At 39.1% G+C, this 72,089-nt stretch overlaps 3 protein-coding genes and 1 long non-coding RNA gene across 5 annotated transcripts; 2 read left to right on the top strand and 2 right to left on the bottom strand.

Annotated features, from left to right (window-relative positions):
• Nucleotides 1-19,837: 19,837 nt before the first annotated feature.
• LOC113356853 lies at nucleotides 19,838-22,350 on the top strand. 2 transcript variants are annotated; one of them, XR_003363242.1, is made up of 2 exons: nucleotides 19,838-20,606; nucleotides 21,901-22,350. It is a non-coding gene; the product is annotated as an uncharacterized LOC113356853 (long non-coding RNA). The 2 variants fall into 2 exon arrangements; XR_003363243.1 differs by having other exon boundaries at nucleotides 21,467-22,350.
• Nucleotides 22,351-23,315: 965 nt separating this feature from the next.
• LOC113359747 lies at nucleotides 23,316-24,410 on the bottom strand. Its single transcript, XM_026603331.1, has 3 exons — nucleotides 24,272-24,410; nucleotides 24,010-24,198; nucleotides 23,316-23,734 (listed from the first exon to the last, which is right to left on the bottom strand). Exons 2-3 carry the CDS (start codon nucleotides 24,173-24,175, stop codon nucleotides 23,316-23,318), a joined length of 585 nt encoding a protein of 194 aa, XP_026459116.1. The 5' UTR covers nucleotides 24,176-24,198; nucleotides 24,272-24,410.
• A 22,899-nt stretch (nucleotides 24,411-47,309) lies between these two features.
• Nucleotides 47,310-51,463, top strand: LOC113356851 (THO complex subunit 5A-like). Its single transcript, XM_026600081.1, has 8 exons — nucleotides 47,310-47,580; nucleotides 47,700-47,990; nucleotides 48,195-48,531; nucleotides 48,705-49,042; nucleotides 49,177-49,436; nucleotides 49,779-50,379; nucleotides 50,476-50,616; nucleotides 50,810-51,463. Exons 1-8 carry the CDS (start codon nucleotides 47,365-47,367, stop codon nucleotides 51,074-51,076), a joined length of 2,451 nt encoding a protein of 816 aa, XP_026455866.1. The 5' UTR covers nucleotides 47,310-47,364; the 3' UTR covers nucleotides 51,077-51,463.
• A 287-nt stretch (nucleotides 51,464-51,750) lies between these two features.
• LOC113356852 (bZIP transcription factor TRAB1-like) lies at nucleotides 51,751-54,990 on the bottom strand. Its single transcript, XM_026600084.1, has 5 exons — nucleotides 54,849-54,990; nucleotides 53,081-54,465; nucleotides 52,521-52,592; nucleotides 52,363-52,392; nucleotides 51,751-52,130 (listed from the first exon to the last, which is right to left on the bottom strand). Exons 2-5 carry the CDS (start codon nucleotides 54,308-54,310, stop codon nucleotides 52,056-52,058), a joined length of 1,407 nt encoding a protein of 468 aa, XP_026455869.1. The 5' UTR covers nucleotides 54,311-54,465; nucleotides 54,849-54,990; the 3' UTR covers nucleotides 51,751-52,055.
• Nucleotides 54,991-72,089: the final 17,099 nt, after the last annotated feature.

The following is a 72,089-nucleotide window of genomic DNA, read 5'->3' as shown; positions in this document are numbered from 1 at the left end:
GAGATAAGTTTGTGAGACAATTAATTATTGTAAAAGCAAGCTTAGCAAATAGTTTAAGGTTATTTACCTAGAGATATTGTGAGTGTAACAAATAGAGAATTGTAATAGTTTTCTTGTTCACCTAGAAGATATTTTCTTCGAACTGGTTTCTAATGTGTTCTGTTTTCTAGTTTTCGTCTATTATTATTCTGAATTCCGCCTTGAAAAAACGGGGGTCTAACAACACCACCCAATATTTCGCTTAGCAATTTGTATGGACTAACTCCGAAATACTTTGCTAGAGAATCAACTAGACAGTCAGACTCAATCTAGATAAAAGTATCTCAAGGAGTTAATATCCCTCTCTTAGTTTGATCTTTACTCAAGATAAAACAATAGCGAGTCTTTATCAAACACAAGGAATAACTTGGGTGGTACCAAAGACCAATATCCAAGTGTTAATCAATGAAATCAACAACAACAAGGTCGGATCTCTAATTCATTAAACTTCAACGCACAACCTGTATTATTTCAAATTATAAAGATAAAACAATATAATGCGAAAATTGAAATAACACAGACACCAGAAATTTTGTTAACGAGGAAACCGCAAATGCAGGAAAAACCCCGGGACCTAGTCCAGATTGAATACACACTTTATTAAGCCGCTACAGACACTAGCCTACTCCAAGCTAACTTCGGACTGGACTATAGTTGAACCCCAATCAGTCTCCCACTAATTCAAGGTACAATTGTACTCCTACGCCTCTAATCCCAGCAGGATACTACCCACTTGATTCCCTTAGCTGATCTCACCCACAACCAAGAGTTGTTGCAACCCAAAATCGCAGACTTGATAATAAACAAATCTACCTCACACAGAAAAGTCTATCAAAGAATAAATCTGTCTCCCACAGAAAAACCCTAAGTTTTTGTTCTGTATTAAGATATGAAATCAAGGTGAACAGGAACCAATTGATAATCTGGTCTTATATTCCCGAAGAACAACCTAGATTAATCAATCACCTCTCAACAGTCTTACTTGAATACACAAGAGGACGTCGAGGAATCACAAACAGTGAGAAGAAGACGTTTGTGACTTCTTTATCTTGCCTATCGGAGAACTCTCACGATCTCAACCCAATCAAAGATTGTACTCATACGATAGAAAATGCAAGATCAGATCACACAACTACGATAAAAGTAGTATCGGTCTGGCTTCACAATCCCAATGAAGTCTTTAAGTCGTTAACCTGGTTTCAGAGAAGAAAACCAAAGGTTAGAGGAGAATCGACTCTAGCGATCGCACTAGTATCACACAGACGTATGGGGATTAGTTTTGCCCAATGCTAGATATCTTCTTTATATAGTCTTCAAATCAGGGTTTTGCCTTAGGTACAAAGCAATCAATATTCACCGTCAGATGAAAACCTGATTTAGATTCAAGCTAATATTTCTCAACCGTTATATCGAAAACTTAGATTGTCACACACACTTGAGATATACGTTTACTGGGTTTGTGAAAACCGTGCCCAAACGTGTATGTGTATGTTGGTTCAACATAATAACCCAAAAGGTCAACCATTTGAGCATTTCATATTAACCTTGTTCTTCTTCACCATAACTAGTTCAATTGACTCAAATGAACTAGATAGAGAGTTGTTCAATTGCTATGAGATCTTATGTAACTACACAAGACACAATTGAAACAAAGATGATTCGATTCAATTGAATCGGCTCATGAACTTTATAGCCACGGTTTGCATACTGCATTCCTTAGTAATTTAAGTTTCATATTCAGAGCACATATTTAGATCATAACCCACTCAAGTTCGCAAACAAGTTCGCGGACTTAAGGTAACCGGCAGAGTTTCCAAACTCAGCAGAAAATCTCGGCAAAGAGACTTCTGCCAGTTCACGGACTAGGTTCGCGGACTAAACACGCAAACGAGTTTTTGGAAATCCCAGCAGAAATTCTCGGTAAGAGAACTTCTGTCAGTTCGCGAACTGAGTTCGCGGACTTGGCAAATCCAATTCCTCCGGTTTCTCTCAATCAACAAAGTTCGCAAACTTCGGATTAAGGAATAGGACTTATGCACATATGTGTTACCACACAATGCTTATATCCATCATTGGTTATATTGATCTAAACTCTCATTCCAACCATTGAAATATTCTTAGAGGACGTTATATAGTTGTTACACTATTTCTCGCGAAAGCGATTTTCAAAGTGATTGAAGCATTATGACTTTCGTCACTAGGTGAAGATAAACCTGATCAAACCAAAACGCTTTACCAACACATGATTTTGAGATATAGATAGGCGAGATATACTCGGCTCGAAATATCAAATGTGTATGATCCAGTCTATATAGCATACGACTTTTGTCTCATAAGAAGTAGGAGATAGAAGAGATAGACTTTTGAGTGATAGATAAGTTCAAGTCTCCACATACCTTTTTGTTGATGAAGTTCCACGGTTCCTTGAGTAGATCTTCGTCGTTTTATAATGAATCGCCATGAAGTCCTTGAGCTCAACTACACTTTTCTACCCTAGTCCGAGAGTTAGCTATGTAGACTAGAAATCAAGACTCATAGTTTTGATCACTAACATTGACAAACATGCTTGATATAGCAACGCATGCGAGGTCGACCGAGCTATGCTCTAACAATCTCCCTCTTTGTCAATTTTAGTGACAAAACTATTAGTACATATGGAATACAAAAAAGATAAACTTTAGTGGCTCCTATTCCATAGTTTAATCTTCAACGTTCCCTGAAATCTTCGTCCTTCCAAGTACTCTAATGATCCCAAAGGTTGTAAGTTTAGCATCACCGTTGTTGAAGATCCGTAGCTATAACAATGAGAGAAATCGAGATTCTCGATCATCATTATACAGTGACATAGTGTTATTATGTAACATCAAAGTTCAATTACATCACGACTTTAACAATAATACTACGGTGATATGTATCACTCCCCCTTAGTCAATACTCCATCTCACATGGAAACCACTCCCCTTTACACAATGATCCGAAAACCATACGTATATGTAGTAGAACTACACATTAATTCTCCCTTTTTGTCAATAAAATTGGCAAAGGTACAAGAACGGGATCCTAATGAAATTTCCGAGAAGAGACGTTTCATAGACTAAAAGAAAAAATACATACCAACTTAATTTAGATGCAATCATAAAGGCAAAGCTAAATGCATTCATCAAGGAGTTTTAAGATACAAGATAACCCCAATAAAATTCCACACCCGCACACCCCGCAAGATATTACCATTAAGCACAAGTTCAAAAGAACTCTCCCCCATTTGATGTCATTCCCGAAAGAACAACAAGAGGGACCTTAATTTCGAAGGAAACGAAGGATTTTTAAATGGACACCAAAAACCATAGGAATGATTTTCTATATCCAAAACTCAATCAAATTAATCACAAGTAAACCCATAATTAATTTAATTGGAATACGTAACTAAATCAAACCACAAAAGTGATCAATTTAATTGATTGTGCTCAACATAAGTAAACTCACGGCGCAACGACTAAGGTAATCATACGTAGATGACTAACTTAATCGTTCACGTACTCAACATAAGGAAAACCTTATGGAATATACGACTACTTTAACCAATAGAACATGATTAGTATAGCCGTTCATATACTCAACACAAGAACTTGTGGAATATATGAATACTCAGCTAGACTAATTAAAAGAGAACCTATAATTAATCTAATTGGAATACACAACCAAACTAATCACAGAAGTAATCAATTTAATTGTCAAAAGTTTTGCTCGACAAAAGAAGACTTTCAGAGGAAATAGCTAAATAACCAACCAAGATGATTAATTTAGTTCAAAGATGCTCGACATAAAGTACCTTATGGAACAACCAACAAAGTTAATCACAAAATAATCAACTTAGTTGTATCGTGCTCAACATAAGACACATTACGGAGCCTCACAGTAATACATAAGATTTGGATCAGTGATGATCATTACTGTGGTATACATACAAGGATATATTCTATTTTTCCATCACTTTTGCATAATGACATAATAGACTTTATCCTTGTCACACAAAAGATTTTACTCTATTTTCCGTCAAATAAATGACTGCATAGGCATAACTTTTGTATTTGTCGAAAGTCCATTCGTCCTTTCATCAATACGAATATCAATTTATGAACGATTTTACTTTTGACAAAATATGGGACAACATAGTTCACGGACGTAAACACCAAAATCTCATAACAAATCATAAAGATTGAATATTGCAAAACATCATCCTCCAAAAAGTTTTAGAATTTTAAACCAAAAACCTAAAAACATGAAGATGAAACCGTTGGACATAGCAATGTGTAATCACAATAATGGCTATTCCAAACTCTAGTAATCCTTCTAAAACATAAGAATAAATTTTCATAAGAAGTTTCCTAGGCAACAAGACAAACTCGTAATGCACATACAAGATGATTTGTCCTTATAGGGTAGAATCAATCTTTTTCGCATGGATTCATACTAATAATAGCTACCAAAGGAGTATAAAAAGATTTTCTTAATCAAAGAAGAACATACAAAGTCAATAACGACTATGCACCATAGTTCGCAAAGGATGATTGTGAACATTCGAGAATTCCATAGCATTGCGTACTACTTTCCATTCTTGAACTTCCTTCTTTGTGATTCACCAACAACATTCTTGTAAAATCTACGAATTATCTTAGAAGAGTAGTACTCCATGAATCCAAGTTCCCAAGTCCAAGAAGTGGAACAAGTGCAACAAAACAGAGCAAAACACTCGAAAATAAGAGACAAGAAAAATACAAATCTTAACTTATCCAAATTCAAAGTTTCTCATCTCCATTTTGAATAGAATTCAAAGAGGAAGAGAATGCAAAAATAATGAGGTTATTACGAGTTCGGACGAAGAAGATACGGCCAAAACAATTTTACCTAATATCGACGTCAAGTATGCATACGGGTTTGCAAACAAATTTTCAAGTTCGCGAACTTAAACCCCTTGATTTTGATTTTAAAACATGCTATGCATACCTGGTAGGTGTACCATGAAGTCCAAACATCCCGAACTATTATTTTCAAACCTGAACATTTAAGAACCTTAAACACAGATCAAGTTAGGTAGAAAAGAACGATATGTGAATCATTATAAGTTCTCTAAGCAACTAAAAGCACAAATCTTGCTCAAGTTTATAGACATACCTTTTTTTAGATGAATCCAGTTGAATTCTACAACCTTACCAAACATAATCTGTGCGCCCCAGTTGTTGTGCTTCCCTCACCGTATACATAGAAGGGCATTCTTGGTGAGGATGCACTTTCAACACACTCAAGTTCTGTTGAGGTGAACAATGTCTTTCTCACCACAAGTGACTTTTGGATTATTGTTGATGGTGGATTTTAGTTCAGGGCTAAAATTGTAAAACCAAATTTATGCGCTGACATCCTGCAAAGGATAAAGCCACTGATAAGTAATGAATACTTCTTCACTTTACTAATTCACCTAGAATGGAGCATGTGGCAACAATCCCAGTATTATGTGAATTAAATACACAAAAGTCATCCAGGTTGGAGCATGTAGCAACAATCCCATATACCCTGTGAATTTATAACATTATTAATTAATGCATGACTAGCCTTGTATTTCCTGTGTTGTTCCCGCATAACTATCATTATTAGTGCGTCATGACGACTGAGTGTTGCTCTCAGCAAAGTAACACGAATCTCCAAGTGTTAATAGTGAGGCATGCACGAAATACCCGTACAAGCCACATCTCTCGGTGTGTTATACTTGCCCGATTGAGCATACATCTCTCGGTGTGTTATACTAGCCCGATTGAGCATATTTGAATCTGGACTGACAGTCTCAGAAACAATCACGACCACGCAAGTTGGCCGCATGATTTAACCAGCCTAGACGATCCTCAGCAGGAACAGGCTACCATCTTAATGACCACCAGCGGGCCCGTTTATGCCCTGGTCGGTCGAATACATACCACGCCTCCCAAACAACCACCGAACACCAGCCTAGAGTAGGATGGTTGGGATGGTATGGAGCAACTTGGAAAACATGTATGCACAAGACTGCCAATGTCGGTCTCAAACATATCACGACCGTCCAACTTCACCGACATGGTTGAGCGGCATAGATAGTCCCATGACCGGTTGGAAAAGCGTTATCCTGCACACCGGCGGGCCCCCTTCACACCTGCATAATCGACCACCTCACGACCTAGCCAGGGAGAAGAAAACGCTCGCCCAAAGTTCGGCCGGCGTGATGCTTTAAGGGTCGCAGGAAATTCCACTAAAGGTCTTAAATTGATCACGACCATCCAACCTCACCAGCATGTTTGGATGGCTTAGATCAGACCCATAGCCATCAGGAAGGTATTGGCATGTTCACCACCTGCCCAATGTGGGCCCCACATGGTCGGCCTCCCCAAAAGAGGAGCGTAGCTTGCCAATTCGTCCAGCCAAAGTAGCGTGGACATGAAACCCTAATTAGGGGTTGCGACATATCACATGTGTCGCAAATCAGCCGCGACCATCCATCTTCGCAGGCATAGATGAAGGGTGTAAATGTAGACTCAAAGGGTCCCAAGCATGTTCACACAATCTCCGTGGGCCCGTCTACATGCGTGACCAATCGGCCAAGGCCGACCATGGCTATATGCCTCGATTTGTGCGCCCAAACTAGGCATGGTCGCACGGTTCCAATTGCAAACCGATCTCGATCACTCAACTTTGCCGGACAAATCGAGTGGATTATATCACATCTCCATGGGACAGTGAGGTACGTACGTGTACACCGGCAAGCCGTATACACGAATGCCCGGTCGGTCTTGCCAAAAACATCTCCCATGCATGGATTCGACCAAGCTAAAAGAAGGTACTTGCGCACCTCTTAAACCCTAATCTGACGGTCGCAGATGTGGGTCGCAAGTCATCTCGTCCGTCCAACATCGCCAGCTTGGACGGACAGCCTAAGACAGGAGTTAGGCAACCAGTGAGGCATCACCATGATCACTGTCCACCACTCTTCCACATGGGGTGATCAGCCAAATAAGGGCTTTCCTGTATAGCCTCCAAACGATCACTCGAAGATGGCTGGACGTGATGCTATTTTAAGACGCTTAAATTCGTGACTTACTCCGTTAAGCCTTAAAACATCGATGCTTTATACATGATGAATATATTTGATGCATTACCTGCATAAAATACGCACGATATTTCATAAATATCGACTTCCTAAATAACTTAGTTATTTAATCTATCATCACATGCTACTTTCTGTGGGACCCACATCCACACATTCGAGACATCAAGCATGTCAAAAACTGGGGGATACTTACTGGGGTATTGGTATGGCGGTTTACAGCGAGCAGCGCACAACGCGCCATCATAAGAACGTGTCAGGAAGTCATGGACGGTTAGTGATGATGGGAGAAGTGGGCTTTACCTGATCGTGTGACAATTACCACGACTCCACTACTCCATCACTCCACTTCCTCCACTTCCCATAAGAAACGTGGGTTAGGCGCAATGACTTATATAAATAGGTTCTCCTCCCTATTTCCGAACAAGACAACGAGACAGAAGCTAAGTGTTGATACAATCGTATTCCAACACCAGAACTTATAGCTTTCATTCTGCAATCCAGTTCAGCTTTCTGATACAAGTCATACACGGCAAACACCTTCACAATCTCAACACCTTCTTCGCTTCCCTCCCTAAGATCAACCCCATCTCCTTCACTCTGTGACCGAAGCAACTCTGGAACGACCATTTCTTGGTTTAGGCCAGAATTGTATAGATTGATTTCTCGAATCACAAGCACTCCCGTGCAGTGCATTTGTTTAGGGTTTAGATTCATTTCTCATACACACACCCCAAATTACCAAAACCGGCAGAAATAGTTTTCACCCATAAACAATTCAGCCTTTCATACTTTTGGTGAACTGAGATCGCTTTTAGAACCTTTCACATCGAAATCCATCTTCCCAAAGAACTCTTTAAGTTCCAGCATCATGGATACTGCTTTCTCCATAGTCATGGAACTTTCTGGAGATCATTCCTTTTCACACTCAAAACATCATTGACTTTCTTTGGTATCCACTTTTGAGTGCGTTTAGGAACGACCGAAACCTTTTTCCCATTACTCTCTTCAAGATTTTCCGGAAGAGAATTGGATTGAATATTCTTTTGCAAGTTAGTCTTTCTCCAATTGGGAGCATCAGATCTTGTCTTCGTCTTTACGAAGTTATCCTTTTGATAACCATTACGATTGTGAAAAGGATTCGTATGACGTTTATAGGCAAATTTATGCTTATCACAGCACTGATTCCTTTGCCTAAGGGTTGGACAGTTACAACCTGTAACGTTAAGAGGATTAGTCTTAATGTATGATCTTAGTTTCACAACTTCTTGTGATTCCCAAACAACAACATCATGAAGTTTCTCATTCCTTATACGGAAACTACATCTCCTTTCCAGGTGACCTTTATTTCCGCAATAGTGGCAAACATAAGGAATGTTCTTACCTCGATCTGTATGTGCTGACTTTGGAGGTTGATATACGTTTCTCTTTCGAACCTTAACTGTCGGTGAAGGTATTTCACTTTTGCCATCAGTGGAAACCTTTTGTTGAGAAGTATCACTAGCCTTGAAAAATTTCACCTCTTTGCTAATACTTGGAGCATTTATTCCCTTATAGCCCAATCTTCGTGTATCACGATGATTTTTACTTGCTCCTAGCATAGTGGTTAGTTTGCTTGAACTAGTATTGAACTTTTTCAAGTCATCTTCCAACATCTTGACTTTATCAAGAGAAGCAGCTAAATCAGCCTCAAGGCGTTTTTCTCGAACGAGACAAGCACTTTCTCTGTCATCAAAACTAATTTTTTGAGAGTTAAACCTTGCTTCAGATTCCGCAAGTTTCTCTTCCAAGAAAAATTACTTTTGATAAAGATTATCACATTCAAGTGACTTCATACGTAGGTTTTTCTCAGAATCCTTGAGGATCGATTCGGTGGAACGATTCGAAAAATAAACACCTACGTAACATCTTCTCAATTTCTTGTTTTCTCGACAGAGAGGAGTCATAAGAGGTGTGACATGAGAAGTTGTAATCCTCTTCATATTCCACGAATCCAAAAACTTAACATACTCTGATACTTCCTCATCAACATCTCTATCAATATCTGAATCACCTTCATCAGAATGTTCATCCAACTGTTCTTTTAGGAGAGTTTCCAATCAACAGTTTTTACATCAAGAGAATGTTTAGATATTGACTTAGATGTGACATTTCTCTCAGGTGAATCCAAGCTTTTAGAATCATCTGGTAGTTTCTGAACTGGTGCGTTATTAGAGATAAACTCGTCCATAATCAGATCGCTACAAACACAGACTTATGATGTCTTTAACGTGTTTGCCTTCTCTGATACCAATTGAAAAAGCGGGGGTCTAAAAACATCACCCAATATTTCGCTTAGCAATCTGTATGGACTAACTCCGAAATACTTTGCTAGAGAATCAACTAGACAATCAGACTCAATCTAGATAAAAGTATCTCAAGGAGTTAATATCTCTCTCTTGGTTTGATCTTTACTCAAGCTAAAACAATAACAAGTCTTTATCAAACACAAGGAATAACTTGGGTGGTACCAAAGACCAATATCCAAGTGTTAATCAACGAAATCAACAACAATAAGGTCGGATCTCTAATTGATTAAACTTCAACGCACAACCTGTATTATTTCAAATTATAAAGATAAAACAATATAATGCGGAAATTGAAATAACACAGACACCATAAGTTTTGTTAACGAGGAAACCGCAAATGCAGAAAAACCCCGGGACCTAGTATTCATACCTCTGCCAGTTCGCGAAGTCGGATTGAAAGGGTATGCATATCTTCCCCCATTCCCGAACTCAGGGTATGTATACTGGGTTTTGTGTACCTATAAAGTTCGTGGAATTCATATCGACTAGGTATATGCATATTGGGTATGCGTAACTTGCTCCAAGCAGTTCTGAAATTCTCTCATAACAAACATTCTCAGTAGCCATGGACAATATGTACCGTTTACTTGGGCAGTTTCCAAATGATCAACTTGAACAAAAATAGTTTTTGAACAATGTATTGTTCAAACTAAGATTGCTAAGAATCTTGAATATCCATTGCTCAAACCATATTTCGAGAGTTTAACTGAGACAAGCTTGAGATCAAAATTTCTTCTTTGCAAAATAAATCTACAAAATTCATATAACATAGTCTCAATAGATAGAAAAGTATATGCCATGAGTAAATAAGATATATAGGTCGGTCTTCGCATACCTCTTTGATGGTGAAGTTCTTTCAAATGTCTTCGGTTGTTCTTCAGTCTTCAATCTTCGAGGGTTATTCAGTGTTATCTGATACTCAATTGCCTTGCTTAAATCCTAGTCTGAGGCTTTCCTTTAGTACTAGAAATCAAGATATAGTTCTGTGTAACTAACATTTACAACAAGCTTGAGATAGCAAAACTTGCGAGTTCGACCGAGCGATACTCTAACACCTTTGATCAATCTTTTGAGAGAATTAGGGTTCATAAGATCCCAAAAGCTTATTTGTCACAAGAAGATCCATAGTCAAGTCAACAGCCTCAGACTTCAATATTCCGAATTGGTTGGCCTTCATTGGCGGAATCAAGCATTATTGAGAATAATCCTCGCAAGATATCAAGTTTTGAGAATATTCTGCGCGCTGGAAAATAACAGAGAATTACTTTCATTTATTTCAAATTTGAATTTGAATTCTAATATGTGCATGGTTCAGACACGTGCGTAGAAAAGCGTTTACTTGATGGATACGAATGCTTTAACTTCCTGTTTGAAGCTCAATTCAAGCGCAACACCAGAATCTTTAAATATCATAGAAGTTCCACTTCTATTGTATCAGGGCAACACTTCATCGGTGGCTTTCCATGTTGAATTTTCTTCCATAAAAGATATAAATGAATTTCTTAAAGATATTTGTTTCAATTCCTTATCTATAAAAGATTGATGCTGACAATTTAGATTTTTCCCAAAATATTACCTGAGAAGTTGATTCTGGGAAGTACAATGACAACTACTTCAGTGACTTTTATTTTTAAGAATAATGGGGCGCTATGAAGCTCAAGGTGGATCCTATTTCAAGATCCCAATTTGAGGATTTAATTTCGCAAATGGTGGCTTTGGGTCCAAAGCTGGGTTTATCCTATAACAGAGTTTTAAAGAAAATTCGGATTTAATGATGAAGTCTTTTAAGAGGCATCTCATGAATTTGAACAAGAAAAGGTATTTCTAAGTTTTCAATTGCTGTCTGGGTGTTTCTTTTAATGGATTTCAAAATAAAAAAATTTGGAATGTTAGGGGTTTTAGTGACCTCAACCAAAGGAATATAATCATACATAAAGCAAAAAACTAAATTACAGAAATATAATGATCTTCTTGTATGGCAAACTCGGGGAACCAAAAATGTTGAATGGTTGGATTCTCCTTCTGAAGGAAGGTCATGAGGCATCTTATGTATATGGGATCAATCTAAACTTAATATTTTAGACACACTTGATATGGCCTTATCTATCATTATTCGTTGTTAAATGTGCGACACCAACTTTTAAATGGATATTTACATGAATATAATAATATATTCTCCTTATGATCAATTAGAAAGAAAATATTTTTGGAAGTTAGATGCTTTTGGAATCTTCCTTGGGTTATTGGAGGTGACTTCAATGAAACTAGATTTGTTCATGAAAGGTCATCAGGGGAGAAACTACTAACGAGATGTAAAATTTCAACATGTTTATTTCTCAGTGTTAGAGCATTGCTCGGTCGAACTCGAAAGCGTTGTTATCTCAAGCTTGTTTGTCAAGTTTAGTTGCCAAAACTATAAGTCTTGATTTCTAGTCTACTTGTATCTAAGTCTCGGATTAGGATAGTAAGTGTAGTTGAGCTTTAGACACCACGGTGTTCATCGAATGAAGACGAATAACTACTCAAGGAAACTTGTGAAACTTCATCAACAAAGAGGTATGTGGAGACTTGAACTTGTCTATCACTCAAAAGTATATCTATTTTATCTCCTATTTTGAGACAAAAGTCGCATTGCTATATAGACTTCGATTATACACATTTGCTATTCGAGTCGAGTTTATTTCGCTTATCTATTTCTCAAAATATGTGTTGGTAAGCTTTCCCTTTGGCCAAGTTCATATTTACTCGTGACGAAAGTCATGTTGATTATTTCAATGAGAGTTTGTGGATAACGACTATTTTAACATCCTCTAAGAAAGTTTCAATGATTGAAATGAGAGTTTAGAACAAGTAACCATGTTTGGATATAAACATAGTGTGCTCTCACATTTGTGTAAAAGTCCAAAATCGGGAACCTAAAGTATGCGTACCCGTACGCGTACCGGCGGTTGTTGGAAATCCGGTAAGTATGCGTACCCGTACGCATACTGGCGGAAGTTTCACGTCCGCGAATTTCTGCTGGAGTTTTCAAATAAAAACAAACTCAATCCGGTCACTTAAGTATGCGTACCCGTTTGCATACATAAGAAGGTTACTTTCTAAAATCGGTTTGTTCATGAACTAAAACATTTATAGAATAAGGAATGCAATCTTTGCAAACCGTGGCTATAAAGTTCATGAATTGATTCGAGTGAATCAAATCGTTTTTGTTTCAATTGTGTCTATTATAAAGATCTAAGCAATTGAACAACTCTCTAACTAGTTCATTTGAGTCATTTGAACTAGTTATGGTAAAGAAGAATATGGTTGATGAAAGAGCTCATATAGCTAACCATTTGGTTAACTACTGTTGAACCAAAGATGTACATGTTTGGGTATAGTTACACGAACCTAGATAAACGTGCATTTCATCTGTGTGTTACAAGCTAAGTTTCGATCTAATGGTTGAAAGATATTAGCTTGAATCTAATCATGTTTTCATCTAACGGTGAATATTGAATGCTTTGTTACTAAGCTAACATTGATTGCAAACCCTGATTTGAAAGACTATATAAGGGAGAACTCTAGCAATTGGGAAACCTGATCCCCACACCTCCTGTGTGATACTAGTTATATTAGCTAGAGTCGATTCTCCTTTAACCTTAGGTTTCTACCGAGACCCTGTAGGTTAACGACTTGAAGACTTCATTGGGATTGTGAAGCCAGACCGATACTACTTTTCTTGTAGTTGTGTGATCTGATATTGTTGTTTCTATCGTACTAAGTACAATCGTAAGATTGGCTTGAAATTGATTTCTCCGATAGGCAAGATATAAAAGTAATCACAAACACATTCGTCTCATCGTTTGTGATTCCACAATGTCTTGTTTGGTTAATCGATTCAGATTATTGTGAGGTGATTGATAATATTAGGCTGTTCTTCGGGAATATAAGTCCGCGTTATCAATTGGTTCATGTTCACCTTTATTTATCAAAAGATTGAACAAAAACTCGTAGGTATATCTGTGGGAGACAGATTTATCTATTCAATGGACTTTTCTGTGTGATACAGATTTGTTTATGAAGTCTTCAACTTTGGGTCGTAGCAACTCTTAGTTTTGGGTGAGATCCGCTAAGGAAATCAAGTGCGTAGTATCCTGCTGGGATCAGAGACGTAAGGAACACGTCTGTACCTTGAATCAGTGTGAGATTGATTAGGGTTCAACTACATTCCAGTCCGAAGTTAACTTGTAGTAGGCTAGTGTGTAGCGGCTTAATACAGTGTGGTGTTCAAATATGGACTAGGTCCCGGGTTTTTTCTGCATTTGCGGTTTCCTCGTTAACAAAACTTCTGGTATCTGTGTTATTTCTTTTCCGCATTATATTTTGTTATATAATTGAAATATCACAGGTTGTGCATTGAATCGATCAATTGGTAAATCCAACCTTTGATTGTTGATTGAAATTGATTGATCCTTGAACATTGGTCTTTGGTACTGTTCAAGTTATTTCTCTTGTATTCAATCAGGCTCGTAAATTCCTATTTGTTTGATTGCGGATTGAATCGAGAAATTGAGATTTAACTCTTTGATATACTTTTTCTTAAGATTGAGTCTGACTGTCTAGTTGATTCTTTTGAAAGTATATTGGAGTTAGTCCATACAGATTGCTAAGCGAAATATTGGGTGAGGTTGTTTGACCCCCGCTTTTTCACTCGGCAAGAATATTGATCGATTTAACTTTCATTCGTTCTAACTATATATACATGGACATATAATGAATTCCATAGCATCTGCAGTAGGATTGATAAGATATTTGCAGAATGGGAAATGCAATATCGTAGGTTAATTCAACAAGCATTACCAAGACCTGCTTTGATCATTGTCTTCTGACCTTAATCAGTGAAGATGTTAAAGGTGGTCATGGATCTCTCCGGTGTGAGACTTAATGGTATGTACATCTATCCTTTTATCTTGTATTGCTTCCACCTGGTATTCTTCTGATGTTTCAGGTAGAGTTGGCTTCTCTATATGCATGAAAATTCAGTTTCTCAAGAAGATACTAGGAGAATATATTAAATGAGAATTTGGTGATATAGAAAGGAGGATGAGGGAGATAAAATATCTTTCTGTTCAGCTGAATGTAAATGAAAGTATCAATAATGGCTTGTTTTGAAAAAAATGGGAAGACAGATTGAGGGCGAGACAATGTTAGAGCATTGCTCAGTTGAATCCGCCAAGCGTTGGTATGTCAAGGTTGGTTGTCATATTTTAGTATCAAAACTCAAAGTACCTTGATTAGATTACTAAAGTTAACATCGTTAGGTTAGACTTGGAAGTCTATAAATGTTGAGACATACAAGTATTACTCTGAAACCTGAAAATTTTGAAGACGTTTGACATCAACGAAGACATCATCCTTCTACTTGAGTTTAGTAATACAAGACTTGACTTGTTTCTATTTCTATCTATGTTACTTTCAAGTCGTTTAGATTGAAAACATAACATGTGAAGTTATATATATATATATATATATATATAACTCTAGTATTAGAGACTTGATCATCTTATTATGATCAAAGTTTTAAGGAAGAATATATACCAAAGTTGTGTATATTGGAATTACGAAGTATAACACCTATCTTTTGAACACCGTAATTGAGACATAGACATAATCTTTGTAACTTGTTACTACATTGTGTAACAAACTTAGGATTGATTTCATTCCTGGAAAACTAGGTTAGATTACGTGAGCTTAAGGAAGTAGACTTACGAAACTTGTTTCGTAGTTGAAAGAAATTGGTGGTCTGGTTCCTATTGGGGATCTACAGTAGGACCGATCCCTATACATTGGGGATATCTATAAGGACCGATCACTATTGGAGATCTCTAGCAGAGCCGATCCCTACGCATTGGGGATCTATAGTATGACCGATCTCCATGGAAACACCGATTTCCGATCTGACGTACATTTTAGGGTTTTTGTGATTTTGGAAGTTGGGTTTGCGAAATAGGAAAGTTCAAGATGTAGGTATTGTGAGTAATTTGAACATTTGTATAAATTTTATCTCTTATTGTTCAAAGATATTCCTTGATACTCAAGGTAAGATCCCAAACCGAAATGTTTGAGAATCTTCTAGTGAAATTTTGGAATGTATATGTTTTATTTTTCCACCAAGTAAAATATATCTTTGGAAGTTATATTAGTAAAATATACTTGTATACCAACTAACATTGAGTTGTCATCCAAGAGAGATTTCGGTATTACAGTTGGATATTGGTTGGAGTTAAACAAAACCGAAGATTGGTGTTTATTACGTATCTCGAGAATATTTTCGGTTATGGAAATTCCTTGGTGTCTAAATTTTCTTGGTTGTAGACAGTGAAGTTTGTTCTTATTACAAACTTATCATGAGGCAATCACTTCATTTTGTAGTCACTGTAGTAGTCGACTAATAGTATTACTTGTAACACTGTATTGGAGAGGAGAGTAACCTAGTTAGGCGAAATCTCTTACGTCCGCTAGTTTGAAGACTTCTGTGGGATCAAGAAGCATCTATATGGTACCGTTTGCGGGAAACTAGAAGGGAATCAAGTTTTTTTGTGCAGGAACAGAAGAAGACATTGAAGATTGAAGACAAAAAGATTTCGTATTGGTTTCGTATATTTGTTATTTAACTTCGTGCACATACTTCATCGGTTGGGTTCTGCCTAGACTTTGTTTATATTTTATAGACATCTAATTCGCTAGTCGTGTTAGATCAACAAACTATCTTTCGGTGGTATTCTTCAGTATCCGAATCTGATAGTTTGTATACCTAGATCTGGTTATCTTGAAAGATCTTACCAACAAAGGAGTTTATTAGATTAAACGGAAGATTCTTTGTTGAACTCAACTATAATTGTTGATTTACTTCTTGAGATTGAAAGAGTGGTTACTGAACGTAAGTCCTTTACTATTTCAGAAGACGATCCACAGGAGTTGAGTGCTTGAAATCTTCACAACTTAAGATAGTGGACTATATCTTAGAATTCGCGTGTGTCGACCAGATTTTGTGTAGGTTTTCAAAAGGGTATATTAATTATATGTCCCTACTTTTAACATCCTACAAATATATCCTTATACAACAATAAATATGTCCCTCCTTTTTTATAACCTTATCTATTTAAAATTAGATTACCTTAATACCCTCACCCATATAATATTTTTCTTTATTTCAAAATGGAATAAATTTCTTCGTCTACCATTTCACCACCACCACTAGCACCACCACCGCCAACATTCAACTACCATTCCACCTACCAAACGCCACCACCACTAATATTCCACCACCACTCCGTCACCACCACTAGTCCGCCACCACCACTAGTCCGTCGCTGCCACCACCACCACCACTAGTCCGCCGCCGCCGCCATTGATTCAGATATTTTTGTATCAACAACAGTAGTTGATCCAAATAAAAATAGAATCAACAATAGAAGTTGATCCATTTAGGGGATCAACAACAGTAGTTGATCCAAAAAAAGGATCAACAGTAGAAGTTGATCCATTTAGGGGATCAACAACAGTAGTTTATCCAAAAAAAGGATCAACAGTAGAAGTTGATCCAATTTAGGGATCAACAACAGTAGTTGATCCAAAAAAAAACAACGAATCAACAGTAGAAGTTGATCCAATTTAGTGGATCAACAATGAAAGTTGATCCATGTAAATCTCCAAAAACAATCTCAATCCCATTCCACAAAAAAAAAATCATGTAAATTAAAGAACCGCCATACACAAAACAAAAAACATCCACAACCACCACCACCGTCACCTCCACTACGACATCATTCACCACCACATCAACAGTACCATTTACCAGCAACAATCTCATATTCTTTGATCTTAGAAGACCTCAATTTGCATTACTGTCATTAGCTCATCCTGCTTTCACTTCATTCCATAATCGACCCTTTAATTCATAGGAAAACCCTAAATCATCAAAACTCATTCATCCATTAGCTTCAATTACAACAACAACTCATTAATTCGAACTCATCTCTACTTCTTTCAAGATCTTAACCCCTAATTCTGACATACATCAGCAGCAACACCTTCATCCTCTTGAATCTCCAGCTCTTCTTGATTTCAATTCAATCATCAATTATTCAACAGCAACAGTAAACCCTAGATTCAAACTGTAAATTTTTTCTCAATCTGATTCGTCTTCAAACATAACTAGCAGAACCCTAATCTCATCTACCTTTTCTAGAGACCGGCGGTATCATCTAATGGCAGAAGAACCAACACCCATGAATTCGATTTCACATAATCAAAACCTAATCTCGGTTTCAATCTCGTTTTGTTACCTGAGTCAAAGTGGAGAAACGGATTTGTTGGTACGGCGACGGAGGAGTTGGTGGTGATGGTAGTTACAAATGTTGAAGGGAAGAAGAGGAAGAAGAAGAAATAAAACCTGATCTAAAAGAGGGAGGGATAAATATGGAAAGGAAAAAAATATTAGTGGACCCATGATGGGCTTAGGGATGAAGAGGGACATATTTATTGTGTGATAAGGATATTTGTATATACTATCAAAAGTAGGGACAAAAGTTCAATTTCCACTTTTCAAAAAGTTGCAAGAGAGCAATTTTCTTGACTAGAGATTAAATATTGCGTTCGTTGACTTGATTCTCAAGAAAGATGTAGTTTCCTTGATTCCCGAGAAAGATGCAATTGAGGAGATTAAAGACCTACTTCATATAAGGTACTTCCACTCTTTTCTGGCATGATAATTGGCTCTATAATACTGCTACAACTATCACATTTCTGGGTTTATTCAGTCTTTTTAGATCTAAAGATTCCAATGTTTATGGAGAAATTATCTGGAATTTAAAAATCCCAAGAAGACTAAGTCGTGTCATTAGACGTGAACTTGAGAAGTTAATAAATTATCTTAATCGAGGATACCATTGGATGGTCTTTTTCACATAAGAATTGTTGTTTACGGTGAAATCAACGTATGGTACTCTAACGACAGATGATATCATTCATGGAGTGAACCCTTTGGAGTCAAAATCTACCAGCAAAAATAAGTTTCTTTTTGTGGACTTTGCTTCATACATATGCCATTTCCAACAAGAGATACGTTAACAAGACGAAGGATAGACGTTCTTCAGGTTTGCCTTTTCTGTCAAGAGAATGAGACTACAAGTCATGTTTTATTACAGTGTCAGTTTGATACTAGTGTTTGGACATTATTTCAGGATAAGCTTCAATGGAATTTCACAATGCCTATTGGCGTATGTGTTTTACTTCACTTATGGAATCAGGGAGTTTTGCCAAAGCAACAAAAGTTGATATGGAATATAATTCCAACAGCTATTTGTTGGAGTTTATGGTTGGAAAGGAAAGCCCGAGTTTTTAGAAACAAAGGGAGTAACGCCACTGCTGCCTAGAAGAATGCTATACTTGGACTCTCGTTTTTAAGGATTTTGAGGATGTAAACTTCATTAATGTCATCAGTTTGCCTGAATTTTATTTTGCCACTCACTAAGCAATGAAGTTATTTGTTACTTCTTTGCTCATTTGTTTTGTTTTTAGGGAGATATAAATCTTTTATACCCTCTTGATTAATACAACATTTCTTTACCTGACCAATAAAAAAGAATATCATATATATATATACACGAATGGTTATTCACTTATTTTTATATTTAATTTCTCCACCATAAGATGTGGGTGAATGAACGGATAATATTTCTCTTGTTATCCGAAATCTCATCGTGATATGGTTCTAATCATCATCTATTCACTTGCATTTGGTGATGAAGAATTTAATCCAAGAAATCTAACCCAGGTTTCATATATAAACAAAAAAAATAGACTCTAAAAATTAAATGATACGTCTCAAAAATAGGGGGTACGTGCTTTTTTAATTCTACAAGAAGAAGATAAAAAAACCCTCTCTTCTCCTTACTAGACGAATCAAAAAGAAAAAGAAAAGCACATTGGAAAGAACTTGGAGATCATGATCAACTAGTTACATCTCACTTATGACATCCACAATATGTACGTACTAGATTACTTGTGTTGGAGATCAGTTGCTAAAGCAATCCATGTGAACATAACATGCACGACATATTGTTAAATCATTAATTAAAGTCCACTTTAGAAATGAAATTCGTCGTTAAAGGTCAACTAGGAAATGTTTAATGTCTTCGACTTTCGCCATCAATTCAAGGGGAAAAGACCTAAAATGGATGGAATGCATGGTCCCATGAAAGCAACCAAAGTCGAGTTGAGTAATTATTATATATTTTCTTCCTGGCTCTTTCCGTTTCTCCAAAAGTGTTAATATCGTTTTTCTCGTTGAAACAGAGAGAGCATAAGAATTGAGTATTTGAAACACTAGTAACCTCATTTAACTTGCAGAAGAAACACCTTCCCTAAATCAATCTCGGAACATTGCTCAGCTGGAAGCCATCCAAAACGATGCGTACTCATCTAGACTAGGGTCCCATGGAGCCCCAAACCAATCCCCACCATGAAGCCTAGTCTCATAGTAAAACAAAATCGAAGCTCATAGTGTTCCTCAATGATCTGTATGCTTTTTTGGTATTTTCTTCCAACTTATTGTTTTGTTTCTTGTGATGATGATGTGATCTTATCGAATGCCAAGTAATTCTCAATCAGTGCGACGTATGCAGTTGATTTGGCAACCTCAATCAAAACCAACCAAATGTGTTGGTGTTGAGACTGAATCGTCTGAATCCCTTCAAGCCTCTTCTTCTAAAACCACAAACCCTGATGAAATCAAAGAATTCTCTTCATCTCCGATTCACTCTCTTCATCTTCAAATACTCGAAATAGTTTCTCCTTACACCACTGAGTATATCTGGCAACATGAACCTCTCACTCTTACTGTCTCAAACCCTTCTGAAACTCCTCCTCACTTTCATGGAAAACCAAGTACGGTGATAATCTTGAAGACGAATGGTTTATTGTACTTCTTCTCTTTGAAATTTCAAGAAACATCACTCTATTCAAGTTTGGGATACTGGTGGAGAATTTCTTCTAATTGAAGCTGCGTTTTATCCGCCTAATTGGTTAAACCCTGAAACAAACAAGAGGTGAGCTTAATTTTCCTTCAAACGGCAAATTGATTGATGCTTTCCACTATATAAGATTACATGATAAAGAAGTTAGGGCACCAGAACCGATTCAATTAGCTTAAGGAATAGAATTTTTAGAGTATCCCAATAGATCTAGGTTGAATACGCATCCAGTTAAGGTCGGGGTTCCTGTTTCTGTAGCCAGGGTATTGAAATGTGAACCGTGTATGATTTCGCTAGCGGTAGGGATTTTTTATGATAGAGATGTTGATTCAATGAACTATGCTGCTAAATGTTGGATTAACTTCAACATAGAAGTCACTAACAAGTTGGTTAGGACAAGATTAGGAAATTGATGTAATCCTAAGGGAATTAGAAGTCATCTAGTTCTAAGAAAAGGAAAGACATGTAATAAGGTAATAGGACTAGGAAAAGGAATTCATAGTTCTATATATATATGATCGCCAAAGTTGTGGTTGATCATATGAGCAAGATTAGAGCTTGTGTTTAGTTTTGAGAGATTTTCTAAACATCAATAAAGAGAGTTGTCTTTATATAAGCTAAGTTTCATCTTGCAGTTGCCATTAATATAATGTTGGTTAAACTTCAACATAGAAGTCACTAACAAGCTGGTTAGGACAAGATTAGGAAATTGATGTAATCCTAAGGGAATTAGAAGTCATCTAGTTCTAAGAAAAGGAAAGACATGTAATAAGGTAATAGGACTAGGAAAAGGAATTCATAGTTCTATATATATATGATCACCAAAGTTGTGGTTGATCATATGAGCAAGATTAGAGCTTGTGTTTAGTTTTGAGAGATTTTCTAAACATCAATAAAGAGAGTTGTCTTTATATAAGCTAACTTTCATCTTGCAGTTACCATTACTAAAATGGAGAAATTTGCAAGTGGTGGAACTAGCGAAGAAATTGTGCAATGTATGCACAATTAGTTCAGCAAACTTTTCAAGCACCCAAATGTTATCCAATGCCGTCTAGGAATGATGCTTCTGTTTATGTTGAAGCTGAACTGGGTATGAAAATAGCATGTGGGTTTGAAATGATGTATCAACAAAGACGCCATGAAAATTTGGATGGTAAGGGAACTACTTTCTGGATCAAAAGAACATCGTCGACTCATGGAAAATGCTCAAGAGTATTATAGAAACAGTTCTTCCTTAACCCGGGCAAGATATTGTTATTTTCGCATAAACAGCTTCCAGTTTGCATGCTCTTTCAATTCATTTTGTGCTGTAAGTTGTACTAGTAGTTTCCGTGCTCATCATGTTGGGTGTTTGAATGTTTTGTTTCAGTGAAATGATGAGTGCTCCAGTTAGATGTATTGACGAAATCTTTGCTTTGCCCCACTCCTCTGAAGAATTTAAGGGTCTTGATCTTCCTCCTTCAGGTAATGATGCTTGGCTTTACGATGGTGAAGATGAGTTAAAATTGGCCATGGTGGAAAGAGAGAAAGAGTTGGAGCTCTACAAATTAAAAGAGTCAAAAGGCAAAAGAATATAAAGGTGCGGATTGTTCTGCTGAAAGTGCGGTAAATGACTCTGATATTGTAAATTCAATGCAATCATTTGTCCAAAAGGTTTCGAGCTATGAGGGTGCAGAGGTCCCTACAAACAGGTCTGTAAACTGTCATAGCACCATTATCTACACTATAGTCTATAAGTATGTTTTGTGTCATGTACACATGAACACCTGTATCATGCTTTGTTAAACTCAACGAGCTCAGTGAAGAGCCTCCTTGATTCTTTCTCTTCTCAACAAGGTCGTCCACGACCTGCTTCCAACTTGCTTTGTCTCATGGGTTTACAACTCCCCCAACCTGAAAATGATTCTACTACTCATGCTGCAAGCAAGAAGAATGTTAGATGAACCCTCCACTTCTTATACTTGAGCTGAAACTCACAAATTTTGTAGCCTTACGGTAAACACTCTGTTTCGGCTTCTATGCCGGAATTTATTTGAATGTAGAATCTCAAAGAAGACTTTAACTATTTGTAATGTATGTAAATCAAAATTTTGGCAAGCTGGTACCATTTAATTTGAGCTTCTACTTGTATTGCTGTATTGTCCTAACTTCGTTTTGGGTTTTCACTCTGTACAATTATATTAAAGTAGTTATGTTTTGAACATGGTCTTTAGCATGTCCAGTGGTGTTCTTGTCCTGTATCCGCGACAAGATTGGATCAAATAAGAAAGCTTCCAACTCTGAAGAATTAGCCTGAAGATCAAATATTGATTGATAATTTTCCACACTCCTTCTGTTACAGACTCTTGCTTATAAAGGTGCAAGCAACTCAGCGACTCGGTAAGCTACAAAAGGTATATGATGTTGAGACATTAGGCCCCTTTACCGCTTTGCTGCGCATGCAACTGGTGCAGCTTCGCGGTGTAGTTCCCTAGTAGACATGTGAACAGCTAGGAATTGGTTTCTCTTGCTCTCTGAGAAAGAATGACTACTTTGTTATGGATTTTATGGTGTTATCCTAGGCTCGTCTGCCAAACGAGGGAAGGTTGACGCACAACTAGCTACTGCGAGGCAGGATCAATCTTGAACTTTACTCTGACAATATCAAGCAAGTACAAGGGATATGTCAGAATAAATGAAATATATTGTATATAACAAAATGAATAATCAGAAATCGGATCTTAAGATGTTTTTTCAGAATTGAAAGAACATAGGCAAAACCCTCCAGCAACTTGATACCTCTCTTCAAGTCTCGCTTCTTCCTCTCTTAAAATCTGATTCATAATCACCCGATTCATCCTTTCTCTTCCTTGCAGATGTCGTCTTACTACTACTACCATCTGTTTTCTCACTTGGAGAAGCAGTTATTCTTTCCGTCTTCCAATCAGTGTCAGAACCTGAACTCTCATTTTTCAGCACCTCAACCACCTTACAAACCTCATTTACCTTGGATGTAGTTAACCCAGTTTCAACCTCCGCTTCTGGAGCTTCTTGTGTATGACCTGCTGCCTTAACAGCCCCATAATCCTGGGAATTATCCAGCTCAGATACTACTCCATCTCCGACGACTTCAGCTGATACAAGCCCCCTTTCTTGTGAATGACCTGCTACCTTACCAGCCCCATTTTCCAACCCAGATCCTACTCCATATCTGACAACATCCGCTGTACATGCCACAAAATAACGATTTCACTTTTCAGTAGGAACATAAACAAAACAGATTGAATCGAACTGAGATGAGTACCAAAATCCCGATACTATCTTTACTTCATGCATTCCTTGCACACTAATGGCAGATCGAGAACTAGGATAACGAGTAAACGAGAACATATGAATAGTAGAAGAGACATTTCAATTGATAATCTAATAGGTACTTGCTCAAGGAAATAATTGCCACTAACTATAGATTAGCGGTGCTGAAAGAACTACACTAACATACCTCCATTAGCTCCGTCACAGGCAGTATTGGCTTTCGTGTAATCACTTGAACTTTCGTTTAGCTCAATCTCTTTTTCAAGGAGTTCTATGACTTCCATGATTTTCTGAGCATGAATCATCCATGAGATACAGACTTTCCGACGGCGAATAAACCAAAAGATGATCATATTCGGGAAAGTTGCGAAGGTGTCTGCACCAAAGAAGAGGTTTAGTATAGTATGCATAGAGTACCAATTGATACAAAATGTCGACGTGATAAATACCTTTCTGAATTAAGCCCCTGAGATGCCTCCTGACTACCCAAATAAAATAACGATAACATAATCAAATTATTGTTAATACCATAAACGATTCAACAGAATCAAAAAACTGTAATGAAGTTACCGTAATTTTTCTTCCATTAACAGTTCCCTAAGCTCCGCCCATCTTTTCTTATCATCCTCGAAGGATTGAACATAAAATGGTGTATCCATTTGAGCAAATGGAAAGTATCTTCTTCAGCAACTCAGAACCTACCAACTAAAAACAAAATATGTCTTTACTATCTCTCTAAACACCTCTAGGTATCACCTACTAAAATATTTCGAAGAACCCTAAAATCAAATATATGTTCGGCGGTGACAGATGGGAGAGCGCCGCGAGAGAAATAATGTGCAATCTGCCGGTATAATTTGTTTGCTTATTTATGACCATGGGTATATGGGCTTACATTGCAAAACGCATAAGAGTCTCGTTTACAAGCTCCAACAATTTCCCTCCCACTTAATAATAAGGCTGTGTGGTAGGATTTAATTCCATGGAATTAGCCATCTTTTCACGAAAATATGTTTTCCTTCGTTTGATTAAAAATTTGTTTTCATGGAATCCTAAAAAAAGTGTGGTTTAAAGTACATTTCAAACTTAATTTCATGGAATTCCATGAAAAGGCTTTCCTTGCCTCTCACGGGAAACTGATTCCATGGAATTGCTTCGTTTCTATGTTATCAAACACAACCAAACCTAATCATTCAAGCATGTGATACAGGAGCACACTGAGTTCTGCCAAATGAGGGAAAGTTGACGCACAACTACCTTCTGTGAGGCAGAATAAATCTTGATAATTTACTCTGATAATATCCATCAAGTACAAGGGAAATGTCAAGAAAAATGAAATATATAACAAAAACGAATAATCATAAACCGGATCTTAGGATGTTTTGTCTGACTTGAAAAAACATGAGCAAAACCCACCAGCCACTTGATACCTCTCTTCAAGTCTCTCGCTTCTTCCTCTCTTTAAAAGCTGATTCATAATCACCTGAATCATCCTTTCTTTTCCTTAAATGCGTCGTCTTACTACCACCACCACCACCTGTTTTCCCACTTGGAGAAGCAGATTTTTCCGTCTTCCAATCAATGTCAGAACCTGAACTCTCATTTTTCACCTTACAAACCCCATTTACCTTTGACGTAGTTAACTCAGATTCTCGAGCTTCTTGTGTATGACCTGCTACCTGAACAGCCCCATATTCCTTATGTTTATCCAACTCAGATACTACTCCATTTCGACGACTTTAGCTGATACAAGGACCCTTTCTTGTGAATGACCTGCTACCTTACCAGCCCCATTTTCCAAGCCAGATCCTGCATCTTTGAAAACATCCGCTGCACATGTCACAAAATAATGATTCACTTTTCAGTAGGAACATAAATAATTAATGAATGACAAGAAAACAGATTGAATCCAACTGAGATGAGTACGAAAATCCAGTTATTATCTATGGTTCATGCATTCTTTACCAAGTAATGGCAGATCACGAGCAAGGTTTATGCGTAAACGAGAACATATGAACGGTAGAGGAGAATTTTCAAATGATAATCTAACAGGTGGGTGCTCAAGGAAATAATTGCCACTAACTATTGATTAGGGGAGCTGAAAAACTACACTAACATACCTCCATTAGCTTCCTCACAGTCAGTATTAGCTTTCGCGTGATCACTTGAACTTTCGCTTGTAATATGAGCAGGCTCATGTTGGTTCTCAACAAACTCATTGGAGCCAAGGTTTTCAATGCGTAGCATTTCTTGCCATGGATCAACCATGAGATACAGACTTTTCGATGGTGAATCAATCAAAAGAAAATCATATTCGGGAAAGTCGCGAGGGTGTCGTCTGCACCAAAGAAGAGGTTTAGCATGCATAGAGTACCAATTGATGCTTCCTACAGAAATCACTGCATAGTAATGGATAGGATGATGAGTAATTACCTTTCTGGATTAATCCCATGAAATTCCTCCATGTTTGTACCCTATTCAAAATAGCGTACGTGCGTATCACATAAGGTTTAAAATGGAAGCTTAAATCCGGTTTGTTATGGAAATTCATGGGTTTGTTATGGAAATCCACAAGGCTTATTATGGAAGCCTGGATTTGGTTTATTATGGAAACCGGTGGGTTTGTTATGGAAACCCACTTGGCTTAATATGGAAGCCGTGGGTTTGTTATGGAAACCCACTTGGCTTAATATGGAAGCCCAAATCGGTTTATTGTAGAAACCAGCTTGGCTTATTATTGAATCCTAAAGGTCCATGGATAATAAGATCTTAATAAAAGAGGTTAAGATTCTTATGGAATAATTGTTGTAGATAATTATTAAATATTATTTAAGATAATTGCAAGATCCTAGCAGAAAGAGGATAATTATCTTAAGTAGTTATCATAATTATTCAAGATAACAATTATTTAAGATAAATATAGATTATGATAAGTATTAGAGAGAATAACAAATCTTATCATGAATCTGGTTGTTATTTGGGATTTATACAAATGGGGAAGTTATTTGGATAACTACTAAACCCTAAAGCTACATCTACTTTCTGCCTGTATATAGAGGCTAAATCTCAACTCAAAAGGTACAGAACTATTCATTTTACCACAATACACTTGCATAGAACATCCGCTGACTTTAGCATCGGAGTGTTTTTGCAGGTACCCCCACCTCTTTTCTACGATTCTTCAAAGATTTTTCATCAACGACAGTGATTGGATCGACGCAGACACATCTCGAAGATTGTTGGAGTGATCATTTTTGCACCAACATCTTTTTGCGCCGAGTAAGGGGAAACGAGAAAACGATCGTGTCCCTCCATTGAGAAAAGTTGTTTTCCAAGCGTTTTCGAAAATTAGGGTTTCAAAACGTTGTGAAAAAAAAATTGCAGAAAATCTTCAAAACGTTGCGAAGAAAAGGTTGCAAAAAGTGTCCAAAACGCAGTGAAGAAAAGGTTGCGGAAAATCCAGAAACGTCGTGAAAGAAGCAATTGTTAAAAGCAAAACTAACAAAAGAAATCACATGGAATCTTAGCGAGGAAGTCAACATGGAAGGAACGGTGATGCACTTATGGAAAATCTCCAACTCAACGTGTCAACAATCAAACTCTAAGAAGCGTGAGGAGTGGTTACCCAGACTTTCCAAGAGGAGTGGAGACATCACGTTCATCAATAACATCAAGAGCTCATTCTGGTACGTAAAAGACCTACATTAACCTATAATGAAAATTTTATTCAAAAGCGAGAGAAAGGTGGCCAGTACGAAAGGAGTGTGACAACCCACATAAACGGAAGATGTTTCAGTAAGACTATTTCCGTATTTAAATGACAGAAGGAGAGTCGCAAGATTAAGAAGCAACCGCCAATACAGCGGCGTCCCCTGTCACGACGGTTAGTGTTAGCACAGGCCGTTCCATAACTACCGACCCTGGCTTTTTGTGGAAGCCCTGTCAGGCTTATTTTAGATGCCTGGTAGTTTAATGGGACCGTTAACAGGATCGTTTCCTCCATGCGTGGTTATCGTGATCGCTATGTAAAATAATTAAAAAAAAAAGTCACCGCCATGCAACCAAACAAGATAGTGATCCGGACAACTCTCTTGGCGTTATAATCAAATCCATCACGTATGTAAGGAAAAAATCAAACGTGTTGCGTACTTGGCCATATCTCTGCAGACAACGGGGGCGTCATTTTCAATATCAATTCATGTTACGGGACGGCTAAGGTTGAAGCAACGACGACGGCTAAGGTTGAAGCAAGGACCAACGCTTAGTGAGGGAGCATAATCGATTCCACAATTCCACGAGCAACGGCGGGATACCGCATAGCAGAGACGCCGTAAGTAATGAAGGCACCACTTGACTTGTACATGACAGAAAAAAAATGGATCAGCATCTGCCGGCATACAAGGCGACGTATCTGAGGTGTACTGAGGAATATTATCCGAAACGACTCGCCATCATAAAGGATGACGGGAGTTTTGTCTACGAGAGTTTTGTCTCTGGTTCCATCCTTTGGACCACCATTAAATATACACGGCAACTTATCACCAGTGTTCCATAATCAATTAAAAATTCCAGAGGAATTTGAGTCGGTCGCTGATGAAATCGACGCAACCAAAACTGAAAGGTAGAGAGAAATAAGAGAAAACATTAAAGATTTGAAAATAACGGTTGCTGGTTCTTGTCGCAGACAAAAGGAAAATTGGTTGAGCATGACAATAAAGCTTGACTAGCTGCAAGACGAGACAAAGGAAAAATATGTCAACGAATTAAATGCTTCCTTGGCTAACGTTATAAACTAAGGAAGAGTATTTACTTGAGACAAGAACAATGGAACTGCTGATCGCTAATTGTGAATAATACGGAGAATGAAGCACCAATTTCATAAGGCAGAATTTAGTGCCGTGCAAGGGAAAAAACGTAAGGAGTTCGACACAGTGCCAAATTTTTAGAGTTAAATACTTGCAATTATCGGCGTCTACTTTTTTCTTCCAAGATAAAATCGACGCGTTAATAATAGTGACGTGGTAACTAAGATGGAAGCTCATATTCAGGAGCGAGTAATTGGACTTGATAAAGGGAGGTTTGTCCGGCTTTGTCCACCTATCCTACCAGACACTATAGGGCAGCCAGCACTAGTCCGAAGATATCCACGGTCGTCCACAAAAGACTTGAGATTCATTGGCGGCTGGGACTCCAAGGATATGACGCATCATGGGTGCCGAGCTTTAAGAGAGAACATATTCTTGTTACAAGGCAACGGAGCTGGTCCACGGACCTGCAGTGTCAAATAAAGGGCCAAGTAAAGGGCTTATTTGATATGCGACCTTAAATTTTAAAGCATCTTGAGGGAAATTCCAAAAATAAAAATCATGATGGACCCAGGACAGAGATGGATTCGGAGAAGACACCTGATCATAAGCTCATAGCCATCTAGCAAGTGAGGATTGGATATAGAAGATCCATTTCGCGCCTCACCTGGGGCGTCTTTGCCATTTGGAAATATCTCTACAGATATTGGGGGCGGTTAAAGTGACGCCTAGCATGCAATCAAAACCAACATGGTTAAGAAAATCAAACAATATGACGCATCCTTTTCAATATCATTGGAAGTAAACGGGGCGACTAAGATGGAAGGAACTAACGCCCGGGGAGAGGAAGACAAAGGCGAGATACTTTGGTTATTAAAGGAACAGTTGCAATGTCTTTCTAATATAGTGAAAGACAGACGAAATATTTGATTATAAAGGAAATTGTTGCGATGTCTTTCTAATAATGAGAAAGTCAAAAACAAAAGGAGAAAACGAAAAACGTTTGGTAAGGGAGCTGGAGCGAAAGAAAGGAAATGTATGACAAAATGCTATAGCCGGTCAACCTGTACATCACGGATTGTCGTACATTCATTATTCGCATGCACAAGAACGTTGAGTCGACAAATTCTACGCCAGTACAAGAGCATGTAGGAAATCAATGTACATAACAAGTTGCAGGAGCAACCTGCATTCGAGTGAGTTTTGGCAATATCTTACCAAAGAGATAGAGCAAAATGTGTCAAAGCAAGACCGAAGTAGTTGGGCAACTAACGTGCCTGGTTAGCTACCGGTGGTACCTGCGTTCGAACAAGTGGAAGACATTATAAAAGAAGAAAGGGGAATATATATGTATGAATATGGTTGCTTGATCAAAGGAACAAGGTAATGACGTTTACCCCACTGTCAGCAAAAGAAGGGATATTTGAGAAGTAAGTTTCTTAAACGAAGAGTAAAATCTTCCAAACGGGCAAAGTAAAAAGTGCATCACAGTATCTAATAAAGGGATATATGTATGTATACCGAAGCCAGGGAGATTAAAAGAGGAAGAAGCAACCAAATAAAGGGTTAGCTGGTGTAGCGATGCCCCATGCAGTGGGAAACAAAATAATGACGAAAGAAAGAGTAGTTTTTTCATACCTTAATCGATATAGGTCCTTGAGAAGATAATGATGATGTATTAAAGACACAAGATCAAAGGATATTAAGTTGATTACTCCAGGTGTGAAAGAAATCAAGTCAAAGAAAAGGGACAAAGCCGCACTTACCCAAGGAAGCTGACAAGGGAAGAAGGATTGCTGCAGATGTGTTTTGTGATAATTATTCATCCATATTTATACAGTGAAAGAACGGTGGCGTGCAAGTAAAATAGACTAGGAATTTGAGAAGGAACAGATTTTCTTGGACTTCCAAGGGTGATCAAATTCTTAAGTTCGTAAAGAACCAAGTTCTTCCTGGCAGTGGTGAAAATCAAGATGTGGGGTGTACGCGGCAAATTGAGATGCTGGCGTCGTCTCAGACTAGTCGCTTACCGAAGAAGTGACGTGGATGTGATCCGGAGGGGACGTGTCCTTTTTGAGATGATATGGGAAGACATTAACACGTGGGCTTATGACTCATGTGATGGCAGCAATGAGATTCCACAATGGTAGTGATATAACGACGAAAACGTGGGACATTAATTAGTTAAAGGAAAGAGCACGATGATTGTGTACACATATATCTCATTATCAGACACGTATATATAAAAAGATACGTGGAAAGTATGCAGGCCAAAACATCAAAACATGATGTGCTGCGAAACACCAAATAAACCCTGAGGAGTTACTTTATCTCATCCCCAAAAGAGAAGCTAAGATCAACAGTGGAGAGAAAGTTAGCTGACACGGACGTGATAGGGGCAGAAGACACTTGTCTGACACGAGCAGACCTCTCAACTACCCACATTAAACACTCTGAGCAGTGTACGTGTCGATCAACCTGTGGAACGAGCGAGGATGCATCTGCGGGATCAAGGGGCAAACGCAGACCTCTGCGTGATAGACGCAAGAACACAAGAAGATAAGTTTCCAACGGCCTTCAGAGATGGGTCCCACATTCTAACCTTATAAATACCCCGTCTCCACCAAGAGGAAGGGGGATCGGAAAAATCAGGAAAGGAAGGAGAGAGAGAGATTGCAAGTGTAAGTTAATCCTTTAGAAGAGAGAAACATGTAAACCCAAAAGTCATTCGACTATTCGTGTAACCGTGAAGAATATAGTAAAACAACAAACCCCGTGGACGTAGGCCTTAGTGCTGAACCACGTAAACCTTGGTCTTGTTTACATTTCAGCACTTTATATTTATTTAACCCCATGGATCTTTACTTATACGTTTTGCTTTCTTTGTTTGTACTTATATCCCGTGTGCAAACGCCTCGCGTGGAGTTGTTAGATGAGGCTATGATAAACCCGAAGGTTTTGAGCCAAGGAATCAACACTAGGATATCATCATCACAAATCTCTTTAGATGATAAGGATTGATTGTGAGCATTCAGATGCCTTCGTGATTTGTGTGTTCACAATTTGGCGCTAGAAACAGGGACTTCGTCCCGGTAAAAGATTTATCTTGTCCTGTGATTTCATTTTAAATTGGCATATGATTGCTCTGATTTATCAGCTCGGACCGTATAGATCATTTGTTAACTGTATTGTATTCAAAAACCCACCTTTTATCTTCGATAAGATTTATTGTTTTAATCCGTGGATTTACGATTTTCTTTAGATCTCGTACGAACCCGTCTCTCTGGGGGGTTTTTCGTAGTTTTTATACTAAGGATCTCCTTTAATAAAACTTTAACCCGTGTATTGTAACTTGCGTGTATTAACCCTCTCCTGGAAGAATGTATTTCGCCAACTAACCCGATTCACGCGGATATTCCCGTTTTTTGTTTGAAATTCCTTATGCAGAAAGAACGTATTGTGAGTAAAGGAGGCGAGTTTCTGCGAGATTTCATTGTCAACAAAAGGACACGTGATGGAAAAGACGCAGGAAGCAGGAAAATCCAAAGCTTTGTCAAAAGAAACACTCAGGACAACCCCGGTCATCACCCGAAGCAAGCAGAAAGGAGACAAAGCTAAAATGACCAGTCAAAGGCAAGATACTGTGGAAATCACTTCACCTATGAACGCTAATTCAGTTGCAGCGGTGGCTCTCAGAGCAGCGGTGGCTCTCAGAGCAGCGGCAACAAAGTACGGTGCGGCTGCGGTAGTCCCGAAGGCTGCAGAGGCTAGCAATACTTGCGCCATGAATCACCTTAATCAACCAAGAGAAAGGGTGGAGGAATCCAGAACATTCCAACCCGTGCACCTTCTAACTTTTGGAATGCCACCAACAAATGATCAAAATCAAACCATACCGGCGGCTCTAGCACCGCAGAGGGGCACTCACCCCAATTTGGAAATGCCAGCAACCGAAGCTGAACCTCTGCCACCTTTAGTGCAGACCGTGGAGGAAGGCGGCACCATGGCCGTAGTAGCACGCGCTGGGACTCCCAATCAGGGGTCCAACCAATCACATCGACTGATGGCTGAGCTTGAGGAACTGAAGAAGAGCCAGCAGGTTTACGCAGATGTTGTAGCCTTGTTGGCCAGAGAAAATCAAGATTTAAAGGAGCGGATTGCTCTAAGCACGAAGACCAGCCAACAACTTGATGAAGCAAACTCCAAAGCACCAGAGTCAAACCGAGACTGTAGAGTCGTCATAGTGGCTAATGAAGATGCGACAAGGGTAAGTAGCGTATCCGACCCGGATTATGACGACGGAGAGTCAGACGGTAACGAGCAGAAGAATTTAGGGCACCACCGCGCGATGGAAGAGCTACGAGATGAGATGATGGCCGAGATCAGGCAGTTAAAAAATAAACAAGGCGGGGGAGGTTAGAAGAGGTCATGAGAGAAGCTAACTTCACGCCCTTAACTCATCGTTTGGCCAACACCCCTATTCCACTGAAATGCCCTGTCCCAACGTTCGAATGCTACGATGGATCCAGTGACCCTGCTGCACATATTCGGTACTACAACCGTGTCTTAGCTAGATGGGGTCAGAACGACGCCGTACTCTGCAGATACTTCCCGTCAAGTCTGAAGGGATCGGCGTTATCATGGTTCGATAATCTGCCACCAAACTCCATCCACTCATACGACCAACTCGCAGAGAAATTCTTAAGAACGTACATGTACAACAAGACTGTAAACACCGGAATGGATAAGCTCTTTTCACTAGCGATTGGCTACAAGGAAACCACGAGGGAGTACACTAACATATGGCACAAGATATGCCAAGCCATAGGAAGCGTGGACCCAGTGGTAAGCATCAATTGCTACAAATGGGGCTTAGACCGAATGAGTCCCCTATTTGTTGAAATTCATGGGAGCGTGCCTAAGACAGAGGGAGATCTTCGAATAATTATCAAAAAGCACGCTCGACTTGAAGAAATTCAACGGGAAAACCCGAGGGCATATCCGCAGAGGTCTCACCGCACCAATTCAGCGGAACAAACCAATGGGGCCAAAAGGAGTTGCTCAGGGGAGAAACCTCACGAAGATAGGAAGGAACGAAGGGATGAACGAAGAGCAGGTGACCGAAAATTCGAAGATCAAGTTTACACGAAACTCAACGCTAGCTATGCTCGTATCCTACGAGAGATCAAAGGGAGGGAAAACTTGGAGTGGCCATGGTCTAAGGGAAAGCAGCCCCCGAGATCCGAGAAGTCTAAAGATTACTGTGAATATCATTGTTTCAACGGACACCAGACCGAAAAGTGCAAGAACCTTAAAATAATGATCCAAAAATTAATTGATGAGGGAGAGCTCAAACATTACGTACGAAAGGATGTTACCGAGGACAGATCCAAGCGAACCAAACCAGTCCAACTTCCGGAAGGAAACCGAACAATCAACACCATCTCGTGTTCTGAAGCCACAGGACCCTCACTTACAGCGCAGATAGGAAAGAGGTTACGGAAGCAATTCGAAGACCGCTGCGAATTATATAAGGTCGATGGGATAGTGGTGGACGAACACGAATAATGGATGGAATCTCCTATCATCTTCGATGCCGAGGATATCGAAGAAGATATGGAAGACCATAACGATCCCTTGGTCCTAACGCTACCAGTAGCTGGATGTAACCTCAAAAAGATCCTCATAGACGGGGGAAGCTCCGTAAACGTCCTATTTTACGATGCATTCAAACGGATGAAGCTCCATGATGAACAGTTAATGACCTCTTATCACACCATCTACGGATTCAATGGAGCAGCCACGAAGCCCTTGGGAGACATCGTGTTGCAGGTTAACGCAGGGCCCATGAAACTGGAAACCCTATTCAGTGTGGTGGACACCCCTTCCCCCTACAACGCTATTATTGGACGAAAATGGATACATAAGCTCAAAGGAGTTGCGGCAACATACCACCAATATCTCAGATTTCCAACACCTGAGGGAGTAATGGAAATCAAGGGAGATCGGATCACTGCGCGAGAGTGCCAGGCCACTCAGGATCATATCAACAACGAGCAAGAAGAGCAGCGAAAAATCCAAAGAGTAAAAAATCAAGAAACCGCGAAAGAGAAGGCCATAGACCTGTTCCTCAAGGAAACTACAGGGAAGGGCTTGACGAAAGATGATAATGTCCTAAGCACAGAAACAAGTACTTCAACAACCAGCGAAGAACAGAAACACGCTAAATAGCAATTAAAGAACGTCCCAGTCCTCGGAAACCCGAAGCATGTGTTCACACCAGTGGAGCCCGTAAAATAAATCAACATATGAACGGAAGAAAACCCGAAGATGATCAAAATCGGGACCATAATGGACGAAGGAAGGGAACATTCCTTAACCAAATTACTTAAGGAATACGCGAATGTGTTTGCCTGGAAGCTAGGAGATATGCCGGGGATTGACCCAAAAGTAATCCAACACGAGCTACGCATCAAACCGGGCACGCCCCCGTTCAGGCAGAAAATACGAAAAGTAGCTCCAGAGTATCATGAGGCAATAGAAACAGAACTTCGGAAACTACTAGACGCAGGATTTATCAAGGAAGTCAAGTATCCTACCTGGATCTCCAACATGGTCATTGTTCCTAAGAAAAATGGAGGGGTTAGAATATGCATCGACTTTACTAATCTCAACAAGGCATGTCCAAAGGACAGCTATCTGTTGTAATATTAAATTTGCGATAAATGCGGATTCGTTGCTCGTACTTGAATAGATTTAAAAACAAAAATATATACACAATTTGTCACATGATCAAGAGATACTAGGACTCAGGATTCCACCAATTCTTATACTCATGTGAATCAACTATTAATTCTAGACAATTATAGCTTATAATGATAACAAATATCGACTCTTTTCTTTGCCAAAAATAGATTTTGTAAAGTATTAGATGTAAATCATAAGCATGATGCATCAAGAGTTCCTAGACTAAGCATACATCATCAGATAAAATCACAAATAATCAAGAAAAATCATAAAACAACTCATAATAGTGCAAATAGTCATAAAAGAATTAAATAGAATTACTCATGCATATAGAATGGTTTCCTCCATCATCCCAGTAATGGGGTTTAGCTACTCATAATAATCATGTTCTAAAAATAAATATTTGATGCTCAAAATATGATTAAAAGAGTGAAAAATATAATACAGAGAAACTACGACCCTCTTTAAGCGTCTAGAGAAGAACGATAAAACACCACTGCTGTAAATAACGATACCTCACTGCTGCTGTTGACGCTGTTGTTTTAAGACCCACATAAGCAAGTCGTTGTCACTGTTGATAAACGACTGTCTTGTGGAGTCTGTTCTTCGTGTTCTTCGTGCTCTTTAATGGCAGCAGCAGCAGCAGAACTCCTCCTTCCTGCAGCTCCCGTTCTTCGCTCCTCTAGCCTCTCTCTGGTCTCTGATCGACCCCAAACCTCTTCATCCACCTTCTCTGACATAAAACCAACTATTTATAGGCTTTAAATCCCCTTGAAACTCGATCAAACCCCTTGGAAATCTCCATTATTCTTTACGGGTTGTTTGAAGAATAATCTTCTTCTTGTTGCGTTACAGGCTGTTTCTAGCTATTCTCTCGTCTCAAATATCTTCTAGGACTTTTAACCAACTGTTTTGATGTATATCCCACGCAAGATATCCCATAAATCTCTCAAACTAATCTCAAACCCTAAACAGAAACTGTGTGCACTGTCTTGACTTTGTGTGGATTTTCTGACTTATCCAGCCCAATTAGATGGGTCTAATCGCTTCTAACAGGTCCCTTATGTCTTGTAGAGTCTGTGGGTACCAAATTTGCCCATTGAATCGCCTCCTAGGTCGCTCAAATCCTTGATCCAAAACTGTTGACGCTGCTGCCTTTTTTCCCGCCAAAATCCAGTTTTGAAACTTTGAAGATGACCTCCCCCTATCCAGTTCCGGTGTCCCTTTAGTACATGCCCTGAAATGGGGTGACCCTTAGTAATTAGGTTACCCCTTATCCAAAGTGAGAGTCTGTATAGTAATTTTCTCCCACGAGCGCAAAAACCACTTTTTAGCCAATTTCGTCGCAAAAGCTTATTTCTCCAAAAACACCTACAAAGACATAAAATAACCAAATAAGTACAAAATCGAGCACTAACAATATAAACAATTGGGACAAATTAGACACATAAATGCGTCTATCACTATCCCCTGCCGAGCATAGACCAACTGGTAGAAGCAGTAGAAGGATATGAAGAACTGTCATTCATGGATGGACATTCTGGCTACAACCAAGTCGCCCTGGCAGAAGAAGATCAGCCACACACAGCATTCTACACCCCACATGGCCTTTATTGCTACACTAGAATGCCTTTCGGACTTCGAAACGCAGGGGAAACATACCAAAGGATGGTCGATGCTATCTTCAAGCCATGGATTGGAGGAACCCTAGAAGTCTACGTTGACGACATGCTCGTCAAAAGCAAGCTGCGTAAAGATCACCACCAGGACCTGAGGAATATCTTCGAAGCAATGAGACAACATCACATGAAAGTGAATCCGGAGAAATGTACTTTCGGTGTCACCTCGGGGAAATTCCTCGGGTATCTGGTAACAAAAAGGGGCATCGAGGTAGACCCAGCAAAGATTCAAGCCATAGTAGAGATGCCGTCCCCAAAGAATTTAAAGGAAGTACAGAAACTCAATGGATCTATAGCAGCGTTGGGCAGATTTATTGCCCGGTCTTCGGACAAATGCAAACATTTCTTCAATATTCTCAAAAAAGGGAGCAGGTTCGAATGGACCGTTGAATGCGAGGAAGCATTCCAAAAAATCAAAGAACACCTAGCCTAAATCCCGATCCTGCAGAAGCCATATCCTGACGAGGTTTTGGCACTGTACATAGCAGCAACAGAGGACGCAGTCAGCGCGGTATTGGTCAAAACCAATACAAAGATAGAACAACCTATCTATTACGTCAGCAAGACCCTCAATTCTGCGGAAAGAAACTATACTAAGATTGAACAGCTCATCCTCGCATTGGTGTGGGCTACTCAAAAACTGAGAACCTACTTCCTAACTCACCTCGTCAGGGTCCCATGCAAAGCACCATTGGAAGCAGTCCTCAAAAGCACGGGAAAAGTGGGCCGAATAGCCAAATGGAACACCCATCTGGACCAATTCAACATCATTCATGAAATTCAACATTCTCGGAAGTCCCAAGTTCTGGCGGATTTCTTAGCAGACCTCCCCCTTGACAACGACGAAGAGATTAAGGGAATACCAGAAGCCGAGGAAGAAAACAAGGATCCAATGGATATCCTCGAACCTGCGAGTCAAAGAAAATGGGAAGTCTTCGTCGACGGATCCAAAAATAAGGAAGGAGCAGGAATAGGCATTGTCATTATCACCCCAACTGGAGAAAGGATTATACAGGCACTTAGTTGGAATTCAAAGAGCATACCAACAACATTGTTGAATACGAAGCTGTCGTACATGCCCTCCGTATAATAATAGAGATGGGGGTAACCGATGTAAGGCTGACAAGTGATTCGCAGCTTGTCATACGGCAAATAGGGCTCGAGTATAATGTGTACGATGACACCCTCTCAGCTTACATGGCCTTGGTCCAAACATTGGCATCACAAATCCCGAACATTAAGTTCCGGCACTTATGCAGAAGGGACCTCAGGCACGCGGATGCCCTAGCATATATATCATCCATGCTGAGGGATAAAAATGTCGAAGCTATTAAAATAGCAAGGGTATACGAGCCTTCGATTGCATCTCAATTCTCCTTCGCTACCAATCAAGATACAGTGGAAGAAAATATCGAAGACCAGGTAGGAGAAGACATCCATAATGACTTTGACGAAGAGGATATCCTGTCAAGAGCAAATCAAGACGAAGACTTCAGCAACGAAGATGACTGGAGAGTGACAATCCATGCCTTTCTCGAAAAGGAAGCTTACCTGCGGATCAGAAACAAGCTAGGAAGATACTCTCCAAAGTGGGAAGATATGATCTTCGGGATGGGGTCCTGTACAAGAAATCCTTCCTTGGACCATTACTACGTTGCTTGTCCCGGAAAGAGGGGCATCGAATTCTAAATGATATCCATTATGGTGACGCGGGGAATCATAGCGGCATGAGATCACTAGCTGACAAAGCAAAAACGCAAGGATATTACTGGCCGACAATGATACAGGATGCCGCGAGGATGTCCCGACGATGTGAAGAATGTCAGCGCTTCGCAAAAAGATCCACGCGCCGGCGACAATGTTAAACTCCGTCGATAGCCCGTGGCCATTTGCAAAATGGGGCGTAGACATCGTCGGGCCTTTCATCGAAGGATCAGGGAAAAGACGATTTTTGATAGTAGCCACGGACTACTTCAGTAAATGGGTGGAGGCTAAGGCCTTGGCCAGGATCAGAGAGCGGATGTGTTTACTTTCATATTCCAGAACATCATTTGCAGATTTGGTATACCCGCTGAAATTGTATCTGATAATGGCAAGCAATTACAGGGAAAAATATAGACATGCTCTTCGATACTTTCAAAATAAGAAAGAACAAGTCCACCCCCATATACCCTCAAAGCAACGGACAAGCGGAAGCTACCAACAAGACCCTCGCCCTTATACTCAAAAAACAATTAGACGAGCATAAGGGAAGATGGTGCGAACAACTGCACAATGTGTTATGGGCATACAGGACAACACGAAGATCCGCCACCGGGGAATCCCCGTTTCTTCTAACTTATGGAGCTGAAGCAGTCATCCCTACGGAAATCCTCATGCCAACCACGAAGACCGAAGCTTGGGAGAAAAACCTCACAACAGATATGATGTTAGAAAGGTTGGACGACTTGGAAGGAAGAAGGGAAGTAGCATTACAAAAGATGGAAAATTATCAACGAAGACTAGCAAGGGAGTACAACAAAAAGGTAAAGCTCGGAATTTTGTAGAGGGCAGTATGTGTTGAGAACAATCCCACGGTATCAGCAAGAAGAAAAAAATGGGGAAATTAGCACCTACGTGGGGAGGACCTTTTATAATACACGACGTTGCGGGTAACGGTTCCTACTACCTTCGTAATCTAAAAGGCGAGGTCCTCCGGCATCCTTGGAATGCTAAGTGGCTCAAACCATACTTCCCATAGGAGCAACGCAGACTTGAATCTGCTTGGAGTGTACCAGAAGAAGAAGGGAGCCTGACCGCTCCACATGTTTCTATCTCTGGAAGAGGAATTGCAGGCCTCAACTATCAATCAAACAAGCTTTCAAATTATCAAGTCAGCGGAATCTATCGACAATATTGGGGAAAGTAGTTAATCTACAATCTCTCAGGGCTCCCCCATCAGTGTCCATAAGTGTAAGACCAGGGGGAAGGCACCCAGCAGAAAGAGATACCCAACCAATCTTAAGGCAACGGGTCGACGGAATGGGGTGTAAATATTTTAATCCCATATCCTAGAACGTTGCCCCGGCCCCCACCGTCTGGGAATCCTCTGGCCCAGGATTCGCCAGCGGGGTGACAGGTCTCAAGACGATCACGAAGGTACCTTCCTTCAGTATCGCACCCAAACACTTAAAAACTTTTGTTTTGTTTTTCACAATGCTTAAAATAAAAACAAACCAACATTGCAGGTATATCAAGAAAAGGATCCATTTCATAAAGGATGATTACAAAAAGTGAAAGGCCAATTCAAGGATACACATCAAAAAATATTCCTTTTACAGGATATTGGCAAAAAATATTCTTGTTACATGATTACAAAAAGGATAATGATGCCGCGGTCTCTACCTAGATTGTCGCCCCATCGGCAGGATTGTTCCGAAGACTTGAAGGTACGCTCCCACCAGAAGAGGGTCCCGAGGAGCCAGGCAAGGCAGAAGGAACTGGACGACGAGGATAGTTCTTCACGAGACCATGCTCGTTCTTTAGGCCAAGTTCTATCCTCTCCAGCATCTTGTTCGTCTCCTCAGCCAATTGACAACGAGCCTTGTGCTTAATAACTGTTTTCCGCTGTTGTGCTTGGGATAATAACGAAGATAGCCGATTCACTTCTATAGAAGCAGCACCAACGGCCTCCTCGCGGGTTGCCGCTAAATTCTTGAAATGATTGGTCTGTTCTTCCTGCTGCGCTAAGGAAGATTGAGCCTTTTCAAGTTTTTCATTTGTGACGCGAAGGTGTCCCTCGAGCTCTGAAAAAGACAACACCACGGAGTTAGCGCAGAAAAAAACACGGTCACACTCGATAATAGGATTATACCTTCGACACAAGCCGAAGCCTCTTCATACTCATTAACAACCGCATCTCGCGCTTCATCAAGATGTCATATTCCGCGGATAATTTCTTATAGTCTAGTTGAAGGTTGGTGAGAGTAAATTGACAGGCATCTAATTCTACCTGCTTCATCGATCCATGTGACGAAGGTGGTCGACCTCTTTATTTATCTCTGAGACCCCTTTGCTAAGTCTGTACATACACACTTCAAGATTCCTCTCAGACTCAGCCTGACGAGCTACGTCGGCACGGACGCGGCAAGAGCATTGCTGAGAGCGCAGACTTCGGCACGGGCATCATCTCTTTCTCTGACAAGACAGAGCATACTATCCTTAACCCTGAAAGAGGAATGGATCGAGCCTTCTGTAATTCTTCTTCCAGCAGCTGAATCCTAGACTCCAGCAAGGAAGTACGCTCACGGGCTTCCCGCAGACTATCACGTGTCCACAGCAGTGTGCCATTAAATAAAGCACGATCATGGTTGTACAGATTTTGCATGTCGACCATCTGAACATGCCCGCGCGCCATACCTCAGCCCGAGCATCCCATTTCTTGGCTTCATTCTTAATTTTCTCAACAAGATCTCTAATACGAGATTTTTGCCGAGCTCTTTCGTTTCGAAGCCATATCAGCTCGGGGACGCCACCCACTGGAGATAGGGTGGGGAGACTCAGACAGAACAACTAAGAAATAGAGGAATGACGACATACTGCGAGGGAAAAAGAACCAAACCTGTGAAAGTGAAACTTGGCTGCGAGTTTGCTCTAACTCAGCGCGAACAGCAACAAGCTCTGAACGAAGACCGGCCTCTGCTTCACCCAGCTTTCTTTCTCCTTGAGGCTTTTCTTCAGCTCTTCTATTTCCACCTCAGCCGCAGATAATTCCTTTTCTCTGTGACGAAGCTTAGCCTCGAGCTTCAGAGATTTCGCTTTGAAGAACTGATACACACGTGGTTACAATGCTCACTCCTCATCATCTACACATCAAGACGACAAACATTATTTCACCGAAGCATTCGATCGTCACGAAGAAGTATGTACGAAAATTTACCTCCAAGACACGCTGCTGCGGAAAGCCATATTGATACCCGTCGGCGATGGCCATCATATCTGCAACGGAAGTAGGAGGCTCCGGCACAAGGGTAGCTTCGGGAACACTCAAATTTTTTCCCCAGGCTTCAGACACCCGCGCCTTAGAAGACATCTCCATCATCGACGGGTATACGCAGTAGATTCCTTTTCCCCAGCAACAACAGGGGCGGGATGAGGGAAAATAGAAGATTCTTTTCCTTGAACCAATCCATTATGCGTCCTCACCCCAGACGTCGGCGACTGTGGGAATGGGGGACTTGGAAGATTACCATCAGGCGCATCAATGACCGATTTCCCCTTCTCTGACACGGCCCCTTCGCACAAATGTCGGCATGCTCCTCCGCGCCACATGCGCAGCATGCTCCTCCGCGCCACCATCTTCAACAGTAGCGTCTCCATTACCATCACCACCAAGAACATCCCAATTATCATTGGGGGAAAGTAAAGAGAAGTCCTCGGGAAAATCGAGGGCATCGTCAAAGAACTCCCCCTGTGGAGTACATCCGATCAAAAGAAAATTCTTGAGAGGCGGGAAGGGTATCCGCGACATCACCAGCAGGGACAGAAATGTCACCAATAACAACGTCATCAGCCACCACGGCTTTGTTTCTCCCCCATCACCATCATGACCCACAAGACCTCTTCTTCGACATTGATAGGGGAAGTACCAGTACGTTCCTCCCCATCTGTAATCTCCTCATCCTCAGCAAACTCTTCGTTCACTGGACTAGTAACTTCTTCTTGGGCCTCAGCCTCGCCCATCACAATGGTAGAAGACTGCTTCGGCTTAATCTTTTTCTTCTTCAACACCTGAAAACCAACACCACAAAAAGAATTATTTTTCCCGAACAGTTGAATTTCTAAAAGAGGAGAAGCGCAGCTAGAATCCGCGTACCTGAGCAGTTGAGGTATTCTTCGGTGGAAGTATAGCACCAGAACCTTCCTCCTCGTCTCCCTCTACGACGTCAAGGGCATAAGGAAAATTCATACCCGCAAAGTTCAAACGCCAGGGACAGAAATCCCATAACGAGCAGGAGGAGACTCGCGTGGCTTGCTACTCTCGGTAGGCCGCCAACCGCGGGGACCAGGAATCCAACCGTAAGCCCATGGACCAACTATTTCGATAACGGTGGCGTGCCACTCGTAGTCATGGTCGCGCTTGATCCTCTCGCGCGCTGGGAAAGTTTCCGATGACTAGACCCCTCCGTGCCAGGAACATACTTCAGCTTGGCATCGCTGACCTCATTTAACAGACGAATCTCGCCCGAGGAGCAGCGAGATTCCGAAGGCTGACACTCCACGGCTTGCGGTTCCTACTATTGACGTAATCACCGAAGGAGTTATTGAAATTCTCAGGAGTATACCATTCCTTCTCCGCGGGATTGGGGACGTAAAGTCATCGACGTCTCCCCCTTACTCCGCAGATAGCACTCCTTCAGGCGCGGAGATAATTCCCCGATAGTTGGGATACGGAACGGCTGTGAGTATTGGTGGAAGAGCCTTCACGACTAGCAGCACGTCATAGTAGAAGGAATCACCTGATTTGTACAACGGCAGCATAAGACCAGCTTCGAACGCTCCAACCGTCGTTAACAAATGAAATTCATCGAACTCATACTTTGAGATAAGCTCATAAGTAATATCATCCTCAGGGGCATAGAAACGAACCCCGAAGGCTTGAAGCTCATGCTTTTCCTTGAATATTTCGAGATCAATATGCTTGAAGGTTACTTTTTTCTTACTAACCGAAACACTGCGTATCAAGGGGGCAGCCTCATCCTCCTCGGCGGGGCCGGATGAACTAATGAACGCTTCGGAAGCTTTTCTCTTCACAGGAGGATTCTTTGAAGATTCAGCCCTCGGAACTACACCCTTCGTATTCTTCCCTTTAAAAGTTGGAGGGGACGACAGATGATGCTCGGGCACTAACGAACGTAGAGGAGGAACATCAAAATCAACAGCACGAGGCGGAGCCTGCGTACTCCTAATATCATCACGAGGACGAGACGCTGCGCGATCGAAGACTCTTCGGGACCCAGAAGGATTTGTCGGAGGAATCTCTTCCCTAGAAGACGAGGCCTTCGCTCCAGAAGAAACTCGACTTCGACGAACTTCATCTTGAGACTCTCTACGCGGAGGAGATCTCGATAGGCCAGAACCAGGAGTCTGATAAGGAAGCCGCGGACGGTCAGACATGGCTGCGAAAAGATTAAAATCAAGAACAAGTTACACACATTCAAAAACATTACCAAAGATCAAAAAACCACATCAATAGCAATACACACACGATAACGCAGAAACCCTAAATTTAGTATACATGCTCAAAATTCCATAAAATTCACACCCTCAAAAACTCAAATAAAAGCGAAACAGTGGCCTCCTTGATTTAAGATGAAGAACATGGGAAAACTAGTATGCAGGCATTAAAAGAAGTTCTTCATCACAAACAAGGAACAACAGTAGCAGAGAATTTACAAATCAACATAGCGTAAAACAGTGGAAACAAAGAAAAGAAAAACTTACCGGCAAAAACAGCAGCAGAAGAAACAAACAGTGGAAGCGGGCGTGATTAATGCTAAGGTGGAGAGAATTTAAGGTCACAGGTTCAATGAAGACTGACAGAGAATTTAAGGTCACAGGTTCAATGAAGAATGACAGAGAATTTAAGGGCTGAAAAACAAAGAATGAAAACTGAGAGAATGTTTAGGAAGAATGAAATTAATTTTCTTTCTCTCCTTAATATACCCGAAAGAAAGAGAAGGAAATTAATGGAGGAATGGGAAACGTGCCCGTTACATAAGCAGTTAATGCACGAATAAAAGACGTGCCCGAGTATCTAGGAGAAGTTATTAGGAGTGAGAAGAATATGCGACGATGGTTTTTCTTCAAGGCACCCATTAGACATTCAAGCCCGAAGAAAAGGGGAAAATTGTGTACACATATATCTCACTATCAGACACGTGTATATAAAAAGATACGTGGAAAGCATGCAGGCCAAAACATCAAAACATGATGCGCTGCGAAACACCAAATAAACCCCGAGGAGTTACTTTATCTCATCCCCAAAAGAGAAGCTAAGATCAACGGTGGAGAGAAAGTTAGCTGACACGGACGTGACAGGGGCAGAAGACACTTGTCTGACACGAGCAGACCTCTCAACTACCCACATTAAACACTCTGAGCAGTGTACGTGTCGATCAACCTGTGGAACGAGCGAGGATGCATCTGCGGGATCAAGGGGAAACGCAGACCTCTGCGTGATAGACGCAAGAACACAAGAAGATAAGGTTCCAACGGCCTTCAGAGATGGGTCCCACATTCTAACCTTATAAATACCCCGTCTCCACCAAGAGGAAGGGGGATCGGAAAAATCAGGAAAGGAAAGAGAGAGAGAGATTGCAAGTGTAAGTTAATCCTTTAGAAGAGAGAAACATGTAAACCCAAAAGTCATTCGACTATTCGTGTAACCGTGAAGAATATAGTAAAACAACAAACCCCGTGGACGTAGGCCTTAGTGCTGAACCACGTAAACCTTGGTCTTGTTTACATTTCAGCACTTTATATTTATTTAACCCCATGGATCTTTACTTATACGTTTTGCTTTCTTTGTTTGTACTTATATCCCGTGCGCAAACGCCTCGCATGGAGTTGTTAGATGAGGCTATGATAAACCCGAAGGTTTTGAGCCAAGGAATCAACACTAGGATATCATCATCACAAATCTCTTTAGATGATAAGGATTGATTGTGAGCATTCGGATGCCTTCGTGATTTGTGTGTTCACAATGATTTAACATGCCAGCTTATTTGATGTTTGGGCGGTTATTTTATGGAGATTTAGGTACATTATTGGTACTTACGACGCATTTGATAATTAAGGAATACTGGCGTATGAGATGGTTAAGTGCATTTGTGGGCACTACGACTATGAAGCCATGCTTGGGGAAAATCTATGCAACAAAATGGTCAAGGCCGTGGAAGGTTGCTCAACAAACGGTGTAGGGAAAAATTGAACGAGCCGCGACAGTAAATTCATTTTGTTTTCTTTAACTCTTCGACAAGAAGAGAGTTAAGAGGGGGCGATGTTTGTACCCTATTCAAAATAGTGTACGTACGTATCACACAAGGTTTAAAATGGAAACTTAAATCCGGTTTATTATGGAAACCGGTCGGTTTGTTATGGAAACCCACAAGGATTATTATGAAAGCCTGGATTTGGTTTATTATGGAAACCGGTGGGTTTGTTATGGAAACCCACTTGGCTTAATATGGAAGCCGTGGGTTTGTTATGGAAACCCACTTGGCTTAATATGGAAGCCCAAATCGGTTTATTGTAGAAACCAACTTGGCTTATTATTGAAGCCCAAAGGTCCATGGGTAATAAGATCTTAATAAAAGAGGTTAAGATTCTTATGGAATAATTGTTGTAGATAATTATTAAATATTATTTAAGATAATTGCAAGATCCTAACACAAAGAGGATAATTATCTTAAATAGTTATCATAATTATGATAAATATAGATTATGATAAGTATTAGAGAGAATAACAAATCTTATCATGAATCTGGTTGTTATTTGGGATTTATACAGATGGGAAAGTTATTTGGATAACTACTAAACCCTAAAGCTACATTTACTTTCTGCCTATATACAAAGGCTAAATCTCAACTCAAAAGGTACATAATTCTATTCTTTTTACCACAATACACTTGTATAGAACATCCGCTGATTTTAGCATCAGAGTGTTTTTACAGGTACCCTCACCTCTTTTCTACGATTCTTCAAAGATTTTTCATCAACAATAGTGATTGGATCGATGCAGACACATCTGGAAGATTGTTGGAGGGATCATTTTTGCACCAACACTCCGGACTACAGAAAAAATGCCAATAACATAATTAACATTATTCTTAATAATGTAGACGATTCAGCAGAGTAAAAAAAAAAATGTAATGAAGCTACCGTAATTCTTGATCTATTAACAGTTCCCTAAGCTCGGCCCTACTTTTTTTCATCCTCGGATTGAGGAAAATCCATTTGAGGAAATGGAAAGTACTTGAGCCTCTTCGACTCAGAAACCTAGCCTGTAAACCCTAAAATCAAAGAGCTACCTGCAGTTTGAGATGCTTTAAATTGTTCGGCGGTGATAAACTGGAGAGACCCGCGAGAGAGAAATAATGTGCAATCTGCCGGGGGTGTTTGCTTGACCTTGGGTTAATGGGCTTATATTGCAAAACCCAAAAGAGTCCCGTTTACAAGCCCCATCAATAAAACAATTTCCCTCCCACTCCCTAAAATTTACTTCTCTTCTTCTCATCACAGTGAAGGAGCGTTCGGGTGGAGACTAGAGAGATGGGAGAAATGGAGGTGGAAGATTCAAATTCAATGATACCAGAAACAGAGGTGAGTAAGGTAAATAAAACGGCGTACGAAATGTTAGAAGAGAACAGAAAATCAATGGAGGAAATAGTAGCGAAGATGCTGTTTATAAAGAAAGAAGGTAGACCTAAATCTGAACTTCGAGAACTTATTACTCAGATGTCTCTTCACCTCGTCAATCTCCGCCAGGTTCTCTTAATCTTCTCTATGTCTTTATCTTATTATACTTTTTAGGTTTTTTAGATTAACAAAACAATGTCACTGCTCTTAATTCTGAACTAGGGTTTTATTGTTTGGTTCTTACTTAGGCAAATCGCACTATCTTGTTAGATGAAGATCGTGTAAAAGCGGAGACAGAACGTGCCAAGGCACCGGTTGATTTCACGTCGTTACAGCTTCATAACTTGATGTATGAGAAAAATCATTATTTGAAAGCTATAAAGGCTTGTAAAGATTTCAAGTCTAAATATCCAGCTATTGAACTTGTACCTGAGGAAGAATTTTTCAGTAATGCACCTGAAGATATTAAGAAAAAATCAATGTCCAAGGAAAGTAGCCATGATCTAATGCTAAAGAGGCTCAATTTTGAGCTCTATCAGGTAAACCATGTCACGTTTCATCTTCCCTTTACTTCATTGCACAATTAGCTGAATGACTGCTGACATTGGGTCGAGCGTATGAGGTTATTGTTGTATTCATGGTTGTGTTGTAGAGGTGTTTGTGGCCAGGTTATTTATGGAATTGAGTAGTATTGTTTTCCAAAATATATTTTACTGATGCAAAATTATATTACTTTGTAACAGAGAAAAGAACTGTGCAAAAATCGCGAGAAACTGGAACAACATAAAAAGGGGCTTTTGGAGACCATTGCAACCAGAAAGAAGTTCTTGTCAAGTCTTCCTTCACACTTGAAATCTCTTAAAAAAGCTTCTCTGCCTGTTCAACAGCAACTTGGAGTCCTACACTCAAAGAAATTAAAGCAGCATAACTCTGCAGAATTGCTTCCACCACCTCTTTATGTGATTTACTCGCAGTTCTTAGCACAGAAAGAGGCATTTGAAGAGAGAATGGATTTGGAAATTCTGGGAAGTATGAAGGATGCTCAAATTTTTGCACAGCAGCAAGCAAATAAGGATACTGGTAAATAAGTAAAACTAGCAAAAGCAGATTATTTCAACCACTCATTTGCGTTGCACCAAGTTCTTTTCTAACGTCCAAAACCATCGGCAGTGTCTAACCTTCCCACAAAACTGTATATGAGTTTCTCAACATTACATTTACACATTGGTTAATAATAAGGCTGCAAATTTCAGGTACACCTGCAAGTGCTGACGCAAACAGATTGGATGATGATGCACCTGATGAAGAGGATGATGGGCAGAGAAGGAGAAAGCGGCCAAAGAAGGTTCCAGGAAAGGAGAACCTTGACCAGGCTGGAATTTATCAGTCTCACCCCCTCAAAGTTATTCTCCACATATATGATGATGAGGATTCTAATGTGAAGCCTGCAAAATTAGCCAGTCTGCGGTTTGAATACTTGCATAAGTTGAATGTTGTATGCGTTGGGGTTGAAGGATCCTGTGAAGGACCAGAGAATAACATTTTGTGCAATTTATTCCCCGATGACACTGGTACTGAGCTCCCTCACCAGGTATGGGTGTTTTAAGCATGCTCGAATCAACCTACTTTTTATGGTTCTTTCTTAGTCCTTCTCAAAAACTAATGGAACAAAGAACGTTTTTCTCTGTTTAGTATCTAAGATAGTATTTTCTGATTGTCATGCAGTCTGCTAAGTTATGTGCTGGTGATGCTGTTGCATTTGATGAAAAGAGAACCTTGCGTCCATATAAGTGGGCCCAGCATTTGGCAGGAATTGATTTCTTACCCGAAGTTTCGCCTCTGCTTACAGCCCTTGAAGGTCAAAGTAGTTCGGCAGCTAAAAGTGCTGCCGTTACTTCTGGCCTTTCCCTCTATCGCCAGCAGAATCGGGTACAGACAGTTGTTCAAAGGATTCGCTCTCGTGAAAGGGCTCAGCTGGCTCTTGCGTGAGTCACTGCTTTGCTTCGTTTTGTAGTTGTATTAGAATGATAATGGGGAATAATAAATTTTGAGACAAATATGCAATGTGCTTGTAGAAGTTTCTGCAAGTTCTTAAAGTTACAGTGCTTGGACAGAGACCTGTTTTTGAGTTTCGGGTGTTATATTTAGCTCAGTCAGTGGTTAAATTTATTCCTTTGTTTTTGTGAGATTAACGTGTTCTATATTTGATCTTCTTTACTCTGAAGTTGCTGTGCTATTGGTTGGTTATCATTATGTTCTCCTTTTGCTCTTATGGTGGCATATATGGCGTAAGTTAATAGATTTAGAATCTTTGGTTGCCTTTACAGGGAGCAGCTTGATTCCTTAACGAAGCTCATGTGGCCTTCTCTGAATAATGCTGATGTTCCATGGGCACTGCATACACGTTCGTGCAATCTTAAAAGTTGGTTACCATTGGGACCTTCAGTTAATCAAGCTTCATCCTTGACTGTTGTTGCTGCAGAGCATCCTGCAGATCCATTAGACCTTAATGTAAATGGAAGTACTGATAAATCAAAGGATGAGATAGAGTGTGCAAGGGAAGATGGGGAACTTCCTTCTGTGGTCCAGGTTCCAGCCCCGATGACTGATGATGCTAAACTTACTCCAGCAAAAGGTCCCAGTCTTGAGCACTCCAGAAGCCTTGCTTTGATTTCAAAAAGTATCACTCCCACTTCAAAGATTGGTAAGTCTCAAAGTTTTAGAAGAAACGAGGATGATATGGAACTCATGATCAATAATGAGAGTGATGTGGATGAGTCCACACAGATTGAACCAGAGATGGATAGGTTAGCAAGTATTGCTGATGTGGTTGACAACTCATGGGAAGAGTACGGGATCAAAGAGTTCCTTCTTGTCTTGAGTAAGAAGTTCGATAAATATGAGAAGACTATAAATTTAGAAGTCAAGGTAAACAAAGTTCTAGTGTGGGTATTTGTAGGGGCTAGTTTGTTTAGTTGGTGGCTAATCTGCATCTGAATCTTTATTTGATTTTCGTCATGTTAGATCAAGATCAGTATGGAGTATCCTGTTAGGCCTCCACTTTTCACTTTGAGCTTGCACTCCATAATGCCTGGAGAAAAGTCTTCAAGTTCGAGGGGAGATGATACTGATTGTTACAATGAACTCCGTGCCATGGAAACTGAGGTATATAATGTTTATATCACCTAAATCTTAGGGGGGTAATAGTCTGAAAATCTTCCGGTAAAGAATGACTTCAATACTATCATAAGCAAGTATATCAAGGATATGAAATTTGAGATCCTAATACAATTTTTTTAAGAAGAAAGTGTCCGAACTTTGATTGTGTTTTCTTACTATGGATTCACTTGTTGTACAGGTCAATCTGCACATCTTGAACATACTGCCTTGGGACTACGAAAACTACATCTTAGCTCATCAGGTGAGTTTTCTTGCAATGCTGTTTGACTTCTACTTCAACGAGGCACCCCCATCTTCTGAAGGAAGGAAGAGTACTTCAGTGGTTGATGTTGGTTTGTGTAACCCCGCCAGTGGCAGTATCCTTTCCAGATCTTTTAGAGGAAGAGATCGCAGGAAGATGATCTCCTGGAAGGACATCGAATGTACTCCTGGATATCCCTACTAAAATTTACAAGCGGACTCCAACTGCAAATATTACTTGTGGGTCGTCTAATTGCTTATTCCTTTGTTAACTGAGTGCTGCTTCTGTGTTTGTCTATCTGGGTTCATAGGGTTATAACTTAAAAGTAGCAAGGAGGTAGCTGTTTTCTACATGAAAAAAGTCTTATTTGGATCTTAACTGCCTTCTAAAAAGCATTAGCCTTCCTTTCCAACTAGTGGAGTGTGTGATCCACAAGTGAGTGAAAAACTGATATTGGTGCGGATTGAAAGGGATAAATTGTAATTTAAGCTGTACTTCATGGTTGTTCGTTTAGAATCTCCAAGGTAATGACTTTGTCGTGTATAGATACTTGAAATGAAATGGGGTTGACCCTACCAATTCACTTTTACAGTGCTTATCCTACTAAAAATATGCATTGGCCGGTACCAAACCTCACCGGCTAACTCAAAGTGGCAGATGATGGTGTTACAGTCTTCGGTTGTGCTAATGTCTTGGATGAGTGTAGAGCACTATAATATATTACCAACAAGTTAGATTCAAATTAATTATTGTCCGGATTTATATCGGTCAAAATTAGTGTGAGAAAACCATGTTAACAGATCCTGATGAACACAATACAAATATTCATTTCACTTTATGCTTGTTAGTAAGTGTTTGCATGCTTTAAGAAAGTGTTGACATACTTGAAACAGGTTGAGAATGAACAATACGTTTCTAACAGATAGCCAAACGATATACTCGCTGCACTAAGTATTCATTTTCGTAACCTAAGCTACCCTTGATGCTCAAAAGAGGAGCAAGCAGAGTGATTACAAAAATGGGGAAAACTTAATCTACAAAATAAATACAACAGATATAAGTACTCAGCTCACGGCAAACCCAGTCGTCTCCCTATTTATATGTACAACTACCTAACCCTTCAAAAAGAAGAGGTTTAACACAATCTAACCAGGCTATCTATTTTCGAAGCAATACTTCAGCTTCACCAAGGACCAGTCTGTGTCCTCCTTAAGCATCGCCTCTTGGATCCGGGTTGTTGATTCATCATCTCTAATTCCTGAACACACCAAGTAGGAAAGGGAAAAATTATGTTAACCTCTTTCTGAGACTCGAAAACAGAAGATATCAATATGATCCAATTTGTTTAGAAGGACCAATTAAGACAAAGCACTGTTTATCAAAAGGCAGTTAGGCGTCGCGGGTTTGCAAAAAAAAATAAAAATATATGATGCTGGATGAAAAGAAAGTAACCGAGGCAATATAATTTATTGAGTGAAGCAACAAAATACCTGATTTTTCTGCATTTCCTCAATTTCAGCCTGCACCAACAGAAGTACAGTTAACAATCGGTTTGATAATCACATAATTCAATTGAAATTTCTAAGAAATGCCGAGAACTACATATTGTTTTTAGTATATGTACCTCGTCTTTATCAGATATACGTACCTGCTTCTTTTGCAACTCTTGGTTCTCCTCTTTGAGTTTCGCTACTTCTGCTTCAAGTTCCATGGTATAAGCCTGGAAATAAAAACCCAAAAAGGTCAATGAACAAGTTAGTTAAGGGAATTTTTGTTATTAAAAGAAAACCAATAAAAAATTTAGTATCAGAATCTACTGCTCTAGATGGGCATGAATGAGATTTATGTTGCTGGCCTAAGCAGACTAAGCTAAGGCCGGGTCTAGTATTTGAAGTTATCACTCGTGGATGTGCAGTTTTATATATACCCAAGTGACCCACCTAGCATAGTTCACAAAATGCAGGGGAACAACTGCACACTGCACAGAATATGCAATGCTTATTTCTTTTAAAGAGTTGGCTTCATCAGGTAGCTGCTCTCAGTTACAGTTCCATGCTAGTACTCATGGTATGTCTTCAATTTCAATGGGTGAACAACATGGCAGTTTCTTCAGGCAAAAATTTGTAAATCATTGAGTTACCAAATGCAATACCGAATAATAGATTGATGAAACAAAAATCATAGTCAATAGTTTCAATCCAAATTTACCTGCTTGCGAGCACGTGATCGTGCAGCAGACTCTCTGTTCTTTATCATTCTCCTCTGCCTCCTCTCGACAACTTTCTCTACAGCTCCACTTCGCTTGCCCCTTAAAGTTCCATTAAAAACGTAAGGCACTGGTGACAAGGAAGAATTATCACCATTACTCTTCCCAAGCCCATCTGAAGAAGGTCGGTTTGCAGGTGATACACTTGCTATTGTAACAGCCGTCCCTGCTCCTCCTAGGCCAACCATATTTAGTCCACCACCTTGAACCCCGCCACCTTGAACAAACCCATTGGTCATCATGGTGTCCCCTAATCCCCCAACCCCTCCTCTAATCCCCGGACTACCCAAGTGATTATTGTTAGTTAAATGAAGGGGAGAAGCATAAGAGACGGCAGGTTGCTTAGGGAGAATATGCTGATGCTGTTGCGGTTGCTGAAGCTGATGGTGTGGTTGTTGAAGCTGTTGTTGTTGAGATGGCCTATTCCCATTCATAGTCATATCCAAATTTGGACTTTGATTGGCGAGTAAAGCATTATTATCGTTAATACAATTAACTGGAATTCCATTTGATCGATTTGGTTGCTGTCCAAACCCAAGGGCCAAACCACCATTATTGTTGTTATTAGCAGTACCAAGTAAATCACCATAAAATCCATTGTTATTATTGGTATTACTAGGTCTTCCAACTGATTGAGGCTCTTCTCTTACTACCCCAGCTCTAACCAAAAATTCTTCCAAAGTCATTTCTCCTAAAGTCTGTTGCCTTTGCTGCATATTCGAACCAACACCGACACCATCGTTAACATTAACGTTAACATTCCCATCTTTAAGCACACCACCATTTTCTTTATACAAATCTTTCCAAACTTCATCAACAGTTTTAGTGCTCAACGTGCGTGGTAACGTTAACGAACCCTGTCTCTGAAGATTCCCATTGGGTAATCCTCCTTCAACAGCAACCCCACTACCACCAGCACCAGCACTGAAAGCAGACGGAACCATCCCCATAACTTGAGCCTCTTCAGCTGTCCAAATATTCCTAAGAAATTCATCCATATTCATTGATCCAAAATCCTTTCCAAGTCCACCCATAGTATTCTGAAACTCATCAAATGTTAACGAATATACAGATGTTTGTCTTGCTAATGGAAAACCCCCTGGTGGCCTTCCTACTCCGCTTCCTTCTGGTGGCGCTTCACCCATGTTCTTAAAGTTTAAATTTGAACCCATTTCTCCCTCAAAAATCAACTGAATCAGTAAAATAACTTACTTAACTGAACTCAACTGTCTCATATATATTATCACAAACCACTTGTTCACACAATCTCAAATCAAAATCACTGATTTTCTTCTTTCTCTTCTTCTCAACTCTTTTCTTCTTCAATCTTGAAAAACAAATTCAACAATTGAGAACTAATACAACAAAATTAACAAGTATAATTAATTACAAAAACAGTTAATTACAAAAGCATAAAATGAAAACCCAATTTCAACATTCATTCAAAATTATGAACCTAGCCCAAATTAAAGCTTAATACACAACTGAAATCTCATTAGAAACCCGAATCAAAGATCAAATCGAAGTTAAAAGAAGAAAACCCGCACCCGAATCTTTGTACATCAAAAACTCAGAAAGCAAAAATTCAAAGACGAATCTAAAGAGTAATTACAATATAATTAACCAAAAATATCGAATTAAATCTGAAAAATTCACACACACAAAGAAGAGTAAGAAGAACACAATCGAAGAAGAAGAAGATATTTTTACCTGTTTTTTGGGGGGTCGTATAGAGAAAGAGATATACTGTGAAATTTATTTTTCGTCTGTGTGTTTTTTTTCAGTAAAGCTCAAGCCTGTGTTGCTCTGGTGATTGACAAGTGTCGGAATACAGGCTATAGATTCATACCCTAAAAAAGGTAGTTTACTTAAAAAGAAAGTGATGAAAGATAAAATAAATGAAATAAAGATTTAGATTATCATGGAGCCAACAACTTTGTTAAACGTGGACCACTGAGATTGAAACTAAGGCGTTTTGTCAGACTTGACATCTAGCCAATAAGATGATGCTATATGGAGCAATCTCAGCCGTTCACATTGCTTTCCGACAAGCCCTAAGATCATTCATTATTTCATTATCTTTTGTTTTTTTCTGTTCTTTTTATATTGCGCTTCCCACAATCTTATTAAAAAATGAGGATTACCGAAAATAACTTTCAACGGAAGGAGAAGACTACCGCAAAAGGGCACATCTTGCCAGTTGAGACTTGAGAGTAGTAGGAGGGCACGATCACGGGCCACGGCTGCCTATTCTGCTATTATGCAAAAAGGACCATCTTTTTGTCTTTTGGATGGTCCACGGCTTTTTCGATAGCTTTTGAACCACACCTAGTACTTATATACCTTTCGATTTGATCCACCTTTCGGTTGTAACTAGAACGGAATCTTTATTGGCCCTGTTGATTATTCGGAGTTACTAGTATTAAAATCAGTATCCGTCATTGTTTTCCGTGCGTTTGTGCCACTGACCGGACCGTAGCTGCAATGTCAGACACCGGTATATTTATGTGTAAAATATGTACTTACAGGGAGATTTGGAGTTAGTTTGAGATCTAATTTGAAATGCGCACCACACAGGAAAAGTACATCTGACTTGGAACTCTTGTATTTTCATTAGCTGAATGAATTCTTGTTATCGATCATGGGCACTTGCACTTTCCATTGTACTCCTACTACCTAAACGGGTGAACGTGGGTGCCTAGAATCTGTGGACACCTGGCGAACATGCAAAAGCTTTAAATTCACTGTCTAATGATTCCAACATTATGAATAGACAAGCAATATATCACTACAGAATAGTATGAGTGAGTTGAAAGATTGACTTAGATGTCTCCACAGCCATAAGTTGTGGGTCAGAAAAACAATATATCAGCAACAACAACTAGAGCATTTGCGGTTTCCTCTTTTATGCGTAAAGATGATCGGCCATAGGGAGTAAATGGAAGTTGAAATCATTTGGTATTTGGTTTCATCTCATGAGAAACATCATTATTTGCCATGTTAGGCATTTTCGTGTACTAATAATGTCCGTTTTAAGTAAACTGCCAGCTGTGGTAATGCAGAAGGCAGATACGCCTCTCAAGAATTCTTGTCTCTATTTTATTTGATCGATAAAGAACTTGGCGATGACAAATTTCTTTCTCCACCAAGTTCTTTCTCCACCACCACCCAGTGGGGGTGAGGGTTGGCTAACCTAGCTCTAGCGCCCCTTAAAATTCTAATAACTACATGAAAATCTTTAATTTTGTCCTATAAATAGTACTTAACCCATATGTATTTAGGTTTAGTACACCAAAGTTTACATGTTTTTATAAAAACATAATATCTCACCGTACCCCCACCCCCAATGTCAGTTCTTGGCTCCGCCGCCACCCCTGTAACTTGTTGGGAGTAATTCTAATTTTTAATCACAAACTCCCTGTATGAGGTTTAGATAAAAAATTAGGTCGTCAAATAATTTATTCCATTTTTTTTCGTGTTATATTCTCTTTCGTATTGCAATCAATCTTATTTTAATATTAAAAACCATGATTTATACGATCTGGTACCAAAGATAGTAGGGGTATCATTTGGGTGATCCATCGGTCATGAACATTTTTTTCTGTATGATTTGATATCATCCTTGAAAATATGGTACTCACCTTTATCAATCGTGTTAAAAACAACCACCCACGTCTTTCACAATAAAATATTATCCGTGTTGTAACGACACGAACTAATATTGCCCACCACTACTCACCACCGCTACTTTTTCCACCAACACTACCAAGGGCGAAGCCAGAATTTCGAGGAAGGGTGAGCAAAAATTCTTGGCAAGCTGGATACGGGCCCAAAATGAACTTAGTATCATGTTTTATGATTGAAAGTCCAAAAAAAATTATAATTAGGCTTGGCTACGTCCCTGACCACCACTAGTGTTCCGACTCCACCACTTTTAAAGAACTGTCACCGCTTCAATCACCACTAATTTTTATTGACACTACTTTTATTTTTATCAAAATTATTTATTAATTAAAATATGTATTTATTAAATTAATTAAGGAAACATTTATAGTGAAAACAAAATTAATAAATCATTTATCATGAACAATTAGTGAAACAATTTATAATGAAAATTTTTTAATAAATCACTTATTATGAGTAAGAAGTAAAACCACTAATTAATAAAGCACTTGTAGTATTTAAGTTAAGAAAACCATGACCGTAGATTTATCTTCCTTTCTAAACAAATCTCAACAATTCTTTATCTAGCCTAATTTAGCCAAGCTTTGTTTTGTATTTTAGAAAAATGAGCCAATAATCTTATGTCGTGAACATTTCATGAAAGAGTGTTTATATAATTGATTAGTTAACTACTAACCCTACTATTATTCGTACTTAAATGTGTCCACCCTTCACATAAGTGTCAAACCTAAATCAAATAACGAAACTTAAATGTCACGTGCACACTTATTAGAGAATATGCACAAAATATGATTCAGTAATTTGATAATATACAAGATTCCAACATCCAGGATGATTTCCCATGAAAAACCACTTTCGAAAGAACTATAGGGTTAGACCCTATAGTACTCGTTACACGGTCACCTTAGAAGGAAATTACTATTATCATTACTCGTTTGGTGTATTTTTGGAGCGCAATGGTCTCCCTTAGACTTTGGCGGGTAATACTTGTTCGATTTTTTGTTGTTCACATTTTATTTACACCTAGAAATATATATAAATGATATATTTTATATTGTTGTCACACTTGTTTCACAACGAATCTCAATTCCATGGTTTTAGGTTAAAACGGATCATCATTTCCAAATTCTCAATATTGTTTTATCTACGACTCCAACTATTTGTTTTACCTGTTTTTCGTTCGCACTCCTCTCATACTCGATTTTGGACGCTCATTTTTTTTGTGGAGGTTCTATTATCTAAGCTGGTGGTTCTTAACGGTTACTTTTAGGGAAAAAAATTAGCAATTGGATATATCTCTATAAGATATTTCTGACTATCTTTTGCGATATTCCCCTCAATTTATTCCTTTCTAAAATGTCCAATGACAAGGTATTTATCAAAAGACGTATCTTTCTCAAAATTCAACAATGGTTTTAAGTACGTAAAATAAAAGTAGTACATATGTTCTTGAATCATCTAAATTCTTGCCACATATGTACCATGTCTACTAGCAAACACATCCACAGACCAGTACAAACTGCTAAAGGAGGTTGATCCTTATTCGTATAGCCACACTTCCCATTATTTGGCTAAGAAAAACATCCAATCATTATGGACTTTGATGATGGAATCTTTTAACCACTTTGAGCCGATAAATCAAAGCACGAAAATTCTATTCAATTTCTCCAACAATTTGTGTTAACCCTACCCTACTCTTGATATGATCAGGCATAGCACCCAATGAAGCTTTCCTTAATGCTTGAATTCATGTCGTACAATCACACCCTCAAGCTAATGTCATTATAGTACTATAATAAAGTTATTGGGTGAGATGACACCCGATTTGAGTTCGAAAATCCTCATCACTGAATTCATTATCAATATAAAAAAAAATCTAACATACTCCCAAAATTTTATTCTAAACATTCATTTGATTTCTCTTACACAATGGCAGAGGACCTCTCCCAAAGATAATACACATCAAGCGGGTGAATTTCAAAGGTGTCAAACCAATTTGGGGTGGGGGGTAAGGAATGGGTGGGCAAAAAGAACGTGGCAGCGTTAAAAAGCGAGAGTTGTGCCTATTTCCAACTACCTGTTTTTTCCGGATATTTTACTTCTAGCAGGAATTTCATTCACACCTATTTAACGTATAAGTATGTCTCCTAACAGTTTTTCCAACACATACGCACCAGAATTTTTTTGAGGAGAACCATCAAACACGTTGTGCATAATACCTTATCCACTTTTAGAAATAGGAAAAGAAACCAATAATTTTTACCTCATGTTATTCATACATAAGATAAGTCATTCACCAACCTTTAGCAACATGGTATACAAGTTACACCTTTTGTCACAATAGTAGAAACTCCAAATTCGGTCCGAGCTTCTTCTTTTTATTAGTAGTCTCTCTAATTTTTTCTGCCCGCTCTTAAACTCTAACAACTCTCTCCACCCTAACTCTGATACTATGATGAAAATCAAAGTATAGAGAGAGATCAGAGAGGCGTTGAAACTACAAATTCATAGAGAACTACATTGAATTTCTCATAATTTTTTATTATAATGACTGCTTTAATATAGGATTTTAATCTGTACTCGACTCTGACTCACTAGAATTGACATGCTTAACAAGTAACTCATAATCACCAGACACCACTAAACACATTTGATCCATATTATCGCCCCAATAATATACTAGTCCTAAACATGTCGTAAACAACTTAACTAACGTGTGAATACTAGTTACTCAACTAGCACATGACTAAGTCACTAAAGTAAGACAAGTAGTTTGAGTTTAACTAAAAAACCAACAAAACAAATCTCCGGTTGGTAACCAAGAAACTCTATTTAGTCGAGGAAGCTCATATCTTTTTTGACGACTATACTTTTCGGGTACTCACACATTAGCATGTGACTAGTGAGCTAGTCAAATATACAACGTGCAGTGAGATAATATAATGGTGGAATACCTATTCATATTTTATTAGGGTGCCAGTAGGAATTGATATATCATCTTAAGATACTTGAACGCTCAAAATTTTTTTAGAATACTTTTAGATTTCGATAACAAGTGTTAATTTTTTTCATTGTATTTTGCTTTGTACTCTTCTTCTCCCTCTAGATGTTAGGTCTTTGGATCCTCAATTCCACTGCCTCTCAGAAATAGGTTCACTAAGTTATCCTCATATTTGAATTCAAAGGCAAATATGGAAGAAAACCCAAAATATCTAAAAACTTCTTTAGCATTTGGACGAGAATTCACCATTATTTTTAAAACAAATTCAGCTTATCCTAACTCGTCCTAAATTAAAAATTTCTTGTTTCGTTTATGTCTCGAGCGGTGTGATCATCATATTTTTTAGAAATTCTCACATAATTATCCACAATATAATTAACATATTCAACGCAATAATGAAATCGTATAACAGTACAATCAGTTACACCAGAGTTATCTATTAAACAAAAATCTTAGTTATACTCATAAATCAACACCGTTGGCCCAAAATTATCACATTATTTAAAATTTCATGGGAATTTTCACAAAACATATTCACTAATCACTTTATTCAATCAAATCTGTGAGATTATACAAAAATTTAAACTATTAAACATTCAAAATAAAAAACATCAAAAAAGGGTTTGCTGATAGAAAACCATACTTTAGACTCATTTGACGAAGAAACTTGAATCAAGAAAAACTATTTGATAAACTACCCTATTCTTTTACCTCAATTAAAATATTACTGATAACAAAAAAAAATTAAAGTACCCTCATAGTTTAGTTTTCATCTTAATTAGTAAAGACTAGTTAGCCAGTCAAGGTGAGGACATAAATTACGTTCCAACCCATTGCTAACCATTCTACATGTTAATTGGTTTCCACGTTGATCTACTACATCATTTTTGGATTCGTCGGGATCGGTTCAAGATCGTTTCACCGTTTTCATGTTCGTTACATCATTCCCAAAAAAGGATTTATCCTTTCCAAGTTTCTTAGGTTTTTTGGTTGGTGGAGAATCGACCTTATATAACACATTTCAGGTTCGTCGAGTCTGGTGTTACATGATGAGTGCCAAATATTGTATATATCTATCCCTTTTTGTTGGCATTTAACTCATCTTTTATGCATTAATTCTACATTTTATCCCATATTCTGTATTTTCATTGTTTTCAAGAATAAATATTTTTATTAATTAATTTTGCATTTTTAGGTAATAAATAAAGTTCGGATGAGTCGCGGAGCAAAAAGAGCAAAAAAGTAGTGAAAAGCCGGGAGAAATTACGCAAGGAAGCCGCGAAGAATGGTGCGCACAACCTCATTTTCTACACACAAAAGCGCCTCCGTTCTCAGCCATCAGATCAGTTCTCAGAAGCATCCGACGGTCGCTCCTTCATAGAGCATCAAAATCCGAAGTCTCTGCCGAGCACCACAGCGCTGAAATTCCAAGCCTTCAGATTAGATGGTAGTTGAATCCAACGGTCGCTCCCTTGCTGTTCATCAACGTTTGATATCTCCGCCTTACACTACAGTACCTAACTCCATCAAGTACCGTACGTTTCGTTGTATCCATTCATCCGACGGTCGATACCCGCTTGCCTCCGTATCACCGTCCGATCTACCAACCAGCTTCACATCCCACGGCCCATCTCACGAAACATCATCTCTTGATAGACCCGCCTCACACCCTAGCGACCGAGCACCTACACCCTACCCAAACGCACCCTTCTCCCAAACCATCGAGCCCCTCTCCTCCATCACCTCCCTCTGCAGAAACCGTACACCACCACCCTCTCCACCTCTGCCACCAACTCACTGCCACCACCACACCTCCACCATCATCACCCTATCGCCCAACAACCAAAACCCATCTCCCCCCTAGCCCTCTAGTTCCCTATTTTCTCACTTTTTCACGCTTCTTTGCCTGAAACCCTAGGCGTGAAGAACTGATAAATTAGGTAACCTAGAGTTGCAATTGGCGCATGAGAAGAGGTCAGGGAGCAATTACAAAGCATGGGTCGACGATTTCAAGGATCAATTTCAAAGAAATTAGGTAAACCTAATTCAACTGATTTTTGGGGAAGAACCCTAATTTTGTGGTTTTGAGAAATTTGGGTCTGTGACTATAAATAGCCTTGTGGGTATGATGTAAAAACTATGTTTGGATTAGCCAGCATCCAGAACTTTCAAGTTCTGTTAAATTTTAATTTACAAGCTCATGTTCAGTTCAATTTCCATGTTCTGTTAATGTTGTTTTTTTTAGTTCAATTTGCTGCTTAGTTTCATGTTCATGTTAGACTTTCATATCCTGTTATTTATAGTTAATGCTCTGTTAATGCTCCTGTTATTTATGTTAATGTGATCATGTTCTGTTAATACCTGTTACTTGTGTCCTGTTAATGCTATTCTCTCCTGTTGATGTTTGTTACATGTTCACTGTTATGTTAAACTTGCTGTTAGATGGAATGCTAGGCTAGATACATTTGAAGCTTTGTTGTGATTGTGCAATGGAAGAAATCAGTGCTCATAGCAAGCTGATCATCTTACCATTCCTTGTGTATGCTTAGGTGCATTGTGTTGATTGAGCATTGGGAGAAACTAGTGCTCATAGCAAGCTAGTTCTCTTCCCATTCTTTTAGTATACCTCCTGAATGCCTTAGTCTATCCTTGCTTCATTTCAGTTTCTTTATCACCCCTGCCCTTGGCCTTAGGCCTTGGTTAATTCTTGTTTTGTTTTGCTTTTGTTCACTGTTTTGTTGCTGTTTAGTTTTCATTTGCTTTGTTCCTTGTTTTGCCCTGTGTTGTTTTTGCTTGCACTGCCTTGTCTGTTTCTGCTACACTGCTGCCTCTGCTGCTATTGCTTCTTCTCTGCTGCTGCAACCCTGTTGCTGCTGCATTGCTTTTCTCCTGCTGTGCATTGCCTTCTCTGTCACTTGTGCTGCACAGCAGGGGAATTCAAAGCAGCAAGGCAATGCAGTGAAAGAAAGAAAGCAGCAGCAACAGGGTTGCAGCAGCAGCTGCAGCTGCACAAGCAGTGCACAGCAGCACAAGGCCAAGAGAAGAAAGCAGAGCTGGCAGTGAAGCAAAAACAAATGAAGAAAAACAATGCAGCAGTGCAAGGCAAGTGAGAAAGAAAAGATGGCAGTGAACAAAACAGTGAAGACAGTAAAGAAAAAACAAGCAGAGAACAATGCAAGAACTAAACAAAGCAAATACTAGACATCAAAGAAAAATGATAAAACAAACCAAGGCCTAAGGCCAAGGGCAGGGATGATGGTGAAACTGAAATGGAGCAAAACTAAGGCATTCTTCTAGAGTGGGAAGAGAACTAGCTTGCTCATTACACCTCTTTCAGGATCGACGAAACATGGATGTATAAAAACATGGGTATTTTATAAAATTTACCAATTGTATGGATGTAACAAAAGAGCACCAAAGATAAACCTCAATAAGGAATTGCAATGTACAGTTCAATCTCAAAAACACATATAATGGGAATGAAAAATAAATGAAAAAAAAAGTTTTAAGACCGAAAATTATAGATGAAAAATATAGGAAAATGGAAGTGAAAACGCTGAGGGTACCAAGATACACCACCAACTTTTTCTTAGGAAATCTGTATGGACAAACTCAACACAACTCCGAGAGTAAAAACTCAATCAAAGAAAGTGCCTAGAGTTATATCTCTCTCTCTCTTGTTGTTAGAACGTTTACAGAATTGAATCCGTGAACCTAATTACAAAGAAAGTTCTTGGACGGTACCAAAGACCAATGTCCAAGGATCGATCAAGTCTTTTCCAACTAACAAGGTTGGACCTATGTACTGTGATTTATCAATGCACAACCTGTGATATTTCATATATAAAGATAAACAATATAATGCGGAAAAAGAAATAACACAGACACCAAAAGTTTTTTTTAACGAGGAAACCACAAATGCAGAATAACCCCGGGACCTAGTCCATATTGAACACCAAACTGTATTAATCCACTACAAACAAGCCTACTACCAATTAACTTCCGTCTGTAATGTAGTTTCCCCCGAACTCAGTCTCCCACTGATTCAGGTACGGTCGCGCTCCTTACGCCTCTTGAATCCCAGCAGGACTCTACGCAATTGATTCCCTTGGACGATCTCATCTACGACTAAGAGTTGCTTCAACTCAATTGAAGACTTTAAACCAAATCTGCCTCCAACATATTAAGCCTATAATTGATTTCCTGATTTACGATCTAAACGGATGATCAAATAAAACGATAGATCTAGGTGATGGAAATCGATAGCAACTCAGACAAGAGTCTGGCTATCCTCAAAATACGGACTTATGCAATCCGAAGTGCGGCCTAGATTATTATTCACCTCACAAGTATAAAACTTGTGGAATCAAAAAAGTATGAGACGAAGAGACTCCGTTGATTACTATCTATCTTGATATATGGAGCAAGGCTCTTGATCGTATTTTTCAATGATGTTGTAGTCAGATGATTCGTTCACTCATATTTGTTGAGAATTTGTTTTAATACTTAATAAAGAAAATAAGAAAAAATATATATACACAATTTGTCACAAGATGAAGAGACGCTGAGACGCCGGATTCCACTACTTTTCATATTGCTATGGTTCAGTCATTAACTCTAGACAATATAGCTCAAACAAAAGAAGTTGTGACTCTAGTTCTTTGCCAAAAATAGATTTCGTAAAATATTATTTGTAAGTTAAAAGCATGATGCATCTAAAGTATTTAGAACTAAGCATGCGGCATCTAACAAAATAACAAATAATTAACAGAAATCATAAAGCAATTAAATCTATGCAAAAAGTCAATAAAAGAATTAATTCATTTACCACAATCATGAAAAGTTGCTTCCTCCGTTGTCCCAGTGATAGGGTTTAGCTCATCATGTTGTTGGAAACACGCTCGAAATTCATTATTATTGCTCAAAAATGGTTTACAAATGATGAAAAGGGAGAAATATAATGAAACCCGGGTTTGTAACAGTTATATGTGTTACAAACCAAAACGACCCACAGTATGTGTCACTGATACTGTAGCAAATAAGTCTGCCTCTGATGTACGACCCTCGGATGTGAGTCGTTATCACTATAGAAAAACGACTGTCTTTGCTGGTCCGTTCTTCGTGTTCTTCAGAATTTTTCTGCTGCTGCTGCAGATTTCTCTGCAACTTGATTTTTCGACTCTGTGGTGCTCTATTGTATCCCCTAACTCTCCATCACCATTTTCTTACCCCCGAACACTCTTTTTTATACTCCACAGGGCCTAAGAATCGCTATAATAACTCCAGGATAATTCTCAATAACTCTGCCAGACACGGGAAAATATTATTTTCCTTTTCTAATCCTGCACGCGTTATACAACTGCAGAATCTCCTTATTTATCTCTGTCACGGTCCAAATGGTTGTTATAATCTTCCTAGCATGTGTGAACTCTCTCCAACTCATGCAAATCCCGTGAATAACTCCATCAATAACGTGTTGCCGGTTTTCTTCTCGCGGAATATCCAGCCAAATTGGATCTAACCAAAGGACCATACCAAGCCTTTTAGGCTATATCACGTCCACCCATGAAGTTTCAGCGATTTAGTCTACCTCTAACCCATCCAAAATCCGATCGAGAAAACTGCCAGGAGTGAATTCTTCTTCCCGCCAAAAAATGAATTTGAAATGAAGAATAAGGGTTGCCCCCTATCCGGTCCTGAGGTGCCTTCAACAAGTGGTTTTTGTGGACAAATATGGGTGTTGTTGACAAATGGGCTACACATAGCCGTGGGTGACACATAGATAAAGTGGGGTCCGTATAGCAAATGTCCTCCAGGGGTGCTCCGAGCAACTTTTCGAGCCGAATTTTCCAACAATTTTTATTTCCAAAAAATACCTACAAACACACAAAACACCATAATAAGTACGAAATCGAGTATTTTTCGAAACACTGAGGACAAATTAGACACATAAATGCGTCTATCAAATACCCCCAAACTTATTATTTGCTAGTCCTCGAGCAAAACTAAATAAATAAATAAAACCGAGTTAATCTCGGGAGGGTTTACCAGAGGTGTACCCACAAAACCATTACTCCAGACCCTAGCTATCTACGCAGAACCTTGGAAGGCACTAAAGAATCTCCTTGGTTGGCGTACCTATTGACTACACGAGGAAGTACCCTGATGCGAAATTCCAATTGATGTACACGAGTTTGCACTCAAGCGTACTAAAATTCATATAAAGTGACAAAGCTCTACTCAGATAGTTTCTGTACATCATAACCGTAGTCAACCAATCACATGGAAAGATTAAGAAGATGGATAAAGAGAAAAGATAGATGGTTTAAAGTGAACGGTGTTTCCCATATCTGTCTGAAGGCCTCTGCCAAGATGGACCTATCCTAATGGACTGAGATACCGGTCTGACTAATATCAACACAACTGGCATATACAAGGGGACCATTGGTCGATAAACCTAACTCTAGGTCAACACAACTGGCATATACAAGGGCACCAGTGGTCGACTTTATTGAATTTATTCCTGTTGGTCTGATGGTATTTTTTTTTTCTTGGTATCTCAATCACCCTATTTCACCCTAGCAAAGGTAACAACTTGAATCGGGTGCCCCACCAAATCACTTAAAAAAATAAAAACAGAAGGATTAGGATTCAACGAGATATGACGAAACTACCATGTTTTTTTTAAATTCTAACACCTGAGCTCTGTGCTTTTATGAATAGACTCTTTAGATGTTTCCATCTAATCAGATTGGTTCCTCAACTCCTACAACCAAGATGTTTCCATCCACTTAGATAGGTTAGTGCTATCCTTAATAGGCATAAATTTCTAGGCTCTGGAGTTTATTTATTGCAACTAAAAGGTTCTCCCATACCCCCAAACTTAAATCTAACATTTTCCTCAATGTTCTAAAGATAAAATTAAAAACATGAACAAGGAGAAACTATTACCACTTGAAGAAAAACAGTTAAGGAAAGATATTACTGTGTTGCATGAGCATGGGTTACCTCCCAGGAAGTGCTAAGTTTAAAGTCTTCAGCCAGACTAAGAAAGGATTAAAAGGTGTTAGTCACCTGGAAGAATTAGTCACCTCGAAGAATCATATAGCAGCAGCCGGAATAATTGTGGGTCATCTGGATAAAAAAGTGTTACCCAAAAGAAGAGGAAACTGCAACAGACCAAGAAGATACTGAACATACCCTTGCTTAAGACAACTACATCTAGTTATGGTTCAGGTTCAGTCTCTATAAAAGGGTCTAAATAAAAGGTTTTCATCGGTTGGATTTCCTCAAAGCTAAGATCCGGTTAGGTATTAGAGTCTGGAAAAACTCAACTAAGAACTTAAAAGCACATAACAACAACCTGAATAATTGGGGATTCTCTAAGTCAATTAGATTTGACTCACAAAGTTGACCATAATAATGGTCATTCTTAAGAAAATGTGTCGACCCTAATATCCTAAAGTAATTAGGTTTAGTCTCAAAACTTAATAACCGACACATCTGAAAATCATATGTTCCCACAATTAGAAGAAAAGTTTTTGGTGGGAAAATAAAGTCAATCTTGGTAAAATAGCCTGGGTTAACCACATCAACCAGAGGATGGGTTTCTAGCAACTGAGCTTCTTTTTAGACATTACTAGGTTCGTGAAAACGTGTATGGAGATAATCTTGTAAGATGGTTGAGGAAAAAATGTCAAGTCCTACACGAGGGGACTTTCTAAGAGTTAAAGGTAAAGCACAGGGAGAATGATAATCACCCCCAAACTTAGAGTTTTGGGTGTCTCTATATAGACTAACTACAATTTCTAGATCATCGGAATCCTAAAAATGGTCAATTGCTTCTTTTAGGTTATACTCATGTGATGCATCCTCACTCATATTTAACAGCTCTACGAGTTCATCTTCTTCGTTTAAGATTATTGTTTCTAAATCGCTAGACTCTAAAACATTATTCTCCGAATAAACTCGTTCCTCTAAATCATTATCGGCTTTTTAAACAGGAAATACTACATCGTCTAAAACGAGGGTATCTCTAGTCAAATCCTCGTCCTTTTGAATAGGTGAATAATTATTAAAATTATTTGGATTTGAACTAGAAATAATATTATCATTGTAAATCTCAATTGGAGTAACCATTTCCTGATCACTATTCCTACATAAGTATGATTCTCCATCAACACTATCCTCATCATAATAAAATGAAAAAGATCGAACCTCATCAAAACAAGTAGTGCTACGAATTCTAACCTCGTTATCTTGATTATGTAAATAACTATCTTCATTTTCAAGGGTATTATTGGATACACTATATTGGCAATTAAAGTAATTTCGAGCAATTCTTTCGTTCGTCTCAGCTATCCGCTTGAGGTGGTCTTCTAAAGAAGGTTCACTCATTATTGTAGTTCTTTCGTCTATAATTATACTATTCATCTCAGCTAACTTCCTGAGGGACTCTTCTGAAGGAGGAATAGGAATAGAGGGATCATAAAAAGGACTACTTTTCAATAGTTTGATTGTATCCTCTAGAGACGAAGAACTAGTACTATAATCTTCTTTCTCATAAGACCGATGCACGTGTGGATAGTAATTTGGCTCACCAGGGTATGACCCATAACCTTCGAAAGGTTGGCGTTCCCAACCACTATTCACATTATGGTAAGAGTAGTGTCCATATTGTTCAGTTGGATAATCATATTCATTGTGATGGCTATTATAATACCAGTTTGACATCCTAACTGCAAGGGAATTCTAAACAAACACAAAGAAGGCTGAATCGACCATAACAAGCCTAATTTATCTAGCAAACAAAAAGCATGATGGCTCCACTTAGATTGTTTCTAGACCAGCTTCTAATCCATCGAAAAGGAATTCGTTACAATTTAAGCAAACCCCTCTGGAATCAATCCGAGTCAAAGTAAATTGAATAGAGGCGAGAGAAGCTGCGTGGAGCTTTGATACCCAAGGCCTCACCGCATTACAAGGCGGCGAAGTCACGCATTCAACTCACAGAAACCATCATGAACTTTGAAGTATGCTTAAAAGAGTAACCAATATTTTTCGAATGACTTTCCTATTAAGCTCGTTACCATATCGGTCTCGTTGTAGTCAGTATTTTAAGCTTAGGTTCGCGTAGGTTACGTGTTCCTAAGGAGAGCAAGAAGGAAACGATGATGAAATCCGAGTCCTTATCTTGATTTGTCCAGGCCTTGCCCTTTACTAGAAAATTAAATCCGATTTCAGGTCCTCAACATATATGCATACAAAATCATCCAGTAAACCCGCTGACAGGGGATTCGCGGGTGTTTAGAATTCTTACCTCCCGTTCCAGACGGGGGATGAACCGTTGAAGTCGACTCGGGCCACAACTCCTATGTCATGTACGAACCCGAGGGGCCGAGGCGATATCGTAATCGCCGTCCTTCTCTGCACACAGTTTATATTTAAAACTACCCTTCCGTAGGTTTAAAAAAAATAAAGTCCCAAAGTTCAATGTCCGAAAAAAAATGTCCAAAAATAAAAGATTACAAAAATAAAAACCTTAATTACAGTTTCTAAAAATAAAATAAAAATAGAATATCTATATACAAAAATTTTCTTCTTCACTCCTTTTGGATTCCTCCTTTCTTTTCTTCTTTGGCTTCGCTTTTGTTTTCAGCACTTTCTCCCCTTTTCTTTAGCTCAGTTCCAAATCTCAAAGCAAACAAGAAATACCAAAAGGCGTAAAAAAGAACAAATAAAAAAAAACTAAAAACAAATTTATAAACAAATCCGTGAATAACTCCATCAAAATATATGTACACAATTTGACACAAGATGAAGAGACGCTGAGACTGGGATTCCACTACTTTTCATATTGTTATGGTTCAGTCATTAACTCTAGACAATATAGCTCAAACAAAATAAGTTGTGACTCTAGTTCTTTGCCAAAAATAGATTTCGTAAAATATTATTTGTAAGTTAAAAGCATGACGCATCTAAAGTATTTAGAACTAAGCATGCGGCATCTAACAAAATAAAAAATAATTAACAGAAATCATAAAGCAATTAAATCTATGCAAAAAGTCAATAAAATAATTAATTCATTTACCACAATCATGAAAAGTTGCTTCCTCCGTTGTCCCAGTGATAGGGTTTAGCTCATCATGTTGTTGGAAACACGCTCGAAATTCATTATTATTGCTAAAAAATGGTTTACAAATGATGAAAAAGGAGAAATATAATGAAAACCGGGTTTGTAACAGTAATATGTGTTACAAACCAGAACGACCCACAATATGTGTCACTGATACTGTAGAAAATAAGTTTGTCTCTGATGTACGACCCTCGGCTGTGAGTCGTTATCACTGTAGAAAAACGATTGTCTTTGCTGGTCCGTTCTTCGTGTTCTTCAATATTTTTCTGCTGCTACTGCAGATTTCTCTGCAACTTGATTTTTCGACTCTGTGGTGCTCTATTCTATCCCCTAACTCTCCATCACCATTTTCTTACCCCCGAACACTCTTTTTTATACTCCACAGGGCCTAAGAATCGCTATAATAACTCCAGGATAATTCTCAATAACTCTGTCAGACACGGGAAAATATTATTTTCCTTTTCTAATCCTGCACGCGTTATACAACTGCAGAATCTCCCTTTTTATCTCTGTCACGGTCCAAATGGTTGTTATAATCTTCCTAGCATGTGTGAACTCTCTCCAACTCATGCAAATCCCGTGAATAACTCCATCAATAACGTGTTGCCGGTTTTCTTCTCGCGGAATATCCAGCCAAATTGGATCTAACCAAAGGCCCATACCAAGCCTTTTAGGCTATATCACGTCCACCCATGAAGTTTCAGCGATTTAGTCTACCTCTAACCCATCCAAAATACGATCGAGAAAACTGCCAGGAGTGAACTTTTCTTCCCGCCAAAAAATGAATTTGAAATGAAGAAGAAGGGTTGCCCCCTATCCGGTCCTGGGGTGCCTTCAGCAAGTGGGTGTTGTGGACAAATATGGGTGTTGTGGACAAATGGGCTACACATAGCCGTGGGTGACACATAGATAAAGTGGGGGTCCGTATAGCAAATGTCCTCCGGGGTGCTCCGAGCAACTTTTCGAGCCGAATTTTCCAACAATGTTTATTTCCAAAAAATACCTACAAACACACAAAACACCATAATAAGTACGAACTCGAGTACTAACAATACGAAACATTGAGGACAAATTAGACACATAAATGCGTCTATCATCTCTACAAACAATCAAGATCAAGATACTCAAGTTATCAAGATAAAAGATAACTGGATCTGGCTTCACGAATCCTAATGAAATCTTTGTAGTCGCTAAACCTTAAAAGGATTTCTGGAGAGGACGACTATAGGTACAACTAGGACACACCAAAAAGTAGTGTCGGGATTCAAAAATCCATGTTGCCAAGAGTTCCCCTTATATAGACTTTAAAGCCTAGGTTGCTTTAGGTTTAAGCTAAGATAGCTTTGGAACCAAGCAAACAATATCCACCGTTATATGAAAGCTTTGAATCTCAATCACATATACAAGATACACACTATGGTTAGATAAACCGTAACCGTGTATAAAGACTATGTTTAACATGGTTAGCCGAAACTAGTCGATTTGAACTTAAAAGCTTAACACTCATTTTCATGTTTACTAAGATATTAATATTGAGTCACAATCATGTGATCAAATGAGTCTAGTGTTAATTAGAGAAATGATCAAATGCAAATTACTTCATAGAAATAATTTAACCACAATTGAATCATGATCAACATAGTTTGTAAATGTACAAAGTACAATTACTTGAATCGTTCGTGAATCGGCTGAGTCATAGTACACGGACCGGTTTGCATACTTATATGCAATTACCGAGTTCCGGAATCTACAGAAATTTTCAGTTCATAAATCGGTTTGCAAACTTATGCAATTACCAAGTTTCGGACTCTACAAAACTTTTCAATTCACGTACCGGTTCGCAAACTTTGAACAAACTCAAAGTTCTGGAGTCTACAAAACTTTCTAGTTCACGTAGCGGTTTGCAAGCTTAAGATCTTTTCCGGTTCCGGAGTTCACTGAACATTCAGATTGCGTACCGGTTCGGGTAATAAACTGGTTTTAGAACATAGAACTGTTTTGGCTCGCATACCGGTTTGAACCTGGTTCCCTTACCACGGTTCCATAATGGTTTGTATACGAATATACATACCTATCAGGATCACGAAACATATAGATTTTTCCCATGATGTACATACGAATATGCATATCA

Source organism: Papaver somniferum, chromosome 3 (assembly GCF_003573695.1).
Source record: "Papaver somniferum cultivar HN1 chromosome 3, ASM357369v1, whole genome shotgun sequence".
Classification (NCBI taxonomy): domain Eukaryota; kingdom Viridiplantae; phylum Streptophyta; class Magnoliopsida; order Ranunculales; family Papaveraceae; genus Papaver; species Papaver somniferum.
The sequence above is the reverse complement of the archived record's forward strand: the minus strand, read 5'-3'. Positions and strand labels throughout refer to the sequence as shown.

Excerpts from the sequence above, each read along its gene's own strand:
- LOC113359747 (XM_026603331.1), bottom strand. The coding sequence starts at position 24,175 with ATGATCATCTTTTGGTTTATTCGCCGTCGGAAAGTCTGTATCTCATGG. Across the intron at positions 23,735-24,009 it reads CTGTGACGGAGCTAATGGAG|CGGATGTTGTCAGATATGGA; the intron begins GTATGTTAGTGT and ends TGGCATGTACAG.
- LOC113356851 (XM_026600081.1), top strand. The coding sequence starts at position 47,365 with ATGGGAGAAATGGAGGTGGAAGATTCAAATTCAATGATACCAGAAACA. Across the intron at positions 47,581-47,699 it reads ACCTCGTCAATCTCCGCCAG|GCAAATCGCACTATCTTGTT; the intron begins GTTCTCTTAATC and ends GTTCTTACTTAG. Across the intron at positions 50,380-50,475 it reads CTATAAATTTAGAAGTCAAG|ATCAAGATCAGTATGGAGTA; the intron begins GTAAACAAAGTT and ends TCGTCATGTTAG.
- LOC113356852 (XM_026600084.1), bottom strand. The coding sequence starts at position 54,310 with ATGGGTTCAAATTTAAACTTTAAGAACATGGGTGAAGCGCCACCAGAA. Across the intron at positions 52,393-52,520 it reads AAGAGTTGCAAAAGAAGCAG|GCTGAAATTGAGGAAATGCA; the intron begins GTACGTATATCT and ends CTGTTGGTGCAG. Across the intron at positions 52,131-52,362 it reads AGGAAATGCAGAAAAATCAG|GAATTAGAGATGATGAATCA; the intron begins GTATTTTGTTGC and ends TGGTGTGTTCAG.